Source organism: Tachysurus fulvidraco, chromosome 12 (genome assembly GCF_022655615.1).
Source record: "Tachysurus fulvidraco isolate hzauxx_2018 chromosome 12, HZAU_PFXX_2.0, whole genome shotgun sequence".
In the NCBI taxonomy this organism is placed as follows: Eukaryota; Metazoa; Chordata; class Actinopteri; order Siluriformes; family Bagridae; genus Tachysurus; species Tachysurus fulvidraco.
The window spans coordinates 19,876,220-19,932,703 of NC_062529.1; the positions used below are offsets into that span (position 1 = coordinate 19,876,220).

Below are 56,484 nucleotides of genomic sequence, written 5' to 3' on the forward strand. Positions count from 1 at the left end.
GTCTTTACTAGACTAAAAGAAGCTGGGCTAACGGTAAACTTGGCAAAATGTGAGTTTGCACAAGCCACTGTGGTTTATCTTTGGATGAGGGTTGGCCAGGGAAATGTTTCTCCATTGGAGGCTAAAGTTAAGGCCATTCTTGATTTTCCAGTTCCCACAACTCGACGGGAATTACGCCGATTTTTAGGAATGGTTGGTTATTACAGAGGGTTTTGTAAAAACTTTTCTTCAGTTGCTGAGCCATTAACATCCTTACTAAGTCCAACTACTACATTCAAGTGGTCTCCTGATTGTCAAATTGCTTTTAAAAATGTGAAAGCTTTGTTGTGTTCTGCTCCTGTTCTAGTTGCCCCTGATTTTACTAGGCCTTTTAAACTGAAGGTTGATGCAAGTGGTGTGGGAATCGGAGCAGTGTTGTTACAGGAGGATGCGAAGGGAGTAAACCATACGTTTTGCTACTTTTCGCGAAAGTTAAACAAACACCAAGTAAGGTATTCCACGATTGAGCGATAAGCTTTAGGCCCTACAGCACTTTGAGGTATATGTTGGCTCAAGTATCTTGCCTGTAGTGGTATATACTGATCATAATCCGCTTGTGTTTTTATCCCGAATGTATAACCACAATCAACGGCTCATGAGATGGTTTCTTGTAATTCAAGAATATAACCTGGAGATGAAACATAAAAAAGGTGTTGAAAATAAAATTGCAGATGCTCTTTCTAGAGTTTAAAAAGAAAAAAGAGCAGCTACTATATTTGTTTTGTGTGTACTGTATGTGAAAGTGGAATGCTGGTCATAATTCTTCCTGAATTTTTTGACTGCAGAAAAGTCTGTAACACACTGCAACCATCTTCTTTATTTGCTGATTTTTCCATATGTCTTCTCTGCTGGTGCCTCCATTGTGTATAAGCAGATTTTGTTCCTGCCTTTCCAGGTATCACAGGGAATTACACAAGTGCCCATGCACCCCGGTTTAGATTTACCAAAGTTAAATTTACGGTTTAGTTAAATTTACCAAAGTTCATAAAACATTTATTTCTAAGGTCTAAACATGCTGATAGCACAACATTTTGCTGCTTGAGCATCCTAACTCCTTATTGGTGGAACAGTATTTTGCCTCTAGCCATCATGTGTCTCTATCCTTTAGACAAACATCTAACGACTTTAAACTTTAGGCAGTATCTAGTTTAGTATGTCACATTTTTGGACTGACCATGCAATAACTGTTATTTTATACACGTTCTATGTTTTATTGTATTGTATTATTAGTTATGCAGTTGTGTTTAAAATTGTCTTTTTGTTCCCAAATAATTACAGTATGAATACTTGCAATAATATTTTTTTTTAATTTTAGCTATATAAAACAAAATGCTTCCTCAGTCAACCAGCAGTAAAACTATACAATATGTATATTAATATATACATATTAATGTTAATATTAATATGTATATTAATGTTTTCGATACATCTTGGATTTATATTTTTATTAAATAAATTATTCAGGAAATACTAAAAATGGCGTTGATAATTAACTGTCTTCCCAGGTGACTTCTCATTGGTGGTCTAAATAGAGATGAAAGCAGCAGCCTGAATGAGGAGAAAACAAATACACACATTCACACTAATGCTTTGCATCACATAGCATAATCTCAAACCTATCACCTTATAAACAGTGTTTTGGAGTAATGATGGTCATACTATGACATTTGGATACCACTCAGAGATGTTCTCTTCTTGATCACTTCCAATGCAAGAAATCTCTACTTGCACTACACTGTAAAAAATGATTTTTTTTTGAACTTGTAAATAAAGATAGCATCATTTAAGTAAATTTTACAAACAAATACTATTTTGTCTTTTTACTTCAAAATGTCACGTTTAATTCAATAAGATACTTGCGGTTTCGTTTTGATTAATTTTGCTTAAATACATAGGTAAATTCAAATGGAACTGCCTAAGTAATATGTACTTAGTGTTTTGTCATTTAATGAATTAATGCAAAAAATAACAAAACCAAGTAAAATGTACTCAAAGAAGCCAGGCAATCTATGCGCATGCGTTCCTGGTTGTGGTGTGGTGCAGAGGAGTGCAACGGAAAATCGTCTTGAAGACTGATTATTACACGGTAAGTTAATTAAATATTTGTTTATTGGTCAATTTAGCTACCTTTGCAGAAAATTATAGAACTATTAAGACTGGTGGCTAAAGGGTTAAGGCATCAAGTGTTAATAGTTGACAGAGTTAAGTTTGCTAAAGAACCGATTTGCACAAACATCTGTTATTAGCAAAATGCATCTGTGTTGAAAGGTAGGGTCTGGTCTGGTCTGGTCCTCGGCGTGCAAACCGTTGATTTTAGAAAGCACTTTGAAACGGTGAGTGTAAATAGTCTAATATATAAATATCTTTCTGACAATAAATGATTACCCTAAAACCTATATTAGTTAATTGTTAATAAGTTGACTTAGTGTAAATGTGTTGATTGATGCTAGTTTTTTTTTTCTCATTTTCTGCCCGTTCACAGTAACATGAGCTATTTCCGACCTGACGGAAATAGCTCATGTTACTATGAGTATTTTGCTGGCATAAGTTTTTTTTTTTTTTTTGTCGGGTCATATAAGCATGTATGCATGTACAGTACACGTGCTTGTCGCTAACGCTAGCATCTCAGGTGATTTTTCTGTCGTGTCATATAAGCGTGTATGCATGTACATGTGCTTGTCGCTAACACTAGAATATTCTCAGGTGATTTTTTTTTTTTTTTGTCTGTGCATATATGCGTGTATGCATGTACACGTGCTTGTCGCTAATGCTAGCATATATCTCGGGTGTATTAAAATAACCGTTCAAAAATGTGCTTCTTAAAGTTTCTCTTATTATTTTTTGTTTGTTTCTAGTAGCAACTTAAACTGCTTAAAATATTTAGTCATTTGCAGATGTTCATTAACGTTTTACAGTGAATGTGATGGAAAAACATGGAAGCTACAGCAGAACTGTACCACTTCCTTGCCTACATCAAGATTGTCTGTGCACATTTTAACTAAATTGATGCACTTGAGTTCCACTTTTCTAAGATTCTACTTGTTGAAGAATGTATTTTCCTCGAAACACTGTATTGTATATCAAGTAGTGTAATTAATGACAGAAATTTAATTTTTGGGTGAACTAACCCTTTAAGTGCAAAGGGTGATCACAACAAATATTGCTTTAATCAATAGAAGGTAAATGAAAATTAATTTATGAAAACATTTTAAAGGCATCCCCACTTTACAGAATATTTACACAAGTGCCTAAAACGTTTTACAGTACTGAAGCTTTGCAACTAGTTTAAGTGTCTTGCAGACACAGTTCTTCATTTCTTAATTTTTTCATTCTTCATTTAATAACAGATTTAACCTCTGTGTGGGGCACTTATCAGACAAAAATAAAGAGAACATACAACTTACTGTACAATATTCTAACCACTTTTTCACTCATTTGTGTATTTGACTGGATGTCAGAAGAGACATGTTTGAAGATAGCTTCACCAGTCATCTAATGAAGATCGTTGTACTGGGCAGCACCGCAGGAGAGGAAGATGCCAACATAGCTGATGTCGTCATCGTCATTGAGGGAACTGCGGTACTGTCGGGATGCAAGAATCTTATAAATTCCTGCCTTCTGCTCATGGGCTTCATATACTCCCTGAACTTGAGCTATCCTTCAAAGCTAAGAAACACATTTGAACTGTTTCAGAAATTTTTTCTTGGACTGGATGCTTTGAAATTTTCTCCAAAAGTTAGCTCTTTGCAGAGAAAGCTATTGATGTAAGTCTGCTAGCTGGCCATTTTGTTTGGCAATGAGTGTATTTGCTTTTGTATACTTTTTGTATTTGCTAATTGTTTAAGTGAGAATATCCGCAAAAGACTTGTTAAGCTAAAGTTGTACTGAACTGTTTCACATAGTTTGTCCATTGGTTTGATCATTTCTTTAATAAAAGTACTCAAGGAAAATGTGTTGTTGTTTTTTTTTTTTTTTTTTAATTTTTTATTGAAGACATCAGTTATGATGCATCACAAATTGTTAGATATGTAGATATGTTAGAACATTTAAAGTAAAGGTTACTCAGGATAACTAAAAAGATAACTAGGCCTCTTGTGTAAAAAAAATGCAATAAATCATATATTTATAAGCATTACTTAAGTAATATTTACAAACAAAAAGTCAATAAAATTTACTTCCCAAGTAAACTTAACAATTAAAAACTTAAAAATGTCTAATTAAACTTACTAATAATTATGTTTAGGCTTTTACTTGGCAAATATTTGTAAATTTACTAGCCTTTTCTGAGTGAAAAAACTTTCCAAGCTTTTTTCAAGTAAATCCCACTCCAAATTTTTTACAGTGTACTTAGAAATGTTGTTCTGATATGATCTTTTGTAAAATCTTGTCTGAGATATTCAGACTCGGTACATCACGTATGTACTTATTGAAAGAGACATGCAATGACTAAGAACATCAACAAATTTGTAACTGTGTGTTAATGTTAAAGCAGGTGCATAGAACAGGATTAATCAGGTTGCTTAGTAAATACAGTAGTATAGATTAATTAACAGCATTTTACCAGCTGAATAGTTGCACATGCTGATTAACATTGTAAACAATTTATGTTTAGGTTATAGTTTAAGTGTTTTTTATTACCTTGCACTTTTGTTAAAAAAATAAATTAATTTAAAAAAAAATCAATCTCATGAAATCAAAATAAAAATTGCATCAAGGTGCATCACTGCTGTTTGGTAAATTATACTACAATTATCAGTGCATTTTAGGAGCACACATGTTAGTGTTTACATGAAATTTGGCCTTGAATTGTCCATTTTTAAAAATGAAGCATAATACAGTATATGGCCTTGAACTATCAGAGCCAATGATAAACCTGGTACTGGATACAGAGTTTTGGTTCTTATAGTACATACAATATATATATATTACACAAAGTCTATTATTAGCACGGGGGTGTTCTTGATGGGGATCATCTAATCTGACTTAAGTGCATAATAATACTTTCTGTATAATCTGACCTGCATTTCATTTTACACTTTGAAAACAGTATCTGGGTTCATGTAACTTTTCCTGGGATCCAGATCATCATCAGTGCAACGGACATGGCTGACTGAGGAGTCCTGGAAAATGAGTGGTAAAATTCTGTGTTACAGCACACATTAAGGTTTTATTTTTACATCTCATCTGACCTGCAATGCTCTGCCTAAACTGACCTGCACTTCAACTTCCACTTCATCAGTATCCAGGTTCATGTAACTTTTCCTGGGATCTGGAGCATCAGCTGATTTCCAGTTTGGATTCTGGACAGTGTACTGGAGGTGGCTAAATGAGTAGTCCTAGACAATAAGTGGTAAAATTCTGTGTTACAGCACACATTAAGGTTTTACGTTTACATCCCTATCAAACCTTATTGTAGCTACACATTCTAAAATTATTGCACTGACAATTTCTTTTTGATTAGTATGTAAACTAAAAAAAAAAAGTTTCTCAGCTCTCACAGGATCAAAGCCACAATGAGTGTAGGAGGCAACTTCTTGTTGGGAGCAGCGCATGTTTGAATCAAAGAAGCCTGGCATATAGCACTGATACTCTGCAATAAAATAAACAAAACAATGAATTCTGACAAACGGCTCGTTGTTGTGTACTGTAACATGTTACAAACATCTTACTAGTGCATTATTCTGGAATAACATTACAATACAATGCAGCTCCTAGCGTCCATCTACTGGACTAAACGGCAAGGTGAAATATCAATATTTTTACAAAAATTTACAAAATTTACAATAACTGTATTACCCAATTTCCCCCTGGGGATTAATAAAGTATTCTGATTCTGATTATAAACACTCAATGTACACAGAAATCGGGCATGTGCAATGTAAAGCCTGACTAATATACTGGTTGGCCAAATTAAGGGTCCATTAAATCAACAGAAATCATGTGCATAAAGCACCACAAATAACACTTTAAATATGTTATTAAAGATAAGGTTAAAAACCATATATTTTTATAGTGCTGTAATCACTTGCATTTTGATAACAAGAGTATATGCAAGGCATTGTGGGACTTGCTGGTTATAGTGCCTGCTTGTGGAACTAAAGACATAAAGGAAAGCCATGTTCTGAAAATTTTATTTTAAATAAATATGTTAAATGTTAAAAAAATGTTAAATGTTATATTATAAATAAATGTATAAATTTGTTACTGTAATATTTTTACATTCTTTGTGCTTTATTATTAGAGGCTAGACAGATCAGGCAAGCACAATTTGTGTACAGTATATAATAGAATTATATTGACTGATAATATAATATGTCATCTTAATTTATATTCCCTAGAAATCTATATTTGGGGGGAAAAGTTGGATAGATAAAGTGATACTCGTGGAAGTTAGACAAATATCTGTTACTTATTAAGATTCAACACTGAAATTCAGTATTGAACATCCAGTATTGCATGGAAGCATACGTCATACTAATGCCCAATACTATTGTGTTTGCTACAGCAGCATGCAACTGGGCTCCTTATTAGTCTTAGGGTAATTAAACTATTAACTCTTAACTATTCATTACCTGGTGCATCAGGTCTGCATTGTGAGTAATGAGGTATGAAGGCACTTAAATTCCCATCAGGCACTGCACAACGTAAGCCCTGTTGCATTCGACTGGATGGATGTGCCCACGGAAAATCTGTCTGGAAGTGACAGAACTCAGACCTTGAATCACCATGTGAGCCCTGTAGCATTCGACTGGATGGATGTGCCCGCAAAAAATCCATCTGGAAGTGACATAACTCAGGGCCTGAATCACCATGAGCTGTCACAAATGCCTGGGAGGTTTGGGGTGTTGTGTCGGACCCCTTCCCCTGCTGAGAGTACAGGTGATGAGGAGTTCCTTGGTGCTCAACTAAATCTGTGCCTGAACAGATAGAGACAAATCATACATTAATGAAAAAAAGTAATAAAAGTACAGATGAATGCCAAGGAAACAATGTTAGATAGCTAGATCTTTTTCTTTGTCTGTTTAGAAATTTCATCATATCCTTACAAATTCTTTTCAAAGGACCTGGCCTAAAATGGTTAGGAGAATGAGGAGGAAGGTGGAAAGGACCAAGATGTCTGAATATGCACACTGGGCCCAGAAATCATTCCTACATGCGGTTTTCTATGAATTCCAATCTTTCATATATTATTTACTTGATGCAAAACTGACCTTTCCTAAAAACTTTTTTAAAGTACTAGAGCTAGCTCAGCTACTACAGTTATGGGGTAGTGGGTAGTGTTTTCACAATATAGATCCAAAGAACCCTGCTTCAATCCTGAGCTCCCATTACTGTCTGTATGTACTTTCTGCTGCTTAATGTACTTAGATTTCGTAACTCCTACATCCTCCCCTTACATTCCACAAAATAGATGGGTTATGCTAATAAATAGCATATAGTTATGAATGTATGTGATGGGCTGGCATCCCATTCAGAGCACCCAGTTTTATTTTGACAGGCTCTGGAGCCCCCTTGAAACTGACCAGGGTAAAGTATTTACTAAAGATAAATGAATGTATAAATAAAAGAATAAATTATAGTTTGTTCTGCCCATATACTGACCGACCACAGCAGAGTTCTCAGGTGAATTCCACATCGGATAATAGGAACGTCTTGACTGCTTGGACACTTCTATCCCAGCGGCAAGCTTGGCCTTGTTGGAGGGTGTCAGTCGCTTTAGCTTGACCAGAAGCTCTGGGTTAGCCCGTTTGAAGTTGGGGTTGGCAAAATGATGCATGGTGCTGTCTCGCCTCTCTGAGATCTCAGAATCTGGGTGCACTTTTCTGAAGCCGTACAGGTTTAGCTGACGAACAAAACTGATGAAATCTTTTGTTTCGAAGTACTTGTTCATCTGCTTGTTGGATGTAGATAGCACTTCAGCTTGGAAGGCCTCCTGGCAGATCAGTATTCCTTCCCCACTGTCATCCCAGTAGATTGAGCAAATCCGAGGATCATTTACCAAATGCCACAACTTGCTGGGAAAGTTTCTGCGGTTGATCCGGACGGAGAGAAGCATTTCACTGACTTCCATGCCAGCTAAATGATTTGTAACCAAAAGATAAGAGGTCAGTGTTATTAAACTATAGATGTTTATCCATCTAGACAATTACTAACTAGATTGTGACAGTTGATCTGAAGCGTGAACTAGTTAGCAAGGCAGCTATCTAACACATTCATCCATTTTCATTAACAAATGATTTGATCAATAAATAAATAATGATTAAGTCGTCAAAGAAATTGAAATCAACAACAAGCTAGCAACAGCTGTGCAGAGTTGGCTGGCCTCATGAGTGTAAAAGAAATTTTAAAAAATAAATAAATAAAGGTCTATTCGAATAGCCTACATGATTTACACGATCGGATTATTACTGATATATGACCAGATCATATACAAATATCTGGAATCTCAGCTCCTTCTGTAGAATCCTCATTTTCATCCATGATCAGAAGCATTTAAACTATTTGCAAACACTTAAGCATGCTTGTGCCTTGTGCCTTTGAATTCAAAACTAAGGAAGACGTGTGGTAATTCTAGAATGTTTTGGTAAAATACATGAATATACAATAAGTGCAGGCTTGGATCTATCCAATCAGAGTAAAACAAGTGACTGCGATTTCATTCAATCGCAAAATAAAATCCTGCTGTTTAATAAATTGTAGGTCAACGTAGAAAATATACTATTTGAAAATATTTTGTTTTGAGATATCGAACACCCCACCAATAAAAAAACTGCAATGAAACTTTAAGGGAACACAACAGCAAGTCAATTAAAGTATATTGACTTATAGTTTGTTCTGATATATATCCATACAGTATATATAGTTTGTTCTGATATATGCCCATATACTGACCGACCACAGCAGTGTTTTCAGGTGAATCCTGCTTCGGATAATGGGAACGTCTTGACTGGTCGGACACTTCTGGCCCAGCGGCAAGCTTGGCCTTGTTGGAAGGTGTCAGTCGCTTTAAATTGACCAGAAGCTCTGGGTTAGCCCGTTTGAAGTTGGGGTTGGAAAAGTGATGCATGGTGCTGACTTGCCACTCTGAGATCTCATAGTCCGGGCGCACTTTTCTGAAGCCGTACAGGTTTAGCTGACGAACAAAACTGATGAAGTCTTTCGTTTCGAAGTACTTGTTCATCCGCTTGTTGGCTGTAGATAGGACTTCAGCTTTGAAGGCCTCCTGGCAGATCAGTATTCCTTCCCCACAGTCATCCCAGCAGATTGAGGAAATCTGAGGATCATTCACCAAATGCCACAATTTGCTGGGAAAGTTTCTGCGGTTGACGTCCATCCTAGCTAAATGATTTAGAATCAACAGATAAGAGCTCAGTGTTATTGAACTATACATATTTATCCATCTAAACAATTATCTTCAATGATTTGTTAAATGAATGAATGAACGAATGAATTAATAGATAGATAGATAGATAGATAGATAGATAGATAGATAGATAGATAGATAGATAGATAGATAGAAAGAAAGAAAGAAAGAAAGAAAGAAAGAAAGAAAGAAAGAAAGAAAGAAAGAAAGAAAGAAATTGCCTTTAACAGCAGGTATCCAGAGTTGGTTCACATCCTGAGTGGAAAATAAATAATAAAATAACAAAAAAATACAAAAAAGGTGAATAGATAGATAGATAGATAGATAGATAGATAGATAGATAGATAGATAGAAAGAAAGAAAGAAAGAAAGAAAGAAAGAAAGAAAGAAAGAAAGAAAGAAGTCAAAAAATTCCCATTAACAACAGCTATCCAGAATTATCTCGCCTCCTGAGAGTAAAATAATTTAAAAGGTCTATACGAATAGCCTATATGACTTACACGATCAGATTATTTCTGATATATGATTATATCCTACACAAATACCTGATATTATCTCGGCTCTTTCTGCAGATTCCTCGTTTCCAGCTTTGATCAGAAGCGTTGAAACTATTTGTAAACACTTAAGCACGCGCGGACCTCGAGCGTTTAAAACAAAACATAAACAAGTGGAGGCGCCGTAATTCTAGAACGTTCGCGTCAAATTCGTGAATATGTAATGAGTGCGCTTGGATCTGTCCAATCAGAGTAAAACAAGCGACCAAAAAATTGAGAAAGAAAGAAAGAAAGAAAGAAAGAAAGAAAGAAAGAAAGAAAGAAAGAAAGAAAGAAAGAAAGAAAGAAATTGCCTTTAACTACAGGTACCAAGAGTTGGTTCACATAATGAGTGGAAAATAAATAATAAAATAACAAAAAATGCAAAAAAAAAAAAGGTAGATAGATAGATTAGATAGATAGATAGATAGATAGATAGATAGATAGATAGATAGATAGATAGATAGAAAGAAAGAAAGAAAGAAAGAAAGAAAGAAAGAAAGAAAGAAAGAAAGAAAGAAATCCCCAATAACAACAGCTATCCAGAATTGTCTCGCCTCCTGAGTGTAAAATAATTTAAAAGTATACGAATAGCCTACTGTATATGACTTGCACGATCAGATTATTTCTGATATATGATTATATCCTACACAAATACCTGATATTATCTCGGCTCTTTCTGCAGATTCCTCGTTTCCAGCTTTGATCAGAAGCGTTTAAACTATTTGGAAACACTTAAGCACGCGCGGACCTCGAGCGTTTAAATACAAAACATTAACAAGTGGAGGCGCCGTAATTCTAGAACTATCGCGTCAAATTCGTGAATATATAATAAGTGCGCGCTTGGATCTGTCCAATCAGAGTAAAACAAGCGACCAAAAAATGCAATGAAAACATTAATTGAAAGAAAGAAAGAAAGAAAGAAAGAAAGAAAGAAAGAAAGAAAGAAAGAAAGAAAGAAAGAAAGAAAGAAAGAAAATTGCCTTAACAACAAGTATCCAGAGTTGGTTCACATCCTGAGTAAAAAATAAATTAAAAAAAGAAAAAAAAGGTAAAGAAAGAAAGAAAGAAAGAAAGAAAGAAAGAAAGAAGTCAAAAAATTCCCATTAACAACAGCTATCCCGAATTATCTCGCCTCCTGAGAGTAAAATAATTTAAAAGGTCTATACGAATAGCCTATATGACTTACACAATCAGATTATTTCTGATATATGATTATATCCTACACAAATACCTGATATTATCTCGGCTCTTTCTGCAGATTCCTCGTTTCCAGCTTTGATCAGAAGCGTTGAAACTATTTGGAAACACTTAAGCACGCTCAGATTATTTCTGATATTCTGATCATTTCCGCCGTAATTCTAGAACTCGCGTCAAATTCGAGAATATGTAATAGGTGCGCTTGGATCTGTCCAGTCAGAGTAAAACAAGTGACCAAAAAATTGAGAAAGAAAGAAAGAAAGAAAGAAAGAAAGAAAGAAAGAAAGAAAGAAAGAAAGAAAGAAAGAAAGAAAGAAAGAAAATGCCTTAAAAAGTATCCAGAGTTGGTTCACATCCTGAGTGGAAAATAAATAAATATAAAAAATTACAAAAAAGACAAAAAGGTAAACAAACAAACAAACAAACAAATAAATAAATAGAAAGAAAGAAAGAAAGAAAGAAAGAAAGAAAGAAAGAAAGAAAGAAAGAAAGAAAGAAAGTCAAAAAATTCCCATTAACAACAGCTATCCAGAATTATCTCGCCTCCTGAGAGTAAAATAATTTAAAAGGTCTATACGAATAGCCTATATGACTTACACGATCAGATTATTTCTGATATATGATTATATCCTACACAAATACCTGATATTATCTCGGCTCTTTCTGCAGATTCCTCGTTTCCAGCTTTGATCAGAAGCGTCTAAAGCACGCGCGGACCTCGAGCGTTTAAATAAAAAACATAAAAAAGTGGAGGCGCCGTAATTCTAGAACGTTCGCGTCAAATTCGTGAATATTTAATAAGTGCACATTAAGGTTTTAATAAGCTTGGAATTGTCCAATCACAGTAAAACAAGCGACCAAAAAATGCAATTAAAACATTAAGGGTCAATTAACGTAAATCGATCCCCAAATTAAAGTCACGCTCAATCTGTCAAATTAAACTTTTAAGTATTAAAGTTCGAGGGTTGTTTAACCTTCCTCTTGTGTTAGGGTCAGAACTGACCCGTTTTTAGGTTTTAAATGCTTAAAAGTACCACATAAATTTGTTAATTGTATCAAGGCTTTTTGACTTTGTCAGGAACCTCAATTTAAACAAAATTTAAAAAAATTTTTTTTTTTTACTAAATTTTAAAATGCTCTGGTGAATATTATGACCTTTGTGTAGTTAGGGTCAGTTTTGACCCAGTTATAATATAATATTATAATACTATAAATATTGTCAAATCTGAAATCATAAACACGCTGTCAGCTCACTAACAATGTCAGCCAACAGCCCACTGACAGCCAGCTTCTTTTCCAAACCTGTGAGCTTTAGTTAGGGGCTTCTCTCTTTGCCCGTTTGTCCCCTTCCCTGAACAAACAAAAGAAACAAACAAAGACGTATACGTCCAGACACCTAAGGCATGCATAAGACCAATTCAGTTTGGAGTTAGTGACTTGCAGAGTACACATCGCCATCTTGGAGCATGCGAAAATGAAAAGACAATTTACGACAAGCCAAGCTCTGGATCATATCTTTGCTGAAAATGAGGCAGAGGACAGAGAACAGCATAGTGATATGGACAAGCATGTTTCTGATGATGAAGATGATGTAAAGTATCAACGGAAGACAGACACATCTAATGAGTCTGATGAAGTGGTTGCCAGTGCTGAAGTAACATATATTGAAGCTCAGTACCTCCTGATTTTCATGGCAGCAAACGTCTTAAAAATCTACAGATTTACACTGTGAGTGGCATCCCTGAGAAAAAACAACGAAAATGTGTAGTCCTTGAAATGACTACTGGACTGCGGAATCACAATATCACGTGTGACAATTTTTTACCAGCTATGACCTTGGACAAGAACTTCTTAGAAGGAAACTTACCATGGTGGGCACAATAAAAAAAACCTGAGTTGGGGCATGGTGGCTTAGTGGTTAGCACGTTCGCCTCACACCTGTGGAGTTTGCATGTTCTCCCCATGCCTCCAGGGTTTCCTCCGGGTACTCCGGTTTCCTCCCCCGGTCCAAAGACATGCTTGGTAGGTTGATTGGCAGCTCTTGAAAATTGTCCGTAGTGTGTGTGTGTGCCCTGTGATGGGTTGGCACTCCATCCAGGGTGTATCCTGCCTTGATGCTCGATGACGCCTGGAATAGGCACAGGCTCCCCGTGACCCATGGTAGTTGGGTAAACGGTAGAAAATGAGAGTGAGTGAGTGAATAAACCTGAGTTGCCCGTTGAAATTTTGCAGGTGAAGCACAGGGCTCCTCTTTCTTCAAAATTCACTTTTACAGACACCACCACTGTTGTTTCATGTTGTCCAAAAAAAAAACGGAGTGTTGTACTTACACTATGTCCACTTTTCACAAAGATTCTGCTGTCTCATCACGAAGTGACAAAAAGCCCATATTAATCCTGGACTATAATAAAAACAATGTACTGTAGAGGTGGACAACCTGGACAAGCTGACTGCCACCTAGACATGCCAGTGAATGACCACACATGCATCTAAAAACACACACATACTCATGCATGTTTTTGCACACAAAGACTTTTTTGGATTTAGTAGTAATAGATTTCTATTGGTTTGATTTGCTTGATTGGTTGTTGTGTGTTTGACCTTGCAAATCTATATTTTGTATCATTACTTGTTCTGCTTTTCATTTTGTATTTGTATTAATGTTCTATTTTTAAAAAAAATATATGGGTCAAAATTGACCCGTAACACCATAGATGTTACAATAGTTAATAAAATTAAAAATATATATAAAACAAAAAATGTATAAAACAAATTTATTTAAGAGATGTGTCCTAATACTCATCAGTAATAGTCAGGAAACATAACAATCTTTCATTTATTTATGTAATTCTCTTGAGGTTAATTTTACCACTTTTTGGAATTAAAAACGAAAAGTATGCTGTCAAAAGAAAGGCCCAGGGGCCACACCAAAAATATTAAAACCAATCTTTTTATGGATAAGGAAACCTAACATGGTATCTAAAAGGTAGGAAACAAATCTGATGATAAATAATTGTTTTGAGGCTATTTTATGACTGTTTTAAGACACGGGTCAAAACCGACCCGTTAACATAAGAGATGGTAACAGAAAGCTAACACAAGAGGAAGGTTAAGTTAAATCCTGCGTTAATGTGAGCGCGCTTCCTATTGGCTGCGCTATTGGTGACGCTACGACGTGCTGAGTTAAATGATCTGCAGTAGAGCAAAGGACACCTGCTGTGTGTGAGAACATATGTTGTAGCTCCACAATAAAAGGTCAAATATATTAATATATTAAAATAATTAATATATTAGCTCATGGCCAATTTTAGACACAGTATGAAAAGGATTGCACAAACTATTATAGATTAGATTAGATTAGATTAGATTAGATTAGATTAGATTCAACTTTATTGTCATTGTGCAAGGTACATGTACAGAGCCAATGAAATGCAGTTAGCATCTAACCAGAATTGCATAGATGGCTTATTTACAAGGGTATATATATATAGGGTGGTTTTTATATACGATACAGTATGAAATGGTATGACAGATACAAAAGGAATGTAATTATGAATTACATAATTACATCTGTATAAATACACATGTATAAATATGGATGGACATACAGAAGTGTAATGATAGTTTTTGGGTGGTGTAAATATGCATGATTTTAAAGTGGTGCAAAATAGTGCAAAACACAGAAGAAAAGTGACAGTACATTGGTGATTTTTAACACCATATCAGCTGTTCAGTACAGAAACAGCCACAGGAAATATTATACTATACTATTATTATACTATTTTTCAGTAGGCTATATTTGTTCTAGTAGCGTCTGCCCGATGGGAGAAGTGTAAAAACTCTGTGATTGGGGTGAGAGGGATCTTTGATGATGCCCCTCGCCCTTTGCAAACAATCGATTATACAAACAATCGTTTATAACCGATTATTTCAATAGTTTTTCCGTGTTAACGAACTATATGATCTCTCCATGTGTGCCATTTTCCAGTGCACCATTTTCCATATGCACCATTCTTACATTTGCATTTAGCAGACACCCTTATCCAGAGTGACTTGCAACTGAGGGTTAAGGGCCTTGCTCAGGGACCCAGCAGTGACAGCTTGGTGAACCTGGGGTTCGAACCCATGACCTTCCGATCAGTAGCCCAACACCTTAACCACTGAGATATCACATTCTTCCAGTGCGCCATTTTCCATGTGCGCCATTTTCCCTGTGCACCATTTTCCCATGTGTTTTCTAACGAGAAAAAAAATTGGTGGAGCTGAACTACACCTACACGTTTCAATATTGTATCTTTATTACTGCTCTCTGTGCAGGAAAATAAATTCAATATAATCCATACTTAGAATATGTGTCCTGATATGTTCTTACAACGCTCGTATGTTCTTATAACATGATTATGGAAAATACAAGGTTTTCTGGGCACTCCAGTTAGTGTTGGTTGAGGAAGAGGTCTGTTAGAGACACCAATTTCCATTCCAGACAGGTGCATCTCAATAAATCAGAATGTTGTGAAAAAGTTAATGTATTTCAGTCATTCAACTGAAATAGTGAAACTAATGTATTATATAAATTCAGTACACACAGACTGAAGTAGTTTAAGTCTTTGGTTCTTTTAATTGTGATGATTTTGGCACACATTTAACAAAAACAAGAAGAAAAAAGCGTGGTTCAAGAGGAGTTGTGAGAAAGTGACTTCGGAAACGTTGGAACAGATTCCCCTTGCCAGCTATCACCCTGTCAAATGTGTGTTCGGGAAGCAACAAACTTGATGAACTTAAGCTAAGGGCTGATCATGACTGTGAATTCCGACAAAGCAACTTAGTATGTCTTACAGAAACTTGGCTCAAGGATCATCATACAACCCCGCACTTGACGGGATGTACAACAATAAGAGCGGACAGAAATGAACCTCATACACACACACACACACACACACACACACACACACACACACACACACACACACACACACACACACACACACACACACACACAGTCCTTCAATAGGCTGGCTACGGACCTGTATAGTAGACTAGTATTGTCCATTCTAACTAACCCATGGTAGACCCTGAGCTGTGGGAGAAAGTGTATATGAAAGATGTTATGGCTTTCTTGTCAGTCTCCACCTCTTTTCTCTTTTGAATAAAAAAATAAGCACGGTTTTACTTTTAGGTAATAGGCAATGGGGTATAGCAAGATGTAGATTTTTTGGGATGTAGATATTTAGGATACACTCTTTCCAGATTAGTACTGCTTATAAATTATAATAAATCGTTATAATATTAAAAATCTGCACTATATAATAAATATTATTTAATTGAGAAAGCTAAGTAATTGTATTTTCTGATATTTTATATATATCATGGTAGTTAGTCATTGTAAAAGAAAGAACAAAGAGCAAAAGGATCACACAGGTAAAGCTGAATTTAAAAGCACTAGTACCAATAATGTCAGAATATGCTACGTGAATGATTTAGGAATTAATGGTAACTATTATTTTCTGATTGTCTAAAGGAAATAATAATATAATTAAATAGTATTAAACAAGGTGAACTATTGTGCATTAGATAATCACATGACACATCTTCTACTTCATTCATTTATTAATATTTTTCCTGTATTAAGAAAGTATTGTATTAAAAATGTCCAGTATTTTAATATTTTTCATACATTTCTATAATTTTGTATTCCATTTATTCCATTCATGCTCATGCACTGTATATCTTCAAACCATGCTTTCTGCCCACTTAATGAAAGAGTAGAAACTAAGGTTCAGCTAAAATACTATACAGAGCAATTTTACACCAAAAAAAGAATTACTTTACTTTTACACAGATTCCATTACATAGTGTTACATAATCAGACCGTGTAGATGCTGCAAATGGACGTTTTTCAATCACCTGCAGAAAAGTATCATCGAGTAAGAATTTACACAGTTAATGTGAAAGATTTATTAATGTAGTAGATATTGATACACATTGATAGATTGAAACCTATTCATGTCAGTTACCATTATTTAAAATTCATTTATTTTTATTGTACAGACCTTTAAACCAGAGGATAGCTGGCTGCTGTGGCAATGCCACACTGGTTTTTCTTATTCTTGGACATCTTGATATAGCCGTTATCACCCCAATCGAGACCCCAGCTGTTAAAAAAGCAATGAGTAATTTAGTGGTTAATGTGGACCAATGGCTTTAATTTGCTTGATAGTTTCTTAACTAAGAAAGTTGTTTTAAATAGGAATAGGAATATTGTAATAAAAAAAAAAATCCAATATTCCCTCTAAACCATACAGTGCTGTGAAAAAGTATTTGCCCCTTTCTGATTATTTCTTTTTCTTTGTATAATATTGTTCATATGATTCAGATTATAGAGCAAAGTTTAATATTACACACTTTTTTCAATTATAATAATAAATGCTGGTGTGTTTGGGATCATCAACTTGCTGCTTAAGCAAAGTGTGCTTGAGGGTGGAGGCAAATATTTTTTCACGGCACTGTTATTGTTTAGTAGCACATGAAAGCTCTTCTTAAATGTATTCATGAGATTTTTTTTTTTACCTGTTCTTGACCAGCCAGTAGTCTTTTCCATTATCCTTGCCATAACCAACAGCCAAGACACCATGATCCAAGTCCATGCTGCTACATTCAGGCTCATTGTAGATTCCTTTCATCCATTCCAACATTATACAATCAATTATTCATTTTAATTTATGCTAAATAAATGTAAACCACTAAATCATAGCATTCATATTATTTTGGAAGCATCGGTAAGAGCGGTTAGTAACACAGGATTGGTTTATAATGTATATGTAAGACTCACCAGATACATAGAGCTGGAAGGATATGTGGCCTGCATCTATAGCGACGGAAACGGGTCCGATGGTTGCCACAGCTTCCTGTAGAGCATTTTCATCTTCACTGGTTATATCCACGTAGCCTGTGCAGGTGGCACCCACAGTGTCTGGTTTAAACCTGCAGTCCCCATCCTGTCGAGGGTGAGATATACAGTATGGTGCTTTATGAATATTGTACAAAAAAAGTAGGCTTGATGGCTAAAATAAATAATTGCTTTGGTAAAAATATTTCATCCTACCAAAAGCAAGTACGGCTTTTAAACAATTATACAAACGTATAAAATGCCCATAAAATTGGGTTCATCTGAGTGTTTTTATGTTCCACTTACAGTGGCTTCATAAGGGTAGGAGTCTTCTGTGTCAATTCCCTTGTTGTCCTTAATATAGTCAAAAGCCTGGTCCATCAAGCCACCGCTGCATCCCATGTTCCCATATTTCCAGGAGCAGTCCACTAACTGCTGTTCACTCAGTGACACCAGCTTTCCTGTCTTCCTAAATGTCTGACCTTCCAGTGACCCTGTCTAAGAGAGGACAGATATTAGAGAAAGAGATGGAGAACAGGGCAAACAAAGAAAACAGACAGGTTATTCACAGCAGGACCTGGAAAAGCAACAAATTGTTAGATCTAGCACAGATTGACCATAACCAAATGTTAAGCCTGCCCTTACCGCACTGAAAGCCCAGCAAGAACCACACTGCTTCTGGTCTTTAACCTCAGTCACATAGCCCTTGTCCCTCCAGTCCACAGAATCTGGCAAAACAGCTCCTCCTGCCTGTCGGAGAAATGTAGCCGCATTGTGTTTCTTGGTCTTGTTGAAGGATCCCAGGCAGCCCTTAAACACAGACTGTCTGTACTCCTGATTATCCTGTTAGAGAAAAAGATACAGTGAAATTAGTCAGACAGACAGACAGACAGACAGACATTGTTTTCAATAGTCCCAGACCATATACATATTTTCTTTTCTCACCATGTCTGCAAAGTAGGTCATGCCAAGTCTGTAGCTCATAATGCCCTGGTCAGCCAGCATGTTGTGTACCAGAACCAGCTTGCGATTTTCTAGCCAAGTCATCTTACGCCGAGCCTCCTCCTCCACAGATTTATAGCTCTTACCTATAAGAAAAAAGAAAAGAAGTCTCAACATAAAAAAAAAAAATTAATTAGTGCATACCTTAATCGTTTTAATTGGTTTCATATTTGTGAACCACTTTTTGATTTGAATGATTGTGTTGCTGTATAATGATTATTAACTCTTGTTTTTACTATTCTTTTTTAATGTTTAAAAAAGTTTGATTATGCATGAGAATATTTCTCACCAAATTTTAATTTCCAGGAATGAAACTCCAGGTCTTCCAGAGAGATGCTGGCTGCACTGGCCAGAGCCATGAGAGCAGTGATAGCTATGAAAACCCTCATTTTGCCTATATTGAGATGTTCTCTGTGCTAAGTAGAAGGAAGAGAGCAGAATAAAAGATTCACATTCTGTTTTCACTCAATCACACTTGCATCCTTTGTATCTGAATTGCATGAAATTCGATTGTCTGATTCACCAGAGTGGCTGCTTCTTTAAAATAAAAACGTAATTAATCTGTGCAAAGCCAGTTCACAAAATGTGTATGTAGGTGTATGTGGTACATACCTGATTCTGTTGTGCTCTCTACAGATGCAGAGTTGTTTCCTGGCTTTATATGCCACTATATCATGGCTCAAATCAGGTGCTTGTCACACACACAAGGCAATACACCTAGTAATTAAACATATACACATTTATTGCAGAAATTGCATAACTTTACATGAGATGATTCCAAAGTCAGGTGGACATGACCATTAAATTAACTATTTCCTCCTCAGGTATAGTTGAAACAGGTGAAGACAAAAGAAGGAAACAAAAGAAAAAATATGCAGGGCAGAGTAGCAGTTAGTAGTTTGAAACTAGTTCTAGCTATAAGGCCTTGGAAAATGTTTGAGCTGACTGCTGTATTCCTGACATGACAGGTGTCCAGTAGTTCTTTAAAAGGCTAACACTGTAGGTACTTAGCAGCTTATAAGGTATGCTAAGCCGGGTGCACACCACTTCTATCTGACAGTGTACTAAGCTTGTGAACAAAGTTTGTTTCTTGGACCGCAACATTGCAGACATCAACTTGTCATGGAATCAAATCCACAGGCTCAGATAGTCCATCCTGGGATGCCATACTTGCGTTCGCTGTCATCTGTGACAGTAATGATCAATTCATCTGTGCATTCCCTAAAATAGTATCACAATAAGGTCAAAGTAGAAACCATGGCTTTGCTGGCCAGATAAGGCCATGGGCAGATCTAGGGTCAATACAGACTCACTAGGACGTTGGAAAAAAGGAATTAAATCTATTAACCTTTTACAGCTTTTATACACTTTATCTAATAAATCGAATCATTGATGTTTAATCAACATCTAAGAAATTTTATTTCCCTAAGAATCTAGCAAATAGAAAGTGATTCTTTATATGTACTTTGTTGTGTTTTGTTTTTCTTTCCAGACAGTAATCCTGCCCAAAATCAGCGCACTAATCAAACGCCAGGAAACACTACATCAGTCAGATGCCCTCTTGGGAGGTTCTTGGCCAATAAAAGCTGCTGTGGAGTACAGACCTTCTGCCAGCAGTCTGAAGGTCTGGTTACATGACACTAAGACAATGGACGTTAATACTGATCAAAACCTGCTCCCAGTGAACCAGTCACCGTAATACACACTGTTATTACTGTTTCACTGCAATATTAAACAATAACAAAGTATTTTAATCATGTGCAACAACAGAAATTTAGAAAAATGTGCAATATTACCTATGTGCAATATGTCTTCAGTGTAACCACCACTCTTTTTATACATTTTTGTTTTTGTATATACTGTATATTATGTCTTTATTCTTTTGATATATTTGTGCTGCTGTAACAGAGAAATTTCCCCATTTTGGGATGAATGAAGGTTTATCTTATCTTATCTCTCTCTCACTCACTTATTTATTTTCTACCGCTTATTCGAACTACCTCGGGTCACGGGGAGCCTGTGCCTATCTCAGGCGTCTTTGGGCATCGAAGCAGGATACACCCTGGACGGAGTGCCAGCCCATCGCAGGGCACACACACACTCTCATTCACTCACACAATCAGGACAATTTTCCAGAGATGCCAATCAACCTACCATGCATGTCTTTGGACTGGGGGAAGATATCTTATCTTATCTTATCTTATCTTATCTTATCTTATCTTATCTTTCTTATCTAAAAAGGTCACGAGTTCAAATCGTGTCACCAGAAACTTAGCTGAGCTAAGTATCAAAACCCCTTACTCCTCATCTGTTAAAGTACATCCACTTAACTTAAACATGTAATAGTAAAAATGGTGTTTCACCTGTTGTCAGTTTATTAAGTAATGCAACAACACCAGATTATGAATTATACAGATTTAAGAGATTCACAACACATTTGTTTTCCACCATTTTTCATGAGCTGAACTCAAAGATCTAAGACTTTTTCTATGTACACAAAAGAACTATTTCTCTAAAATATTGTTCACAAATCTGCCTAAATGTGTGTTAGTGAGCACTTCTCCTTTGCGAGATAACCCATCCACTTCATAAGTGTGGCATATTAAGATGCTGATTAGACAGCATGATTATTGCACAGGTTTGTCTTAGGCTGGCCACAGTAACTCTCATGTACAGTAACCACTGTCATTAACGGAAACACATTTAGATTTTAGTTTGACCCGCAGCATTAAGTCATGATTGGGGTTGTATTTATTAACCATTGTAATCCTTTAATTTTGCCTTTTCATCAGATAAACAAACATTTAACCAAAAGTGTCTTAATCTACTTTAAACAATAACTCGCCTGCATGTTAATGCCTTTAACAGCAAATTTATACAATCTTTATTGCAGATAATGGATACATTTTGCTCTTAAGTAACAAGGAGGATAGATTGTATACATTTTTTTAGAAAATAATGAGCAAATACACAAAATGTGGTATATACACAGAACTAGCATAAACGTTAATGCCATAAATACATTAAATGCATTGTAATGATTTATCTTAATGCATTTGTTTAATTAATAATTTACTTTCAATGTTTAATTTAAGTAGTTTGTTTTTGTCTGTCTGCTGAGCAGTGTAGTATATTTCAAATATTTGAAATATGAAATATTTAACAGTAATGAATATATTTAGGTAAAATGGTTGCGAGAACATTGATCATTTCAAATCACATTAAATCACACTCAGTCATATTAAACACAATAAGAACTTTATCATAATTTCTGATAATTTTCATATTAAAGATGTCCTTTGACAAAAAAAAAAGACATATTTAACAATGAGGTAATGACAGGGGAAATCAAAGTTTCTGATGCATGTCTCATAGTTTGTAACCTTTATTGTTCACACCTTTAAACCAGAGGATAGCTGGATTTTGTGGCAATGCCACATTGGTTATTCTTGTTCCTTGACATCTTGATATAGCCGTTATTTCCCCACTGAAGGCCCCAGCTATGAAATACAATTTTAAAGTTAGTGTATATAAAGTTAGACCCATAATTGTAATATGTGATTGGTTGTGTTTTGTTTTTCTTTACCTGTTCTTGACCAGCCAGTAATCTTGTCCATTATCAGTCCCATAACCAACAGCCAGGACGCCATGATCCAGCTCGGTGCTGCTACAGTCAGGTTCATCATAGACACCTAAATCCATTGAAGCAATCATTTATTTTTAGATACAATTTTAATGATTTTTATTCTAAGATCACGCAGTTATTTTGTATATAGTTAATTAAATGAGTAAAGCAAACTTTAATGTCTAAGAATATTCATAGAACTTTCTCAAGTTCTATAAATAAATATGACGATAGCATGCTTTCATAGTACATTGCTTAATCTGTGATTGTGTGAGACTCACCTGATTCATAGAGCTGGAAGGATATGTGTCCTGCATCTATGGCGACAGAAATGGGTCCGATGGTGGCCACGGCTTCCTGCAAAGCATTCTCATCTCCACTGTTTATGTCCACAAAGCCAGTACACGTGGCTCCAACAGTGTCTGGATTATATCTGCAAGATCCATCCTGCAGTTAGAAAGAGAGGTGAGAATTCACCTTTATTAAAGACATACAACAAAGGCAAAAGAAATCAACATTTCTGACATTTATTTTTATCATTTTTATTTTTGACATTTTTATTTTATGACATTTTATTTTTAACAAACATTTAATAAAGTTTGTTTCAGTTTTCCACTTACATGAGCTTCATAGGTGTAGGAGTCTTCTGTGTCCAATCCACCATTTACAGATACATATTCAAAGGCCCAGTCCATCCAGCCTCCATTACAGCCCATGTTACCAAATTTCCAAGAGCAGTCTACTAGCTGCTGCTCGCTGAGTGACACCAGATTTGCAGTTTTCCTGAACATCTGACCCTCCAGTGCCCCAGTCTAAGAGAGGATTAATGGAAGCAGAATAGAGAAAAAATGATTGCCTTGTGCTAAACACCATACATTTAGAAGATGACAAATGGGGACAAAGGTAGTAATGTAGAACATCATGAAATTTTGTACTGAAGGGAATTAAAACTAAATGGCAGTGGACAAGGCAAGAGCAAGTATGTAAGTATATTCTGAATTAAATATATGAATATTAAATATAATAAATTCTTAATATATACTGAATTTAAATGCTTTGATATATAATAATCAGTTCAAAATCTCCTATTTTTCCTTACCGCACTGAAGGCCCAGCAAGAACCACACTGCAGCTGGTTTTTAACTTCAGTCACATAGCCATTGTTCCTCCAGTCAACAGTATCTGGCAGAACAGCTCCTCCTGCCTGTCGGAGGAAAGTTACTGCACTGTGTTTCTTGGTCTTGTTGAAGGCTCCTAGGCAGCCCTTAAACGCAGACTGTCTGTATTCCTGGTTGTTCTGTTAGACAGAAATGGTGGAAGAACATTACTGCACTTTACTTGTAAGGCTAACCATAGACAAAGGTTATGCCTCAGACCAAGCAAGGCTTACACATAAGTTATACAAAAGAATTTATTCTATTTTAATTACCATGTCTGCAAAGTAGGTCATGCCAAGTCTGTAGCTCATAATGCCCTGGTCAGCCAACATGTTGTGTAACAGAACCAGCTTGCGATTTTCTAGCCATGTATTCTTACGTTGAGACTCCTCCTCTGCAGATTTATAGATCTTACCTAGGAGAAACAACACAATATTTGAAAATGTGCATAATTGCCAAAGCCTAACATGACAAAACAAAGCAACCATGAAAATAAACATCTATATTGTACTATACTAATACGCCAGTAGTTTATATACTAGAACTAGTAGTTTATAGACCAAATGGAACATGAATTTACTCTGGAAAACCAACATTGAAGAACTAAGACATCATGACAGATCAGTAAAAGTATACATTTATCCTTACCAGCATCTAGGAAAATAATAAAATGCTCTTGTACGTCTTAAATTTATTTCTTAATCTATTATATAATGACTTAATTTTTACATTAAATAAAAAAATCTGTTAAATGTATTTGAAATTAGTTTACCCTTTTCTCATAAATGAATAATCTTCCTTATTATTATTATTATTATTATTATTATTATTATTATTATTATTATTATTATTATTATTATTATTATTACTACCATTTTAAGGTGTACACTGTGTATATTACTAGAAATATTTTTATAAAATAAACTCCATTGACAGTTTAAGATTTCTCACCAAATTCCAGTTTCCAGGCATGAAACTCCAGGTCCTCCAAAGAGATTCTGGCCGCAGTGGCCAGAGCCACAAGAGCGCTGACAACAAGCAAAACCTTCATTCTGCCGAGACAGTATAATTAGACTGTGTCTGTAATGAAAAGACAACGTGAACTAAATAAGATTAGTTTTTTCCATTCTCCTAAATATCACACCTCTTCACTATTACTCACAACTGTTCCACTCGTTCACTGGTTTCATTTTGTTGCAAACAGGAAATACAAAAGTGAAACCAGCTGCCTACATTAGATTAATATATATATAAATATATATTACTATATTAATCTTGATTAATATAGTTCAGGTAATATACAATAATATACAAATGTGTGTGTGCATCTGTGTGTGCATCTGTGTGTGTGTGTGTGTGTGTGTGTGTGTGTGTGTGTGTGTGTGTGTGTGTGTGTGTGTGTGTGTGTGTGTGTGTGTTATAAATACCTGAATGGAGTTCTTCACTGAATAGAGAGCTGCCACATTGTTTCTGAGTTTATATAATGCTGTGTTACTGGCCTGATCAGGTGCTTGTCACACACAACCACAACTCATTTTTACTGGAAAGTTATATATCATGTTTGTTTATAGGAAATTGCACAAAAAAGGTCTTTACAGATGACTTTTTCACAGGAACTACAATAACAATAATACAACCTTAAGAATAGCTGAGATCATAACTACCAAAAGCTGGGATCTGTGTGTGATATATTAGAAAATATGATTTTTTGCAATTAAAAAATGGACATTTAAACAAAGCCAAATATGTTTAATTTGAACTTTAAAGTCAAAAATTTATAAATGTATTATAAATAACTTAAATAACGTAAATAACTAATACACATGACTACAGTAAAAAAAAGTGTGGTATATTAGAAAATATAAATTCTTGCAATAACAAAAATAGAACATTTAAAGAAAGCTAAAATATGTTTAGTTTTAACTTTAAAGTCAGTCGTTTATTATTATTTTTTTATAAATAGAATACATATGAATACAGTAATACAGTAATGTTTAATTTTGAAAGTAAACTAAGTTTATTTTTTTTAATACTTAAAACACAGAAAGTATGTTCTATACAGTGAATATTTAATTTTTAAGATTCTGAACAATGTCTAGATCTTTATTTTAATCTAAGCTGATACTGACCCTGTAAACTGCTACCTGCTATAGGTCAGATTTCATTAATATCTTCTACTGAAGCATGTGTTCAGGCAATGCTTTAATTGATTTGATCTAAAATGGATTATAAGGGTTTGTGGAGTCCATGCCAGCTGAAGTGCACACTATCATAAAATCAAGTGAAATACTAGCTCTGAAATTCATCAGTGTTCAAATATTCTACTTTTCACTACATCTATAACACCACTAGTTTATAATCATCCTTTCTTTTTGAAGAATGTTGATCAGTTTGTGTACTAAATCAGTCTTATAATTATAGTATGATTGTCAATGTCAAACATGTTTGGGTTATTTGGTAACTGAAATCAGTAAAGATGAGCTCATTCTCAGCTGTCATACCATCATGTCAAGTATTCATTTCCTTTTAAACATGTGATTTCTGGAACATTCAAAATGTACTATGTGGTTAAAAGTATGTAAACATTTGACCATGACACACACTTGAGTTCTTCCCCAAACTTTAAAAAAGATATTTAATTAAAGCACAATATATATGCAGGACATTTTTATTTTTTACAGATAAACTTTTTTTTTTCAAAGAAATGGATCAGTACATTAAAGATTTGCAAAAAAAACATTTCCTTAGATTCAAGCACAGAGCAGGTAAATAAAAATGTTATTACTAAAAAAGTAGAACATGTAGTTAGTCTCATACAAATTTCTGAAACCAAATACAGTTGTGCAAATATTTGTGTTATATTATTTTGAACATTTATATTTTGTAATATAACAGTAACATTACAAAGTACTTACAAATGGACATGAAATTTCATGAGACACACTCTTTATGAGACACCCTAAAAAAGATATTATGGGCTTTGTTGAAAAAAATATATATATTGAGTCTTTTTACAGACAAAGACATTGAAAATGCTGATTAAAATGTAATTTTTTCACAGGACCGACAACACTAGCAAACTGTAAAAATAGATAATGATAAAAAAAAGCTGAATTAAATTATCACATGTCTTTGGTAGTATGCCAAGGAACTTCATGTTTCATTACAACCAGCTTTAAATAGACCATTAAAATGTTTTTTCTGCTAAATGCAAGAAATGTAAATGTAATCCTCAATATTTTAGTCTAGCGGGATCAAAAATTAATTAACAGCCGAGACAACAACCGATACAGCCAATTTGTTATTTGTAATTTTACTATTTTACAATTCATGTCAATTATTATATTTCCACAATTATTTCCAATCACTCAGTAAAAGAAACCCAAAAATAAACATCCCAGCATAAAGATGATAGAGCAAGCTTCACATTGAACACGCTGAGTTTTATTGTAAACCAGCGGATAGCTGGCATGTGTAGCAATACCACACTGGTTGTCCTTGTTCCTGTACATCTTGATGTAACCTTTATCACCCCAATCAAGACCCCAGCTGTGAAATAAAATAAAAAGTAAATCATAAATGGTTTACTGAAGAAATATAATTGTTAATGGCTACTTCCCTGTAGCACGGTAATACTCTAGAAATGAATATGAATATTTAATTTATTTCTTTACCTGTTCTTAACCAGCCAGTAATCCTTTCCATCATCAGTGCCATAACCAACAACCAGGACAGCATGACTCAGTTCAGAGCTGCTACAATAAGGTTCATCATATATGCCTAAATCCATTGAAGCAACACTTTATTTAAAATAACTAATATTTTCTGTAACTATTGAATCCTAGACTGCATTCATACTTATATCCATATATTGTTAATTAGCAATTATGTGAGACTCACCTGACTCATAGAGGTTAAAGGATACGTGGCCTGAATCTACGGCGACAGAAATGGGTCCGATGGTGGCCACGGCTTCCTTCAAAGCATTCTCATCTCCACTGTCTATGTCCACAAAGCCATTGCAGGTGGCTCCAACAGTGTCTGGATTATATCTGCAAGATCCATTCTGCAGTTAGAAAAAGGGGTGAGAATTCACCTTTTATTAAAGACATACAACAAAGGCAAAAGAAATCAACATTTCTGACATTTCTTTTTTTTTTTCAATGGATGAATTATATCCACAAGATGCAGTGAGAAAGTGAGATAAAAATTTATTCAAGAACTACAATTTCTATTCCAGTTTTTAGACCCATGACTGCAATTCATAGATTCATAGATTTCTCTGTGGTGGTGGTGGTGGTGGTGGTGGTGGTGGTGGTGGTGGTGGTGAGGTGACAGCCACCACATCACATCACACCACCCTACCATAGATTGTTTTCCTATAAAAGTATTATAAACATTAACAAACATGACAAGTGTAGGATTGCATCAAGTGTTAATATAACAAGCAATTAACCTAGTAACCTTGGCTTCATAGGGGTAGGATTCCTCTGTGTTTATTCCTTCAATTTCTTTTATATATTCAAAGGCCCAGTTCATCACGCCACCGTTGCAGCCACAGTTTTTTGTAGAGCAGTCTATCAGCTGCTGCTTGCTAAGTGGCACCAGTTTCCCAGTTTTCTTGTATGTTTGACCTTCCAGTGCTCCAGTCTGTAAGATTATATATTAAAGCAGTATAGAGATGAGAACAAGTTAATGTCTTGTTAAAAGCAACATAAATTTAGGGAATGGTGAAAGCGGGAGCGATATAAATGGGGTCAAGGAGCATAATCTGATTGACTCTCAGGATTAAAAGGCTGAATAGAGGGCCATGCAAATAAAATTGCTTGCAACATAATCCTCCCATTTCTCATTACCGCACTAAAGGCCCAGCAAGAAAAGCACTCCTTCTGGTCCTCAACAGGAGTCACATAGCCCTCCTTTCTCCAGTCCACTGTTTCTGGCAGAGCACTTCCTCCTATCAGTCCAGCGAATGTTGCACCATTGTGTTTCTTGGTGCTGTTAAAGACAAGGCAGCCCTTAAATGCAGACTCTGCATAATCCTGCTTACCCTGTGTGACAGAAAGATGGTTGATGGTATGGATGAAGAACCTGTAAGAACTGATTGCACAATAGGAGTGAAGTGTGTGTGTTTACCTTCAGCCCTCTCAAATGTAGCACAATCTAAATAAATTCTTTCCTTACAAAATATTATATAATGATATTATTAAATTAAATATATGCAAACACACACACACACACACACACACACACACATATATATATATATACACTGTATCTCACAGAAGTGAGTGCAGCCCTACATTTTTGTAAATATTTTATTATATCTTTTCAGGTGACAACACTGAAGAAATGACACTTTGCTATATTGTAAAGTAGTGAGTAAATTTGCTGTTCCCTAAAAATAACTCAACACGCAGCCATTAATGTCTAAACTGCTGGTCACAAAAGTAAGTACACCCCTAATGAAAAATGTACAAATTGGGCCCAATTAGCCTTTTCTCTCCCCAGTGTCATGTGATTCGTTAGTGGTACAAGGTCTCAGGTGGGGAGCAGCTGTGTTAAATTTGGTGTTATCGCTCTCATTCTCTCATAAAGATGGCTTAGGCTATACAAAGATTGTCAAGGCCCTGAAACTGAGCTGCAGCATGGTGGCTAAGACCATATAGCGGTTTTACCGTACAGGTTCCAATCATCCCCATGGTCGACCAAAGAAGTTGAGTACATGTGGTCAGCGTGATATTCAGAGGTTGTGTTTGGGAAATATGTAGACATATGAATGCTGCCAGCATTGCTGCAGAGGCTGAAGGGGTGGGGGTCAGCCTGTCAGTGCTCAAGCCATATGCTGTACACTGCAACAAATTGGTCTGCAAGGCTGTCATCCCAGAAAGAAGCCTCTTCTAAAGATGATGTGCAAGAAAGCCCACAAACAGTTTGTTAAAGACAAGCAGACTAAGGATATGGATTACTGGAACCATGTAGTGTGGTCTGATGAGACCAAGATAAACTTATTTGGTTCAGATGGTGTCGAGCGTGTGTTGCGGCAACCAGGTGAGGAGTACAAAGACAAGTGTGTCTTGCCTACAGTCCAGCATGGCGGTGGGGTTGTCATGGTCTGGGGCTGCATGAGTGCTTCTGGCACAAAGGAGCTGCAGTTCATTTAGGGAACCTTGAATGCCAACATGTACTGTGCCATACTGAAGCAGAGCATGACCCCCTCCCTTTGGAGATTGGTCTAAAGGGCAGTATTCTAACATGATAACGACCCCAAGCACACCTCCAAGATGACCACTGCCTTGCTAAAGAAGCTGAGGGTAAAGGTGATGGAATGGCCATGTATGTCTCCAGACCTACAGGTAAACCCTATTGAGCATCTGTGGGGCATCCTCAAACGGAAGGTGGAGGAGCACAAGGTCTCTAACATCCACCAGTTCCATGATGTCATCATGGAGGAGTGGAAGAAGAATCCAGTGACAACTCTGTGACACTCTGGTGAACCCCATGCCGAAGAGGGTTAATTCAGTACTGGAAAATAATGGTGGCCACACAAAATATTGACACTTTTGGCCCAATTTGGACATTTTCACTTAGGGGTGTATTCACTTTTGTGGCCATATATATATATATATACGAAGAGTGTTAGGCAAACAGTGCAGTCAGTTTTATCTTATAACTTGTACACAGGTTGAACATCATGAATGTATAAACTCAAAATCATCTCAACACAATGCTTGCTTTAAATCTCACCAGATATTTTTAGAGAATTTTTTTTAACTTTTTAAGGTTTTCTTTTATTACCATGTCTGCAAAGTAGTTCATGCCAAGTCTGTAGCTCTTAATGCCCTGGTCTGCCAGCCTGTTGTGATCTTTGACGAGTTTGAGATTTTCAAACCAGTTTTTCTTATGCTTATTCTCCTCCTCTACAGACGTATAGCTCTTAGCTAAGAGAAAACAAAAAACAAGACATTTAAAAAGCAGAAGAATTAGGTGTCTGATCGACAGGAGTTAAACATTCTGCATGTTTTGCATGTATAGGAAAATTCTTCCATTATAAAATGAGTTTTAAAAATTATATATATTAATTTTTCAAAGTACTAAATAAAGCATCCTGTAACCCTGTATGTCTGGTACAGGGGTGCTGGAAGAAGATGATGAAGATGAAGATGATCACAAATTAGCAATATATTATTTGAAATATTAATTAATGTAACAATACCTTGTAATGTTGTGTAGTTCTGCCTACAGCACAATGATACATTTACACTACAATGTCCACCAATGTATGTTCTCCAAATTATTATAGTAACATTGTTTAAAGTAATAGAGTTAATTTAACTTGCAATTATTTGAAGCATAATTAATAAGAATGCCTATAATTTATTCATTACATTTTTATTAAAGACACACACAGGTTTGCAGCATCAACAAACACCAAAGCGAGTCATAGCAATGCATAGAAACGCTGAACTAACGCAAGCAAAAAGCTGTTTTTTTTTCCACACATTTTATAGCAAAGTTTTTATTGGTACTGTATTTTCTAAAATGTCTATAACTATTTTTAAATGCTCTGTATTTAATACTATGGATTTATCAAACTAATAAAATAAATTATTTAAAAAGTGAATGCAAGATTATTTCTCACCAAACTTCATTTTCCAGTTCTGAAACTCTTCTTCAAACACTTTTTCTGCATTGGACAAAGCAATGAGAAAAGTGACAAAAAACAAAATCTTCATTCTGCAAGATTAAATGTTAATCTTTCGTTCTTTGTGTGGAAAAGACAGTGTGAACCGATTACAGGTAGCTTTTGCTGTTCTCTTATGTGTTACCAAACCACCCATCCTGTTTACAGCTTTTTCTTTTGCAGAAAGCCACAAGTAAGAAATCAAAAATTGCAACCAGTTGTCTATGTTATATCAGATAGGTTGAAGTGGGTACAGTCTTAGGATACCATGAACCTAAAACGCTGTTCAGGTTAATTTATTTATTTTTATTTTTTTGGTTGTTGTTGTTGTTTAAATATACTCATAATACAAACAGGGGGGGGGGGGAGTGCTAGTTTAAGTGTTTCAGGAAGAGGTGCATCTTCACTTCAAGTTTCAAGTCTCAGCTGTTCAGATATCTAGGGAAATTTCTTTCCACCACCTTGGTGCCAGAACAGAAAAGAGTCTTGACAGAATAGAGTCTTATACCTCCCTCTTACACTGAGAGATGGTGGGACCAGTCCTATTTCCAATAGGAAAAATCTGCATATATCTTCTAAATTGATATATATTATCTGTTATGTCACATGATGGAATGTTTTTGATGCAGGGTTCTTGTAAAGTTTATGTTTATTATATACAGTCAATTTCTTAGTGCAATGGGACAACTACAGAATGATTTCATTAGTGTCTTTTCACAGCTTTGATCAACATGTCCTAGATAAGCAGGTTTTCGTACCACATGTAGAAGTCTGTGGATGAGTAGACTCACTGAGTGGGAGGGAGGAAAAAGAACTTTGATCATCTTCCTCTGCACCAACATAAAATGTTAAACTGGATATACACATGATGTCTGCTAAGACTGAAAATTTAAATGAAGGGCTACACACTTGTTAAAGCATTAGATCATAATGGGCCCACATGACTGCTGTTATGTGTATCAAGTCTTCACTCTCTGGCTTCATAAGGGTAGGAGTCCTCTCTCCAGTCCTTCTTATTCTTTAACATATTCAAAGGCTAGGTCTATCTAGCCACCTGGTAGCTTGTGGTCCTAAATTTTCAGAGCAGTCCCCCAGCTGCTCACTGAGTGCCACCAGTTTTTCAGTTTTCCTGAATATCTGATTTTCCAGTGCTCCCAGCTGAGAGACCTGGAAAAAACGAATGATTCGTATGTGTGGTACAAAAATATTTTCTTCATTCCTTTTTCTAAGTACTACTGCCTGGGTTCTTTACTATTAGTGCCATGTTTCTCCTTTATTCCTTTATTACAGGTGTTCTTAACCAGGAAGTAAAAGTGAAATGAACTGGCTACTAATCATTGTAAAAATCTGGTTTCTCTGTACAAAAAGGCATCCAAAATAATATCCACATAATATATATATATATATATATATATATATATATATATATATATATATATATATATATATATATATATATATACACTAATCATTGTAAAAATCTGGTTTCTCTGTACAAAAAGGCATCCAAAATAATATCCCCATAATATGTATGTATATATATATATACGTACGTCAACCTGTGGTATATATGTAAATATCTGTGTTCTTTAGGTCTTTATATACCACATATCATTATATTAAATTTTACGTTTACATTTTACATGCAGGTTACACTGAGGTTTGTCATTTGGCAGATGCCTTAATCCAGAGCGACGTACAAAAGTACTGTGAAATCTCCAACACTGTTTCACTAGGTTACAGACTTAAGACAGACACCGTGAGCTTAAAACTGTTTGTGGGAATTATAGCACTTTTTGTTTTAATACAAAAATACATACAATTTCTGGTTGAGTCTTTGTGACACAGAACTACAAATCATGACATTTTTTACCTCAATTCATATCAGTAAATTATTTTCAACACTGGAGGATTATGAGTTTTCATAAAACCACTGGCAGGTAATTAACCTTCCTGTTTAATAGATATTGTATAATTTTGTCTGAAAATCAGTCTTTCATCATATTATGAGATGAGTTTATCTGGTTGGTAACTGGAATCAAACTTCTTGCCTAGACTGCACAATGTCCATCAAAACATGATTAATCAGATGATATCCAAGCATTTAGCTTTAAACACTGGAGGAATATGAAATTTCATAAAACCATGTGTGTGTAATTAACCTTTCTTCTGAAGCGACATCGTCTAACCTACATAACCTAATGTAAGTCATAAAAGTACATAACCTTAGCCTTCTGCAACACACGGTGATTAAATGTAACTACTGTACCCTTTTTCATTAACTTTGAACAAATGTTTTAAACTCATGGTATCTTAAGTATGTAACCTAATGAACCAGCATTAATGTATTCAATGTTAGAGATTTAAGCACTTATGTATGTCGCTCTGGATAAGGGCGTCTGCCAAATGTTGTAAATGTAAATGTAAATGTACCAACAAGTAGGTCATATTAAGGTCCTTGAAATCTAAAAGTAGAAAAACCTTTAGGATTCCTGCAGCCATGAGCACATCCAGGTGAACAAATCACAATCACAGTTTACAGTATATCTACTGTAGGTGAAGATTTTTAGTATATGTGTACCTAAAATTAACCACTGTGACAGGGTAGAAGCGCAGAGACTAGGGAGTCATTACATATGGCCAAACACAAGTGCACTAGGCTGCAACGCTTTTCCAAGAAAGTGTGTGAGTTGAAGGTGTTTAAAAATGTTCAAGAGGAAACTTTTTAGCAGGAAAAAAAACATTAATCAGGAGAATCCAAGACAAGGACAGACTTTTCTTTCTTTTTTTTTAAAAGGAGATTACATGTAGCACCCATGTCAAATATTGTATATAAATGTAGCTTTATTCAAAATTTATTTTAATTAATACATTAATTTCAAAGCCAACTATGGCATGTGTTCAGTCAAATTTCTCAGCTGTGTGGATTTTGAATTGTTATAGCCTGCTGTAAGATTAAATTTCTTTCTAAGAGACTTTCTGACGTTGTAAACGATGGAGCTTTACTTTCAAACAGCCCGTGTTTCACTTTCTTAGAAAGAGTTTTGAACACATTCGAACTTCCTGTTTTTCTTCCTGTTTTTTTTTCTTCTTAAAAAATAGTTACATAGATTAAAATTATAATAATTAATTGATTATAATGAACAGGTTTATTAAAGATATGTGGCTCTGGGTTGTGTGTGATTTGTTTGTAAATGGGTTCTTACCAGCAAAATATATAAGAACGTCTGAGCTACAGCCTATTCAGCGTGACAGGTTTATAGCAGCTATTATAAAGTTTACCTTCTGAACTGGAAATGTTCAGAAAGCAATGTCACATGTCACATGATAGTGTATTGACACAGTTATGTGTCTTATGATGCAGGGTTCAAGTAGATGCCTTTTTATTAACTACCTATCCAGTCAGTAATAAACTTGGCACTGAACATGGTCAAGTGAAGTCAAGTCAAGAAGCTTTTATGGTGCCATGTAACAACCTGGGAATGATTTAGCAATCTTTTTTTCACAGGCTAAATGACAGATTAGCAGATTTTCATACCATGTGTAGAAGCAAAGGGCTATGAAAAGTTCGATTATGACAGACACATATGTTTGTTTTCCAACGATCTGACACAAGGAAGTTATTTGTTTTCATTTCTGTTGGTGTTGAGTCATGTGACCATTTGAGTCTGCTGAGAATTACTGTAATCTGCTTCACACTGCAATGACAAAATGCATGTCCTGCATTATTTCTGGACACAACAGGTGACTCATCATACTTAGGAAGACTGGAGAATGGAATAAGTCATGAGCATTTTCTTGTAATACATAGCCTTGATTGTGAGAGTATGAGAGAAAACTGCTATACATGAAAGCCTGCACAATTCAAACATTATTTTTTATTGCTTCATGAATCCACAATTTTCCTCATTTACAACTCACAAAACTTAGATGTACTTCATGAAAAAATACAAAGCTGTCATGCATTCATTACTCTTTGAAATACCTTTGATGGTAGACTGGAAAATATTAAGTCATTAAAATGTCCACTGGACATCCATTACTGTTACTTTGATTTAACCACAATTCTATCATTTAAAACATATATTTCTATGATTCATGAGCATTAGTTACCATTATGCCACCTTATACTACATCTCAACAGTCTGAAGCTCCTCTGAAGAAAGATGCAGGTTTGTTACAATTTGCTGAATTTATGCCCATTATTAACCATAATCTTGCTAACAATCTGACCATAATCTGTCACAAAATGTTATTTATTTTATTCTTTTATTCTATTTAGATATTTTTTAACAAATATCTCTTTCAAGAAATGTGATGAACTTTTTCACGAATGGAAAAAGACAAAGTTGTGTACTTGTGTTTAGAGAAAACAAGCATGTGACTATTGAGAAATGCTACAGCTGTGCCAGCTTTCCCCTATATTCCCCTATATAGTCAGGTGCAGTATGCTTCAAACCACAATCATAAGAGAGAGAGAGAGAGAGAGAGAGAGAGAGAGAGAGAGAGAGAGAGAGAGAGAGAGAGAGAGAGAGCAAGCACACCACCACAGTATCTCACAAAATGACAGGACAGAAGGGCAGTATACATTCACATGAGTCCTAGGCCATATGTTCTACTTTGGTGTAAGAAAAATGACATACCTGTAAAATATCTAATACACAGAAGAATGTGTTAGACTCCCTACCCTACAATCAAGGATCATGTACGAGTATGTATGGTAAAGTCAACAATTATGAAACATGGCACTTTTTTCAGTGAAAATGTGCTGACAATATGGGCACTATATGTCTAAGACATATGGTGATGTTATGTGGGAAATTATAAATACATTCATATTTTTTAAATCTTATATTTGCACATCAGTACAAAAAATTGATCAGTAATGTATAGATATGAGTTTTTAATGACATTACAGTTGTGACCAAAGTAGTTAGTATATATTTATTAACTTAAGTGATAAGTGTTAGTTTGTTTTGTGAATTTAATGTGTTCTCTAAAGGTTTGTTTTAGCATGCTGTGACTGTAGGTAATTATGTATTATGCTGATGCGTCATCATTATAATGCAGTATTGATTTCTTTTAATTGAAAGGGATTACTGTCTCACGCTCATTCATGATTTGTTAAATATCAGCTCTTAAAACCTACTAACACATTTATTAATAGAGAAAGAAGATCTACATAATAAAACACTGTCATATTGTTTGTACCAATGGTTTCAGTGTGCTGTTTCAAGCAGTACTGGTAAGACGCCTACGTCTTCTCTCTCTGTTTCTTGGAATAGGTTTTAACTACATCAGACATCCTGTTTGTTTCTGATTCTCTCTGAGAATCAAATGAACAGATTATTTGTTTTACACATTGGTGTCCTGAAGTGGTAAGAGTATCCAAACTGATATTACTAGATCATTATTAGATAAACTCTATTTCCGAAAGTCGGAAAAATCTTAAAGCCTCCTACATTTACTTAAGTAAATTGAAATTATAAGAAAGATTAACAAAACAATACAAACTTTAACATCAGCCACAAAAATCACACTGATTTTAAGTACTGATAGCAAATTAGTGTCTCTTTCATCAAATAACCAATAAACAATGTGAAAACGATAAAGTAAACTGTAAAAAGTTTTGTTACTAAAAATAAAGCTTTAGTAATAAAGCTGATGTAACAGCTAGAATGATAAAATCTTTAATAATACAAAGCTACAGCATGCTAATCACTAGCTAACCTTTCAAGAATTAGGAATTAGCCAAGGTTAACTGGCAACAACAATTGTCTCATAAATGTTAGCTAACAGGGTCATGCACAGGGAGGTGGCCGGGTGGCCAGAGCCACTGCCCCTCTGCCCTCATCGACTGAGGTGCCCCTGTTCCCCACCCAGCATTCTGCATCACTCACAATATGTGTCTGCGGAGCTCTCTTGAGACTGAACACGACATGAAAGTTCAAGAGTTCATGTAAGCTGTCGCATTAACAGTTAGGCTATGCAAGACAGTGGTTGAATCTGTGAATTTTTTTTTTATTATTATTATTTATGTCGGTAATGTTTTGCTCTTGGTCTTCTACTAGTGCTAACAACTTGTACAACATATTCACGTTCTTAGAATTAGCTGTTTGTCTAATCAAATTATTGTACTCTCGATCAAATCTAATACAAACAACTACATTTTCTGTTGTTTGCACACTTTGTAGACACCCCACCCACCCGCAAAAAAGACTAAAAAAAAAATGCCTACACTAAAAAGAAGACAGAGACAGAGAGATAGGGCAAAGGGGAGCTGCTAAAGGCAGTTCAACACTGCAAACATGGATTAAAAGCTCCAGCAAGTCAGCAGCTAAATCATCATATAGAACACAGTTAGCCGACACTTTGTCAGTTTAATTCTTGTAAGTATATTTCCCACTAAAATCATCATAGGCTCTAAATGAGTTGTACAGTATATTAGCATTCATCCATTCATTCATTCATTTTCTACCACTTTATCTGAACTACCTTGGTTTTATGAAAACTATTTTACACTCCACATTTAGGTGGGCCACAAGGGGGTCCAAGCTTGTTGTCACAGGAGACTGCCAAACACCCCCCCCCCCCCCGAACTGCAACTGTATATTAGCATAGTATATATATTTATGCTGTATGCAAACATGAAATTAAATGTCTATTACTTATTACTCCATTGAAGATGAGGCAGAGGCAGGCTCAGAGAGTGAGGGAGAGCCCATTGAGCATCAGCCAAATCAGACACTTACAGGTAAGTATTTTTAAACTGGCTGACAGTAAAGGATTCTGAATTTGCTAGAGTTTGATACCAAGAAATATAGTCATTACATTATTTGAATGTAAGAGTAATACTACAAGAACATAAATTTAATTAGCACTAAAGCCTAACAATTGTATTTAAAATATGATTGTAATAGGTTTGTTATTCATTCTCTATATTAAGATGAAACTGCCTCAGAATCAACTCAACAGAGTAAAAGTGTACAGTAGGTCTTGGAACTGAGCCAGAGACAGAAAAAGTTCAGAATGAGAAAGAAAAGCAATGCAATGAGACAGAGAGGGAAGAGACAGATGCAGAACAGGAAGAAATGACTTTGAGTTTTTGCTTCAGTTACAAAATCCATCAGATCCTGCTCATGTAAAGAAATACAATATAACATACAATGTGGTCTTCACAAAATTTTCAAATTCAGTAGGACCCTGTCGTCCAATTTTGCCGTTCCCAAAAAATGAACAAGGACGTTCATTTCAGGGACAGTGGTTGAAGAACACCCCTGGTTAGAATAAATAGAAAGGTTTTGCTGTAAAAGGGGTAAATATAAAAATGTAAAACAGCAAATAGTTTCTGTTATTATCAGCAATGTGTAATTGTTGTTATGTTCTACATCTAACATCTACAATAAAGTCTAAAATGTATTTGAGTGTGTGCTATCTTCTCTTTTAATTGTACATTTTGTAATAACTGGATAGTTTGTGTTAACAAGCAACCACCCCCTTAGTGCCCCTTTTTTTGGTTTAGGCCACTGCCCCTCAAAATGTCTGTGCACGGCCCTGTTAGCTAACCTAATAAAAACTCCTATGATACAACCAAATACAGCTGAATGCTAATACTAGCTAGTAGAGAGATTAGAAATAAGTTTAAATGAATAAACAACAGCGTTGTTCCTAAAGTTAATTAGCATGATACTAGCTCTTCTGAAAGTCCATGAGGATTTCTGTTTTTGAGACAGACACATTTACAATAACACAAGTCTCAGTGTATGTGACTGAAACTACTCTCAGACTGACAGACCCAGAGAGTGGGTTTGAGACCACCACATCTCACAGGAAAACCACATAACTGTAGCAATACTAATACTTTCACATAACTGTAGCAATACTAATACACACTGTGTTGTTGTAGTTGTTTTTTTATTATTTATTTTTATGGCAGTGGATAAGAGATTTAGAACGTCAACTTTTTTTATAGTCATAGTGTGGTGTTCTGCTTTAACAGCTCATAGAGAGCAAGTGCCTTTATTTGGCCAATCAAATCCTAGAGAAATTCACACAAACACTCTTGCTGTCATCTTGCTGTTTTTTTCATAGTCTCACACATGCTTGTGGTAATGTGTGGGAAACGCTTGGTCAACAAACATTCTGAACTGTGTGCAGGAGTATTTCTTGTGAAATAAGCTGAATTATGAGGAAATACTGAGCAGTGAATCATTACAATTCTGATGTTATATTATATCTTTACAATTATGCTCAACCTGTGATCTTTGGAAAGGTTTAATCATGTGACTGTTATTTCAGGGATTATGATTGTGTTACAACGTGTGTGTGTGTGTGTGTGTGTGTGTGTGTGTGTGTGTGTGTGTGTGTGTGTGTGTGTGTGTGTGTGTGTGTGTGTGTGTGTGTGTGTTGGGATTTTTGTAGTCAACAACAATTAAAACAACTAAACAGAACTAAACAGGTTTTGCTATATTAGTAAAAATACTACGAATAGATATGAGAAACTTTAGGTTTTTTTTTGTTGTTGTAAGAAGCAGAATAATGTTGCAGAATAAAATGAATACTTCTTGTGTTAGTATCATGTTAATTATTAATACTAAAGCACATGCGTTTAGTGTGGAATCTGGTTTTTATTTCCTCATTCATTTATTTATCTTCATAAATTTATCAGAATTCTTTTCTATATATTTATTGTTTGAGCTTATACCTTGAATGAGCAAAGATTTTTAAGTATGTTAAAAGTGCGTTAGTTGTGCTTTAATAAAAGACAGAGTGCTGTATCACAACTACTCTGAAACTGTAGAAAAATGTAAAACTAACATAAAAAACAAGCTTTTGTTACTAATTTTAACTAATGGTAATTTGTAAGTGATTTGAAAAAGTACAAAGTGCAACCTTTTTTTCTTCTTCTTCATCTTCTTTTCATTATAGAACATGAGAGACACCAACAGGTCACAGTGGTAACACAGGCCTAGCTTTAAAAAGTAGTTTTTGCATTTGATGTACAGCTTCTTATAAAAATCACAAATCAACAGCAGTAACTATCCTACACTACCTAATAAAGTTATTATTACAGTTGAGAAGAAAAATTATAAATCAACAAAGTGTAAAAAAAAATCCATCCCTTTTGTAGCTGTAGATCTGCAATGAGGAAGCAATAGACGTCATTACCAACAGAGGGCGGTGTCTTCTCTTAAATTCTTTCCTATGCCGGTGTGTGTGAGCTGATGTGGTATGATTTTTTGTGGCGCTGGCAACTTCTTTCATAATAATATAATAACATTATCTTGTTGTGAGCTGTGTCTTCATAAAATTAATCCAAAGTTCAATTTTATTTATAGAACGTTTTTAACAATAGACATTGTTCGCAGTTTTATATAAAGCCCTTATTTAAATTTACATTTTGAAATATTTATGAATATTTAAATTTATCCCCAATGAGCAAGCTGAAAGCAGTGGAAGCAAGGAAAATCTCCATGAAGTGATAAGAGAAAGAAAGCTTGAGAAGAACCAGACTCCATAGGGAATCCATCGTCATTTGGGTGACACCGGATAGTGGGATTAAAAATTATTTTCTTCTAAAAATGTATGCTATTAACTAAATATATTATAAATAATATAAATAAACCACTATATACATTCGGATTAGAGTAGTCCGAATTCAAGCACATGGATTGTCCCTGTGGAGCCAGTAAACACACACACACACACACACACACACACACACACACACACACACACACACACACACACACACACGCCTTGTTCAACACCACTGACAGCTTCTCACTACATGCCAATCCTTCACCGGCATTCAGACCCTCTATAACTTGGCAACCCAACACATTCAGTCATGTTTGATTTAGAGTATGTCAAAACACTTGTCTGAGAAAAATTATCATTTATTCAATTAAAGCAGACTGACAAAGAATTTATTTATGTGAATTTAAATAAATAAAAGCAAAATACAACACAAATATTTATCTTATATTCAATGGCTTTAGCAAAATTCAAAGAACAAAGATCATATCTGAAACATAACTTTGACTGATTCCCATATTTCACATCTTTTGTGTTGTTTTTCATGACACGTTAATTGTTTTGCTGTTAGTTTTTCCTTGAAGTTAACACAATCTTTCCTGATGTCATATGATGGTAAAATAGTTCGTAATTAATTCACATTTCCTTTTTTGACCTAAACTAATTATAGAATTAATTTAATGGTTTGAGAAATAATAAAAAGCATGCAGACCCTAAACAAACAACTGTGAGTGTAGTATTCAGGAATAATGTATAATAAAACTAACATCAATAGACATTGTTTAACTATAAATATGCCTTTGCTATTATTTTTTCCTCCATTGACTTAATTATGTTAAAAAAAGAATTCTAGACAAATGAATATTGTGTTGATGTCAAATATTACAAATGCTTTCTATAACTGAAAACAAGTCAAACAAATGAAATAATATATGTGATTTCATGGGCAGGGTTTTGTAGTAATTGTACATGAAAAATTACAAATACAGACATACATGAAAACATAGAAATTTTATATACATAATTTCCCAACTGAAGCTACTTATGTGAAAGGTTTCTCAATAGTACACTTCCACAAATCACTGGCCTTCAAATGTAGTCGAATTCATTTGATATGCTTTCATATTTAAAATAACACACTTCATTAATAATAATTTTTAAAAAACAATTTCAAAAAACCATAAATATCCTTTTGGCAACTTATATTTTCTCCATATCCCACAAATATAAATACAAAGTGTGATAAATATGAAAATCCCATCACAGAGCTGTAATATATATCATGAAATATTCACTATAACCTTTATTTATTTCATGCTTGTTAATTATTTGTTATTGTTTATCATTTCTTTATTTCCAATCCAGCATCTCCATTGTTCACTCAAGTCTCTCAAGTCAACTGACTGGCCTGGAAGCCTGGATAGGCTTTTTGTTACACCACACAATAAAATACACAGGAGAGATTAAAAAAGACAGAGTGTGGAAGGATTACAGAGAAAGGCAGATGCACAAAGCTGGGTCCGTCTAATTTTTCTGCTGTTCTCTCTCCATCCTCTTTTTATCTCCATGGTGCACAGATAAACCTGGCAAGGCCGAAGGGGTCTGTTAGAGAGGAGCTCGGTTACAATGGGTCGGTCTCCAGCTCTCCAGAGCTTTAATTGGATGAGTTGATAATCAAGATGGTCGTTAAAACCAGTAGAGCTCCTTTCCTTTCTTATGCGGCTGCAGCCCTAGAGTGCAAAGCAGACATGGGCACAAAAGACAAGTCAATAAGGATGCAGGAAGACAGGTCTCCATGGATGCTTGACGACAATGAGCACCAACAGTTTATTGTACTGGTTGTTCTTTGTTATAGATTCTCTGTATGTCATCTTTATCAGAGATTTTACAGCAGAGTAAAAGACTGAGTCTGGCTGATTAGAGCAAATAGTCAGGCATTAGTGATGACTATTACACCAAACATCAGGTAAAGTTAAATATTTTTGCTCTAAGACTTATGTCGGTTGGTGGTGTGATACAGAACAATGTGTCTGTTACTGTTACCCCTCAAAGAATAATTAAATAATTTCCTATAAAATCATGGTCTAGTGTTTTACTCAACATAAACCATGACAATTTGCCAACACTAAGTTTTTAGTTTATTCATCAAGGACACATCATACTTTTGTCTGTTTATGAGTTGAGCTTAATGTTGTGAACCATCCACAAAGCTAGTTAATTTTAATTGTTAATTTTATAACTGACCTGTCATGTTGTAAAGAAACTGGAAAGCAATTCATTTTCATAAAGCTTAGATCCTGACTTACCAGTGCTTGTAATTTACTACTACAGAAATATTATACAGAAACAAGCACATTAATATTCAATAAATCTGCTGTTATAGAACACTATTGAACACTATCTGACCAATCAGATTTGAGAATTAAAAAAAAAAAGTTAGTTATTCACAGCTTCAAGAGGTAAAGATTCTTATAACATCCTGTTTATTTATTGTAACTTATTGTTATCTGGAGGAGCCCAATAAAGTTCAGTTTGAAGCAAACGCTAAGAGTAGTCAAAGTATAACTTTAGTCATTTTTGTCATTTTAGTATATTATCCAGAAAAGATTAATGTCTATATTCAAGCTAGCACACTATAAGTTATAGTTGCATAGCAAATTCTTCTCAAAATCTCAAGTTTTTGCATGGTTCAATGCACTGTTAGATCTATATTTGAAAATTTTACAATTTCAGACTAGAGGTATAAGGTGTAAGACTAGAGACATGACAAGATTGGACTCAGTGGAGGTACGCTCTCTTAGAGATACTAAGCTTACAAGATAAAGAAAGACACAGTGTGCAATTAGAACATCCTTAGTAGCTGCCTGGTCAGGGTTGCATTTGGTTGCAAATTTGGCTACTATTTTGAGACCGATATTAGGTCTACTATTATGAACTTCAGTGATAATCTTTCAATCTTTAAGACATTCAAGAACTTGGTGTTTTTGCTCTTGGTGTTCCCTGATCTGGGAATTAGAAGCTCAAATTGAACTTCTCCTACCTGAGTCCATGTTTAGTGCGAGTGCCATGTCTCCTGGTGGGAGCAGTCCTGGCCATGTGGGTGTAGGTTCCAGTTTTGCTACATCATAATGGCCAGGCAGGGTGGGGGGCAGGTGGGGTGGCCTGACAGCAGGCATGAGCAGGGGACTATAGTGTGCCTCCAGCCCAGGTGCAGAGTAGAGTTCATGGAGGGACCGTGGGGGTCCATACACCTGACTTTGGGTGTAGCCCCAGGAGTCAGAAGGATGTGCATGAGGATGGGCATGAGATAAACCTGCATGAAAAGCTTGAGCGTAAGGGTCCACAGAGTATGCGGGGGTCCCTGTTGGGTCACAATGAGGTCGACTGGGAGGTGACGGGTAATTACTGTCCCAGAAGGATGGAGGGAAATTTCTACGACTGTTTGGAGATGTTGGTTCTAGAGAGAGAGAGAGAGAGAGAGAGAGAGAGAGAGAGAGAGAGAGAGAGAGAGAGAGAGAGAGAGAGAGAGAGAGAGAGAGAAAGTTAGACTACAAGCAGTTTCATTGTAATGCAGGTGCTTATTAATAGCAGGATTAAAATAACAGAAGACCAAAAGGATTTTATCTCATTTTTTTAATGCTGGCACTAGTGTAATTTACTGAGTCAAATTTTTAAAAAATCCATTTTTTTGCAAATAGGAGACCAAAAGACCAAAAGGATTTTATATTTTATTGAAGACCAAAAGAATTTCATCTAATTTTCTCTTTTCATGCTGGGGCAAGTGTAATTTTTAAAAATTCCATTGTTTTTGCAAATGGGTATAGAAAAGAATATGATGTTTCCATAGAATCTCCATTTTGTTCAATGTAAACATTACATTTAACAACTGTCCAAATGTTTTAGACATTCAATTCAATTTGAATTTACAGTATGTCCCACTTTAAGGTTGTCATTTTATGCGTCTTTGTGTAATGGCAGCATACTGATAATTTGCTTGAGCATAAAACATTTTCCTAGTTTGTTCTCAATTTATATTCTGTGATTTAAAAAAATCGTGTACATACACTAATCATGTGTCACATGGCAACAGTATAAATTGGTATAAATAAATTGTAAAATGTCCCATTTTCTTATAGCCTCATTTTGTGATTGTATAGACATCCGTAGATAAAAGACAGCTACTTGCTCAACTAGTAACTAAATAAATCACTTTAACAGTATGGTATGGCATGCTAATATAGGATTTCATTAGGGAAACAACAGGCTTGGTCCGGAGGCAGCTGACTGTCAGTAGCAAATTGTGTCCACATTAGGATCCCTGCTTGTCAGTGAAGTCATGCATGTCACATGATTGCACCTCATTTCTTTCAGATTGGATCATATGGCGTTTCATGTACCTCAAATGTTCTTATAATAGATCACATAAATAAACAGTGCCTCATGACAGGGAGAGATGACAGTGAGAGATGGAACATGACACTGTCAGACAGAATATGAATGACTTGATAAATAAGAAACCGTAATGAGAGAGAAGAGGACTTAAGGTAGTCCATGGAGTAAAGGACAGAGAAAAGCTTGTCCCTTCTTTCCAGAGAGCATAAGCTTAAACTATATAAGGTAGCAATTTCATGCTGCTTGCAACACAGCACAAGGACTTTGCCACTTTAAATCATCTCCTGTGATGACATCTCTCACTCTGAAAGAGTACAACCCAACAAACCCCTCCTAACCCCCTATTACCACATAGCACCTCTCCTGATCTTCTTCTGCTACCCTCCCCTATTCCTGTCTACCGCCTTCTCACCCCACCAGTTGTTTTCACTGGCCTCGTCAGCCCTTGTAGAATGTCAGGGGGCATTTTATGTTTTTAGCCATTACATTTATATTTAGAATTCTTCTGAAAAAAGACACCGGTGATGTAGTCTGAATCAGAGGAGGGGGCAGCAGACATAAATCGCTGCCTGAGCTGTTTGAAGGCGATACAGCCTCGAGCCTCGGAGCTTACCACCATATTTAAACATAGTATCTGTTGTGAGGCAGGAAGCCACATTGGAAGAGTAGAATATAGATGGCAAAGAGAGTGAAATAATTAGAGAGGGGGCCAAGGGCATCTGTATTGTTACTGAGGCCAATACCCAGGCTCTTAGGGGTCAAAAAGATAAGTGATTGACCTCCACCTATGAGCACACAAATGGTTGAGGAGATTTGTAAATTTTTGAGATCATCTCAGTTGCTAGGGCAGGTTGCAGTTGACAAATAAACTTAAACGACATGACTGGCACCAGCCTCCTTTTTTGTTATTATGTTTAGAATTTTTTTTTAAAACATTTTAAACATTATCTAATACCTGTTAATATTATTTTAACCTGCTTTATCCACATCTAAAATTATTTAGGGTAAATTCCAGTCTCTAATAAACACCTCTATGTTATTTGGAACTAAATATGAGAGATGTGTATGTAAAGGAGACTTCCCTAATAGAATGCACTATATTTGTGTCTTCTCAGGGCTCACCTGTGTTGGCCTGACTGGCTCTTCTCTTGCCATTCATCCCTGTGCAGGAACTGAGAGCTCTGGAGAAGTGCTCGTCCACCACACTGCTGATGTCCCCTTGGTAGTAGGTAAAAAGTACGCATCGAGAGCTCAGGTACTCAGCTTCCCCCACCTGCTTCTCTTTCTGTCCACCTGAAGAGTATGTGGATGAAGACAGGCTCCCTGACACTGGGTTCCCTCCTAAAACTGGGACCTCCTCTGATCCAGAGGCGTCCATTAGGTTCCTGTGCCGAGACGATGGACTGCTGACACAAGTCTGGGACAGAGTTGAATCGGAGAGAGCGTTTGCCAAACAGTGTCGTAATTGACATAACTATCCATGTGCATGTGTGCATTACTGACAACTAAGCAGAGTGCATGATTGTTCTTAACATCTAAGACTTTATACAACAGAGAATCCGTATCAGTAAATGTGTAAAAGTTCAAAACATGCGCCTTTTGGAGAGGTTTCTATAGTGCGCATTTGGCCAAGAAAAAACAATGAAGGTAATTTAAAAAAAACTGTATACAAATTTCTGATTAGATTCGAGTCAATAACTCACCGGAAAACTGCCGACGAACGCAGCGCTTCCAGGCGCGTGAGGGGCGAAATGGCCGTAAAGCGGGCGCATCACGTCCGGGCAACTCATGATAAACGCCGCCGCGCGCCGCTCCAGCGTCCGCAGCCAAAGCGCGCGCTGCTCTCCTATCCTCGCGTTATCTCCGGTTAAAAAAAGGAAAGCAGGACCAGCAGAGGAACCCTGGTAGATCGGTAGATGCAGCCTTCCTGTAGACCCTTTTTTTAGCTCTCTATGTGCCGGGCTTTTTTTTTTTTGCCCAGGCTTCCAGGTGTTACAGTTCGGCGTGGAGATACAGATTCTGAAACAATCTTCCTTCTTGAGGGTCGTCGGTAATTTACTTCTGGCCAATCACAACCTTATAGGGGTGTGCACGAAAAAGAGGTGGGGATTCAAACGGGGTTTCATGTGCGTCTGGAACAAAAATTATTTGAAAGAATATTCAGGCTGCTGGTAGAAGTGAAAGGTGGGTCATTCATCTGATTAACACGGATGAGAGGCTATAGCTACCAACCTCTCATTTTAAAGTCAATTGTCTACACATGGACTGTGATATTTGGAATGTTACTAGGGTCACTAGGTCATTGCCCAGCTCCAAAAATAAAACTGTACGACCCAAACCATCACCCCACCCTCAAAATCCGGAGTAAAACTATCCAAAAACACATAATGTTCAATTACTCATACATTCACTCATAATTGTCATTCACGTGTGTTACCTCTCTTGTTCAAGTTAAACCTTTATTGGATCATGAATTTACCAAAGAAAGCTTGCATAAACAGCATTAACTCATCTGTTACAAAGTTGTACTGTAGTTAATTATTTGGATTTAGATCATATTTGAATAATTGGATAGTAATTACAGTAATTAAATAGTAATTATTCAATTATTGGACTCATTTACGGCAGTTGCATGACCTCGTTTTTTGGGGTTTGGTCCAGGCTGAAATGCGTCACCTACCTCCACCACTCATTATGAACACACACACACACAACACACGTAGTTTAAGAGAAATGAATGAATGATCAGTTATTTGGTTTTGGATTAACTGTTAACTCATAATTTATGAAACAGTTATATTATCCATAAATCTATTTTATATTCTGCTTATCCTACACAGGCTCACGAGGAGCCCCAGGATCTATAACATGAGACCTCCACTCATTCACACACTACAGATAATTTAGAGATGTCATTTAGCTAACAGCTCAAGTCTTTGGACTGGGGAGGAAATGCCTGAATCCTAGTTAGAACATGCAAACTCTGTGCACACAGGATAGAAGTAGAAATCAAACCCCCATCCCTGCATCTATGAGGCAAATGTGCTAAGTGATTCAACCCACAGTTGGATAAAACTCCATGTGTGTTTGCAAAAAATAGGCAATCGTGTAGAGAATGTTTATTTAAATAAAATAAGCTAAATTCTTTAGACCTTTGGGACATCCTGATGCTTAATAATTCTACCTGCTTTTAACCTAAGTATAAGACAAAATAACATATAATCCCAGATAAATATAACATTCTTTTTATACTTAGATTTTATATTTTAGCTATATTTTAAATTTAGCATATTTAGGAATATGTAAATTAAATTTTTAGCTCATTTTTAGCTCATTTTTGGAAAAGGAAAAAAAAACAGTTCATTATAATTTCAAGGTCTTGAGTTGCGTCATTCTCAGAAAATCACGTGGGTGTGAAGTGTATGTCACCAACCCTGAACATACCAAGAGCTAGGTAAAGAAATCTCTGTATTCAAACTCACAACCTGCACTTTGACAAGCACAAAGATTTGAGGAAACTTCATGTTCAACAGTTTTGTCCATAGTATGGCACCAGGATAAATCCACATTAAATTATATGAGAAAAATTAATTAATATTTAATAAAAAGTCTGACCATTTTCCTTTTTTACTCTGGGGTTTCCTTTAAAAGTTTAAATACTTTCTTGTAGTTGAGATGTACAACTCTATGTGACAAGTTGTCTGACAAGCACTATAGAACGTTAAGACACCAGTGCAAAATGTTTGCAGAATTTCAGCCCTTGTTGTTAGGTGAGGTGGAATGTCTCTGATGTGGGTTCTTCTTCCTCAGGATGACCCTTACATCATCTTTTTGCAGCTAAACTGCAATTGTCTTCATTGTTATTTAGCTAAATCATGCTCTCTTTGCTTAAGGCAAGCTGTTTAATGTGCAAAATCTTTCACAATGCTGGATTTGTATATTATACTTTAAACAGCTTCTTCAATGATTTTTTTTATTAAGCACAGTTGTTGTATATATAGAACCCTTATCATTGTAAAGATTAGGTAAGCTTAGTTTTTTTTCTCCCCAAGATTAGATCTATAATAGGTGGGTTTAACATTTTTTTTTTTACTTTTTAATTAGCTGACTAAAAAATTTCCTCTTATAGCTGTATTTTTTACTTTTTTTTGTTGTTAATTCAGTTATCAAACAATTCAACAAACTGCATATTATTCATTATAAAATATCGGTTCTTGAGAAATAATTTAAACTTAATCCACATTTCCTCCTCTGATAACATAGGCTATGTGGGCTATACTCCTACAATACTCTTTCTCTGTCTTTCTTTTCTTCTTTAAGATAGCTTTAAGAATTTCATAGCTGATTGAATCCAGTTTAAAGAAATAAGCACAGCAATTAGGATGATTATAGCCACAGATAAGAGACTCAAAAACATGTTTGAGCTACAGAGAGATGTGTGATGTCACACATACCCTTTGAGAGTCACATCTCCATGGTTGCCAGGCTCGTGCTTTTTACGCATGTTGGGCTAGTTTTGAAACATTAAGACAGAGGCTTATTTTTTTATCTTTGTTGATTTCTGCATTTTGATGACTAGTCTTTAATTTACATGTACATTTTATTAACTTAAAAATGTGGAGTGTAGTATGCTTTCAGGTACTGTTGTGTGTATACACAACGGAATGTTGTGTATAAGTTTTCACTAAACGTTCAGATTCATAACTTTGGGGTCCTGAACATAATTGTGTTCTAGTTAAAAAGTTCTATATCAAAATTATAAAGGTGGGCGAGATGACCATTTTGTAGTCGAATTTTGACAGAAGCCTTTTTTCAAATATTTTTATAATCTTATATGATTTTAGAATAATTCTGACATATACACTACGAAATAATTTTGCACTGACCAAGAAAAGTGTTAAAAAATAAATATTGAATTCTTAAAATTATTTCTGATTAAGTTTAGCAACTTCTCTTGGCACTCTTGGCGACCTTACGAGGAACTTCACCCAGAGCTTCCTTCTGCTTCCCTTAAATTCTATGTGTACCCTAAGTTCAGTGAGTTTATAATGATTACTAAGTGTAATGGCTTTCTAAATAGAAGTCTATTATGAAAAACGTATTCGTTTACATGTAGTCCATCTAAGTAAAACTTAACAAGTGATGTAAAAACTACACACACACATATATATATATATATATATATATATATATATATATATATATATATATATATATATATATATATATATATATATATATATTCTTATATGTGACCTGTCAGTATATCCCAGTGGGATGTGAGTTTCCTGAGTAGGCAGACTTATGATGGGTTGGTGTTGAGTGAGTTAGCCTCCCTCTCTGGCTGTTTTTGGATATAGTGGCGTGATGCAATACCACAGATACAGTGTGACAAACAGCTACTTCTTGTGAACAGGCAGCTGTGAGCTCACCGCTTCTCTTACCAATGATACTAACCCAATCACTTTTGTATCAAACTATGATAAGGAGACATAGCATGACATGTGATGATCTCCTGTTCACGTTAACTATACTGGGGAAAGAGGAAAAAAGTAGCAAACAGTAAATCTAATCTACTCCCTCAAAAATCAGTTTGCCATACTGATCTCTTTTCATGATTGTCTCTGACTCATGCTTTCTCTGAGGTTGTGTATCCAGGTTCTTAACTTATTCTCTCACTTTTGAGACTTTTCTTGGTACAAATCACTGTACTGAACCTTTTCCTGTCTGGTTGCACTGCTTGCTTCCAACATTCAAGGAAATCAGAAATGTTCCCTCCAAATACACATCCAGCCACTCCGATCAACACTTGCCATTCTTACCCTAGATCATCTCGTAAGAGCAGGAATGGTTACGTAAAGCATTCCTTTCTCGGATATCCATCTGTCCATGCTTGGTCTCTGAAATTGATCCCTTGCCCCAGTGCCAGAGAAATTATCAAATTATCCTGTATATCCACCCTCATTAGTACCAAACAGCTCAAGACACTTAGTGCTGCCCTTAAATTCCACTGCACAGGGACTGGTACATTGTTATTCTTTCCAAAATTAATCCTCTGTGCAAGTGATTAAATCATATTATTAAGAGAATATGCCTGGCAGTTACTCCTGCACTCAGCATCCTGGGATATAAGATTGACTTGTGTATAAGGAACTTAAGCTAGACCAAAGTTTTTAATGAGTTTGAGAATCTGCTAGTGACCTGCTCCAAATAACCATCTTTCCATTCTTCCAAAGGAAACAGATCAAGCACTGCTAAATTAAGATCCTTAAACAATGACTTGTTCGGGTCCTTCAATGCCCACTAGAGTCATTAGGTAAAAAGGCTACTCATAGCCTTCCTGTCTGATTTGGTCTCCCTTTTCAGGAGTCTTTTTCTTTATGAATCCTGGTCACAGATTGATACCATCAGAGATTCTCCACAATCTTTGGACATTCTAATCAAACTCAGTTCTCAAGGTTTCCTCTATATGTATCACAGAGATACTCTGCTTCACAGTGAATTCATGTCCCTTGCCCCTGGGACTTGTCCTCAGGTTGTTGTAGCCATTAGTTGAAAGCTTCCTGATCAAAAATATGAGAATGTTGAAGACCGATTAAAGACTAACACAGTCATCGCAACTCTTTTCACAATGTCTGACTTATTGACAATATTGTTCAAGCTTATTTATGGTAAAAAGTAAGGGTTTTACCCATAATCATATACATCAATTACAACTAACAGGTGTGATACATATTTACTTCTTATATCTATGATAAGTTTTTTAAAATGATCTTATGTGACCCATTTGACTCTTGTTGGCCACTGAGTGCTAGGGTTGCGGTTGTGGATTGTCAATGACAGCTGGATGCAGTGTGTGAGTTAATGCAGCACGACAGTAAAGCAACTATACAGCACATTTTTATTTGCATCCTGTAAGTCTGTAGATAATGACACTAACTTCTATGAAGCAGGTAGATGCAGGTCTAAATTTTCGACCTTTTGAGACTATGTTTTATGTTTTGTGTTCATTCATTCATCTATGTCCAGTAACCAGTTTATCTTGATCCAGAGTTTATCCCAGAAGTGGTTGCAGGCTGCGAACCCTGGATGTGACAGCAAGGCAGGGCACCATTTAGTATAGTAAAGCTACCTACAAGCATGTTTTTCACAGCTGGAGGAAACCAGAAAATCCAAAGCAAACCCAAGCGGACATGAGAGGACCATACAACACACTCCACAGACAGTAAACTGAACATGGGATCACAGGAGCCTTAGAGCAGCGAGACTGCAGTTCTGTGCCAATGTACCACCCAGATCTCATTTCTGCTCATGGAAAATAATCATTTTGATTACTGAAATCAAAATCTGTTATATTTTTCACAATGTATTATCAATCATGTTTACAATCATGTTACAATCCAATTGTTGTACAATTGTTTTCTCTTTTAGGTCTTTATTTTGAGTCTATGAGTTTGTCACTAGAGACAGTAACTACATTTGGAAAGATATTTAAACTTTCAAACAAACTGTCAGGAATTGCTGGGACTATTATCTACCTGGACACTAGGGGGGCATTCTGGCAGTTTTTGTGTCTGTGCCATGTGCCTTTGTTTTATGTATCACATATCTGTTCCTGCCTCTGCACACCTGTTCCTTATGTTTCAGTGATTGTCACCCCTATTTATACCAGTTGTCTTGTGTCTGTTTTTTGCTGAGTTCTTGCCTTTTGTTGGTTGTATTCGCATTTGTGATTCTGTTCCTGTGTTTTGTTGTTTCTTTTCTCAGATCTTCTAGCCCTTTGATATTTTTACCCTTCACTAAACCCCTTTTATTTTATCCCTGCATATGGGTCTGTATTTTATCCATCTAAACACCCTTGTTTTCCTGACACAAACTGCAGTATCAATATCAGACCTGGCCAATTTTCGTTCCCGGGGCCCTTTGGCTGTCCCTGTCTGGCCCATGTGCAATCATTCATGCATCATGCTTTTACGTATTTTATTTTGAATGTGACTGCTTTTTCTTTTTTTAATTTATGTATGTGCGTGCATGCCATTGCATCTTCACAGTAATGTGTTGAAGAACAGGAGCCTACTCAGGAGATACTGTGTAAAAAGATTAGGGTTTTTAACAGGTTCTGGACCTCTGAGAAATTATTTACTATTTAAGTCACAAGTAAAGCCGTGTTGTGGAGATGGGTGTATTTAAGGATTACAATTTAAATTGCTATGTGACTACAAACAGTGAGAAATACAAGAAGTTATACAAGTAGCGGTGTGGTCAAGTTGTTCATGGAAGTTAATGCATTGTTGGATAAGTGAGGTGTTATAACAGAAAGTTGTCCTTGACTGAAATGAACCCTGAACAGAAAATTATTTTAACATTCGTACATTTTTACATTTTACATTTGCATATCCACCTCGGATGGCTTAGTGGTTAGCACGTTTGCCTCACACCTCCAGGGTTGGGGTTCGATTCCAGCCTCCGCCTTGTGTGTGTGGAGTTTGTATGTTCTCCCTGTGCCTTGGGGGTTTCCTCCGGGTACTCCGGTTTCTTCCCCCGGTCCAAAGACATGCGAGGTAGGTTGATTGGCATCTCTGGAAAATTGTCCGTAGTGTGTGAGTGTGTGAGTGAATGAGAGTGTGTGTGTGCCCTGCGATGGGTTGGCACTCCGTCCAGGGTGTATCCTGCCTCGATGCCCGATGACACCTGAGATAGGCACAGGCTCCCCGTGACTGGAGAAGTTCGGATAAGCGGTAGAAAATGAATGAATGAATGAATGAATGAATGAATGAATGAATGAGTATCCACCTCAGACATACAACCAGACTTCAGTGTACTGATTCAAACACAATATTGTCTTGTCTTATATATATATCATATTGCAAAACAGACATTTTCAGTATTGATTTTGTGAAGATTAATAGTAAAATAGTAATAAAGAAAATGAAATAGTGATTAAATTATTCTGCATTTATGATGTTTTATATCTATATTTGACCTACTCCACATTACACTGGTCGGCACTGCTTTTGTGTATTTTCTTTTGTGTAATGTCTTGTATTATTTGTTTGTGCTGTCTTTTTGTCTTTTGTCTTGCACTGTTTGAACCAGGTTGCACAAATGCACTGTATGTGGCTAGGACTAACTTAAGTCCTTAGCTCTTTAGCTCTGTCTTTTTATGTAGCACCATAGTCATGGAGAAACATTATCTCATTTCACGGTATATGGTTGAATTGACAATAAAAGTTACTTGACTTGACTTGACTTGACTTGATTTTCAGACGTTGTCGTAACATGTATTCTTACCAGTAGTAGCTATTAAAACCATATAATATTTTGCTTTTTCTTAAGCAAAATTTAAAATACAAGATGAAATAGTATTTAACAGAATAAAACACTGCTAGTTTCTCATGTGGCCCAATTAATTGCCCAACCCTGATCTTTATTGCCCTTGTTTAATAAAGTCTAACAGAGCTTTTATAGGTCCTAATGCTCTGATTTTTCCTGTTCCTGTTCACTAGGCATCTGAGCTGGACTAACAGATCTACCTTCTTCTGTTACCTATTTATTAAAAGCTAACCCTCTTAAATTGACAGCATGCAAAGAGACAACATGACAGAAATGGCCTATGGGTGCTAAATTCCACTTTTGGCCTTTGGCAGGGTAGAATATTCTAGCAATGCAGACTAGCAACTGATGTCATTTTGTGTGTGTGTGTGTGTGTGTGTGTGTGTGTGTGTGTGTGTGTGTGTGTGTGTGTGTGTGTGTGTGTGTGTGTGTGTGTGTGTGTGTGTGTGTGTGTGTGTGTGTGTGTGTGTGTGTAAATGATGGACTGCGAGATTGTCACCCCACTGTTGAACATTCCTGCTGTACAAGCACACCAGGCTTGTGGGAGAGAATGAAAGACCAGGGTGGATGAAGTAACAGAGTGGACATGTCACATGGTCAAACAGAGATGTTTTACAGGTTATACTGTAGTGAGAGTGAAAGATTTACAGAAGGAGAAAGAGAGAGATCTCTAATTTAGTGAGATGGAAGACCGATCAAAAAAAGGCAGCTGAAGATGAGTAATCTGAGCATGTAGCCAAAATGCAGCCAAGACACAGAGAGGAAGTGCTTTTATATTTAACAGTACAATAAGATTGTAAGATTTCTTTGGCTAGATTGGTTTAGTGGGTAGCACGTTCGCCTCACACCTCCAAGGCCGGGGTTCGATTCCCACCTCCGCCTTGTGTGTGCGGAGTTTGCATGTTCTCCCCGTGCCTCGGGTACTCCGGTTTCCTCCCCCGGTCCAAAGACATGCATGGTAGGTTGATTGGCATCTCTGGGAAAATTGTCCTGAGTGTGTGTGTGTGTGTGCCCTGCGATGGGTTGGCACTTCGTCCAGGGTGTATCCTGCCTCGATGCCCGATGATGCCTGAGATAGGCACAGGCACATACCATATACATCTATATCTATATCTCTATGCTATGGTAGAGTTAATGTTAAATTAATCACAGTCAGATATTAATGTGCACATGCCAGGTTTGCACTGCAAGCTTTTTGGCCACAAAATCAAAACTCAAACATTATTTAGGAATTCTTTGGGTGTAAGTTGAGATCAGTAGTCCTAAAATGTAAAATAATTTGCTCGCTAACAGCTGATTTAGTTCTGTTACAATACTAAAATAAAAAGGTTCTGTCCAGAATTAATTTATTTAATTCTCAGCATGAACCCTGTGTTTCAACTCCCATCTAAAAGCCACCAGTGAGAGAATGAAGGATTGATGATGTAAACCAGAGAGAACATAGTACATAGGATATTTATCATGTAATCTCACATATATATATATATATATATAAAATTCTCTGATCTCTGGTGACGTAATAATCTTAAAAGACGGGTATAATTATTCAGACTTTTATTCGGTGGCAGTTTAGTTAAATAAAGTTTGTTGACATCTCGCTCAAACAGAGATGATTTACAGGTCATACTGTAGAGAGAGTGAAAGAGTGACAGTGGGAGAAAGAGAGACCATAAGATGAAAGATCATCTGATTTCACATGAGTGAGATAGTGCGAGTGCTTCAGAATGTCAGC

At 35.9% G+C, this 56,484-nt stretch overlaps 4 protein-coding genes across 6 annotated transcripts; all 4 read right to left on the reverse strand.

Moving 5' to 3' along the window:
* Positions 1-3,999: 3,999 nt before the first annotated feature.
* LOC113640577 (heat shock factor protein 5-like) lies at positions 4,000-10,642 on the reverse strand. The gene is made up of 8 exons (XM_047821284.1): positions 10,595-10,642; positions 9,949-10,041; positions 8,932-9,378; positions 7,642-8,115; positions 6,612-6,956; positions 5,538-5,629; positions 5,253-5,375; positions 4,000-5,159 (listed from the first exon to the last, which is right to left on the reverse strand). The coding sequence occupies exons 3-8, from the start codon at positions 9,371-9,373 to the stop codon at positions 5,070-5,072; spliced, it is 1,566 nt and encodes a 521-aa protein (XP_047677240.1). The 5' UTR covers positions 9,374-9,378; positions 9,949-10,041; positions 10,595-10,642; the 3' UTR covers positions 4,000-5,069.
* A 6,083-nt stretch (positions 10,643-16,725) lies between these two features.
* On the reverse strand, positions 16,726-31,606 carry LOC113640525. The gene is made up of 22 exons (XM_047821636.1): positions 31,449-31,606; positions 30,605-30,747; positions 28,663-28,857; positions 28,271-28,456; positions 27,707-27,872; positions 27,481-27,586; positions 27,177-27,355; positions 24,079-24,221; positions 23,749-23,946; positions 23,270-23,461; positions 22,931-23,096; positions 22,611-22,716; positions 22,431-22,524; positions 19,637-19,654; positions 19,314-19,440; positions 18,968-19,110; positions 18,668-18,865; positions 18,329-18,520; positions 17,966-18,131; positions 17,704-17,809; positions 17,187-17,288; positions 16,726-17,040 (listed from the first exon to the last, which is right to left on the reverse strand). The coding sequence occupies exons 1-21, from the start codon at positions 31,540-31,542 to the stop codon at positions 17,189-17,191; spliced, it is 3,018 nt and encodes a 1,005-aa protein (XP_047677592.1). The 5' UTR covers positions 31,543-31,606; the 3' UTR covers positions 16,726-17,040; positions 17,187-17,188.
* On the reverse strand, positions 21,877-25,285 carry LOC113640580 (procathepsin L-like). Of its 3 annotated transcripts, none has more exons than XM_027143116.2 (8): positions 25,234-25,285; positions 24,758-24,858; positions 24,079-24,221; positions 23,749-23,946; positions 23,270-23,461; positions 22,931-23,096; positions 22,611-22,716; positions 21,877-22,524 (listed from the first exon to the last, which is right to left on the reverse strand). In XM_027143116.2, exons 2-8 carry the CDS (start codon positions 24,855-24,857, stop codon positions 22,425-22,427), a joined length of 1,005 nt encoding a protein of 334 aa, XP_026998917.2. In that variant the 5' UTR covers position 24,858; positions 25,234-25,285; the 3' UTR covers positions 21,877-22,424. The 3 variants fall into 3 exon arrangements, with proteins under 3 accessions (XP_026998917.2, XP_026998916.2, XP_026998918.2); XM_027143115.2 differs by having other exon boundaries at positions 24,758-24,886; positions 25,234-25,265; XM_027143117.2 differs by lacking the exon at positions 25,234-25,285 and adding an exon at positions 24,951-24,969.
* Positions 31,607-41,408: 9,802 nt separating the features above from the next.
* On the reverse strand, positions 41,409-47,479 carry vgll2b (vestigial-like family member 2b). Its single transcript, XM_027143075.2, has 4 exons — positions 47,123-47,479; positions 46,542-46,836; positions 44,068-44,484; positions 41,409-42,757 (listed from the first exon to the last, which is right to left on the reverse strand). Exons 1-4 carry the CDS (start codon positions 47,207-47,209, stop codon positions 42,714-42,716), a joined length of 843 nt encoding a protein of 280 aa, XP_026998876.1. The 5' UTR covers positions 47,210-47,479; the 3' UTR covers positions 41,409-42,713.
* Positions 47,480-56,484: the final 9,005 nt, after the last annotated feature.

What these genes read in the sequence shown, in the direction of transcription:
- vgll2b (XM_027143075.2), bottom strand. Translation starts at nt 47,209, where the DNA reads ATGAGTTGCCCGGACGTGATGCGCCCGCTTTACGGCCATTTCGCCCCT. An exon ending in CGTTCGTCGGCAGTTTTCCG is followed by an intron (nt 46,837 to 47,122) that starts GTGAGTTATTGA and finishes ACTCTGTCCCAG; the next exon opens with ACTTGTGTCAGCAGTCCATC. An exon ending in CGCACTAAACATGGACTCAG is followed by an intron (nt 42,758 to 44,067) that starts GTAGGAGAAGTT and finishes TTTGCACTCTAG; the next exon opens with GGCTGCAGCCGCATAAGAAA.
- LOC113640577 (XM_047821284.1), bottom strand. Translation starts at nt 9,373, where the DNA reads ATGGACGTCAACCGCAGAAACTTTCCCAGCAAATTGTGGCATTTGGTG. An exon ending in TGAAAACACTGCTGTGGTCG is followed by an intron (nt 8,116 to 8,931) that starts GTCAGTATATGG and finishes CAAATCATTTAG; the next exon opens with CTGGCATGGAAGTCAGTGAA. An exon ending in CTCATTGTGGCTTTGATCCT is followed by an intron (nt 5,376 to 5,537) that starts GTGAGAGCTGAG and finishes CTTATTGTCTAG; the next exon opens with GACTACTCATTTAGCCACCT.
- LOC113640580 (XM_027143116.2), bottom strand. Translation starts at nt 24,857, where the DNA reads ATGAAGGTTTTGCTTGTTGTCAGCGCTCTTGTGGCTCTGGCCACTGCG. An exon ending in CTTGCTGGGCCTTCAGTGCG is followed by an intron (nt 23,462 to 23,748) that starts GTAAGGAAAAAT and finishes ATCCTCTCTTAG; the next exon opens with ACTGGGGCACTGGAGGGTCA. An exon ending in TACTGGCTGGTCAAGAACAG is followed by an intron (nt 22,525 to 22,610) that starts GTAAAGAAAAAC and finishes TGTATTTCATAG; the next exon opens with CTGGGGCCTTCAGTGGGGAA.
- LOC113640525 (XM_047821636.1), bottom strand. Translation starts at nt 31,542, where the DNA reads ATGAAGATTTTGTTTTTTGTCACTTTTCTCATTGCTTTGTCCAATGCA. An exon ending in GAACTGGAAAATGAAGTTTG is followed by an intron (nt 30,748 to 31,448) that starts GTGAGAAATAAT and finishes GTTTTCTCTTAG; the next exon opens with CTAAGAGCTATACGTCTGTA. An exon ending in CTTCCAGCTCTATGTATCTG is followed by an intron (nt 17,810 to 17,965) that starts GTGAGTCTTACA and finishes AATGGATGAAAG; the next exon opens with GAATCTACAATGAGCCTGAA.